The sequence below is a fragment of the Miniopterus schreibersii genome (assembly GCF_964146895.1).
Source record: "Miniopterus schreibersii genome assembly, chromosome: 16".
Lineage (NCBI taxonomy): Eukaryota > Metazoa > Chordata > Mammalia > Chiroptera > Miniopteridae > Miniopterus > Miniopterus schreibersii.
In genome coordinates, this window is record NC_138116.1 from 669952 (window position 1) to 724523 (window position 54572).

The window sequence follows — 54572 nt, forward strand, 5'->3', positions numbered from 1 at the left end:
TGAGTCGGGTCAGTTGTTTCAGCGAATGTTCTAACCTGGGGGGGCAGTCGTGGGAGCCCTCAAATGTGTACTCCGCTGGCGAAAAGGGGGGCAGCCGGGGTTCCCCACTTGCGGCTGGCGTCTGAGGCGGGGGCAGCCCCGCCGACCTCGGCCTGCAGGAGGCTGCAGGACACCAGCTGCCCACCACTCCCGGGGCCCACAGGGCGGGAGGGACACTGACCTGCTGCTCCCCTCGCTCGGCTCCCACCGGCTCTGCTGGCAGGCGCCCTGCCCAGGGGTGGGACCTACGGGGAGGGCACCAGGGACTCCAGTTCTGAACTTTCCAGTCGCACCAAGGCCTGGAGGGATATACACCGCCTGTGGCGGGCCCGGGCCGCAGGCGGACATCCCTCATCCGGACCACGGGGCCAGGAGGGCGCCCTGACCGGCCCATGGGGCAGCGCAGGGCCCGGGCTCCCCCGCCTCCCCTGGGGCGCCCTGGGCGTCGCCCGCGGTGCCCGCGCCCGGCCGCCGTGAACGTGAGCCAACGGCGACTGGGGCCCGGCCTCGGGGTACCCGCGGGACACGTGGCTGCAGGAGCCGCGAGCCTGAGCCGGCGACCCGGCGGGAACGCCACGGCCCTGACACTGGCCCTCCCCCAAACTCGCGGGCCGAGCGCCGCCGGGGCAGGAAGCGCCGCCGCAAAGGGCGCCGGACCCGCCGCAGCCGCCCGGCTTCCGCCAGCGACGGGGCCGCCCGCGCGGGACGCACGCACGAGGCGGGCCCTGCAAGATGGCGCCCGCGCGCTCCCGGCAGCCCCCGCGCCCGCGCATGCGCCGCCCGCCGCCCCACCCGCCGCGAGCGGAAGTCGCCTGACCCCGGAAGTGGCCAGCCGGGCGCGCGCGGGCGGGGCGCGGACGTTCGTCATTTCGTGCGGGAGGGAGCGCGAGCGCGGCGCGGTCGAGCCTCCGGTGAGCGCCGGGGGCGGCGGCGGCGCGGCGGCGGGAGGCGGGGCGGGGCGGCCGCGCGCCTTTGTCCGCCCCGCCCGCGGGGGGTCTGCGCGAGGCGGGGGCGGAGGCGGGGGCGGCGGTGACAGCGGGCGGCGGCCGGGGCGCAGGGCGGGTCCCCGGGCGCGGGGGCTCCACGTGCGGGCGGGGGGCGCGGGCCCGCGGCCGGGCCGGGCAGGCGCCTTTTGTGGCCGCAGCTCGTTACCGCGGCGCCCCCTTCCTGCCGGTGCGCGCGGGCGGGGACCAGGCCCGACGCCCCTCCCCCGGGCAGGCGCGCGGGGCCCGGGACGGTCCCCGAGGTTCCTCCCCGGCCCGGCCCAGCCCAGATTGCGGGCCCTGCGGAAGTGGGGCGGCGGCTTCGCGCTCGCAGCATCCCGGCGCCCGCGGCCGCGCCCGGGACGTAGGGCGTGCGCTTTCGGGGGGAACTGCCAGCGAGGGGACCCGGAGAGCGGCGCCGCCGCGCCTGCCCGCAGCCCCCTCGCGCCGGGTGTCCAGCGGCCCTTTGTGGATCCGGTAACGGGGCCGGTCCGGGCTGCCGGGCTGGGGGAAGGCGTCGGCTACCTCCCCGGGGCGACCGGCGGCCTGGGGTCGGCTGGGCCCTGACCCACCTTGCCCTGGCCGGATGCATCGGGGGGGTTTCACATCCGCCCCCGAGATTATAGGAAGGGCGGGAGGGGGATCCTCAGCCTTAGGCGCCGCTCCTGCTGGCAGCGCAGCCCCGGCTCTCCCGCACCAGGGTCCGCAGAGGGGTCCTGGGGATGCCAAGCAGCTACAGCGCTTCCCATCTCTAGGTCTCAAACCCTCCCGACGGGAGAGAACCTGCGCAGACGCTTTGGGCGCCACTGCCCTTTAGAGACCTACCTGTGGGAGTCAGGCTGACCGTGTTACCTGTGTCTTGTATAAGGCGGTGCTCCCGGCTGGGACGGGGCCCCAGGGGCATTGGTGGTCAGGGAAAGCTCCCTGACCCAGCAGGAGAGGTCCCTTGGAGTGAGGGCCTGGGCAGCGTAGAGCAGGACTTGAGGTGACTCCATCCAGGGCCGGCCCAGCCGGGGCCGGGTTACTGCTGCCTCCTGGAGGGAGGGGAGGGTGCCTGGTCTCCTGAGGAGCAGGCTGCAGGTCTAGTTTAGTTTTGGGTGGCGTGCTTAGCGTGGGTCCTCTCAGTGTCCCAGCAGGTTCCCTGAGGTTAGCGTGGCCCCTCGGGGCCTTGGGAGTCTCTCTTGGGCCCTTTGACAAGCTCTGGCTGCAGCTGCCCCCCTGCCCCAGAGGGTACCCCTTCCCCCTGGGCACAGATGGGGCCTGGCCTGCAGAGGTTCCTTCACACAGCCCGTCTCTGTTGGCTGCGGGGCCTGCCAAGGGGCGGAGGGAGGGAAATGGAGGGTCCCTCCAGGCTGCCACAGCGAACCCTGCCCACAGGTGTCCCAGACCCAGCCTGAGCGAGCATGGCGGAGCAGGAGCCCACGGCCGAGCAGCTGGCGCAGATCGCGGCGGAGAACGAGGAGGACGAGCACTCGGTCAACTACAAGCCGCCGGCCCAGAAGAGCATCCAGGAGATCCAGGAGCTGGACAAGGACGACGAGAGCCTCCGCAAGTACAAGGAGGCCCTGCTGGGCCGCGTGGCCGTGTCTGCGGACCCCAACGTCCCCAACGTCGTGGTCACCCGCCTGACCCTGGTGTGCAGCACCGCGCCCGGCCCCCTGGAGCTGGACCTGACAGGTGGGTGGTACCTGGGGCCCGCGGAGGCTGCCTCCTGGCGGGAAGCTGGCGCCCTCTGGTGGGGACACAGGAAGCGCAGCCAAGCTCTGGCTTGGGAGGGGCCGGTCGGGGCCCCTTGGGGTTGGGGAGTGGAAGGGGCAGTCGCAGGGGGGAGATGCTGAGGGCAGCGGCTCCCCCTCGCTAAGCCTCCTAGCACAATGTCCTCCCGAACACAGGTGACCTGGAGAGCTTCAAGAAGCAGTCCTTTGTGCTGAAAGAGGGTGTGGAGTATCGGATAAAGATCTCTTTCCGGGTAAGGCAGAGGCCCTGGGAGGTGCAGGGGAAGCTGGGCTGGAGAGCCCGACTGAGCCCTGCGGGATTCCTCCCTGCAGGTGAACCGAGAGATCGTGTCTGGCATGAAGTACATCCAACACACGTACCGGAAAGGCGTCAAGAGTGAGTGAGGGTGGCGCCAGCCCCCATGAGGGAGGTGCCTGTGGGAAGGGGCAGAGGGCAGTGGCCGCCCAGGGTCGGGGTCGGGGTCGGGGATGGGGATCGGGAGGGAGGGGAAGGCGGTGTGTGCCCTGCGCCTCTGTGCTCCCTGACGCCATCTCCCCTGCACCACAGTTGACAAGACTGACTACATGGTGGGCAGCTACGGGCCCCGGGCAGAGGAGTACGAGTTCCTGACCCCCATGGAGGAGGCGCCCAAGGGCATGCTGGCTCGAGGCAGCTACAACATCAAGTCCCGCTTCACAGATGACGACAAAACTGACCACCTGTCCTGGGAGTGGAACCTCACCATCAAAAAGGAGTGGAAGGACTGAACCTGACCCGGGAGGCGGGCAGGGAGGACGGGCGGAGGGATGTACATGCCCCACCCCCACCCCACCCCAGCCCCAAACCAAAGTGCTGACAAGGCCCCTGCCCGTGCTGCCGTCATTCCTCGTCTGCCTCCTGCCCACCCGCAGGCCCCCGCCTCCTGGATAGTCTAGTGTCGTTGCTGCTTCCGCCTGTGCTGTGGGTGGGGAGCTGCGGCTCAGGCCTCCCTCCCCCTCCGATCCCTCCAGGGTCCCCCACCTGTCCTCACCAACCGGAGGCCCTGGCTTTCCCAAGGGAGTGGGGAGCTCAGGCCCCGCTGGGCCTTTTTAGTTCTGTCTCCCCCTCCAGGGTCGGGGGTGGGGTGGGGTGCACGATGCAGGGCCTTGTAGGGGCCGGTCATCCTCCAGCTTTCACTCCTCCCTGGTCAGTTCATCCATCGCTGTCTGTAGCCGTCTAACCATGATGCCTTAACATGTGGAACGTGTGCTGTGGGGCCGTCACTAACCTCTAACCCTGTGTCTGCATGAGCATGTGGTCTCCTCTGTCCCCGCCGCCCCATCCGCAGTCCTGTGGCCGGGGAGGTGTGGGACATGCTGCTGCTCCTGGCCTGCCAGGGCCTGGCCAGCCTCCCCTCCCCTCCCCCAGCCAGGGCTATGGGGACAGCTCCCAGGGCTTGGGGAAAGCCAAATTGCCAAAACTCAAGTCCCCTCCTGTCCCATCTGAGAGGCTGGTGTCCTTACACCTCTGTCTTCTCTGTCCCAGTGGGCAGCACCCAGACCTGGAGCCCATGGCCCCAATAGAGAGCCCTTGGACAAAGCCAGTGGCCGAGCCTTACTTGTCCCACCTGGGCCTGCCAGCCTGGGGTGACATGCCTGGCCTGTCAGTATTTATTGTCTCCATATGTGCCGTCCACTGGGCCCGCAGGCCTGCCACCTCTGCCCCCAGGCTCCATGCCACCATCCCCCAGCAGGCCCTCCCCGGACTCAGCCAGGACAACTGTGGGACCAAGTGTGCACAGTCGGAGCTGTCCCTGTGCCTCCTCTCCCTCTTCTCCTAGGTCAGGCCCCGGCTGGAATGCACAGGAACCTGTCCCTGCTTCTCCTCTTCTGACCGGGAAATAAACTCCCCCCTAAGAAACCAGAGTGTCTGCTGCTTGTCTCTGGTTGGGGAAGGAGGGCGGGGCTCATTCCTCTGTGGTCTCCAAGGGCCAGGTGTGGTTGCTATTTCCCTGCCCTTATTGAAGGATTTTAAGCCCTGCCTTGCCCTCTTGGCCAGAGGTGCCCTGTGGGTTGTTCAGACCTGGAAACTCCCAAAAGGACTGAGGATCTTGGGGGTGGAGAGGCACAGCCAGGCCCTGGCCAGGTTGAGGTCCAGCTGATGTGTCCCTAAACCCTTGATGCCCACTCGTGGCCACCATCTGGCCTGAGGAAGTACCCCAACCCCAAAGAAGGGGAAGGAACCTCGCTGGAGACGGAGCTCCACGAGAGGCGATACATGGGAACCAAAGGGGTGACCAGGTCCCAGGAATGACTCCAAGTTGTGGGCTTGGGTGTAGATGGACCTGAGGTTGGGGTTCAAGGGTAGAGGAGAAGGCAGGGCCAGGGGTCCAAAGGTGGATTAGGGAAGTGGGTGGGAGGGTGGAGACGGTGACCCTGACTGCACAGAGGCGTGAAAGGCCAAGGGATCCCTCAAGGGCTGCCAGAGGCTAGGCCAACAGCTCTGAGCAGCAGGGTCTTTGCAGGACCTCAGGTGGCAGGGAGGGTGCTGTCTCCTCTGGGCACCACCCCCAAGGGCACCCGTAACTATGATGCCCCCTCCCCAGCCCTGGGATGGAAAAGGGCAGATGGGTAACCCAAGCTCCAAACAGGGTCAGTTCCAGAAACCCCTTTTGCTGGACTGATTTGGGTTTTGAAATCTCTGAGGTCTGAGGCTGTTAAAAAAAGTGGTTATGTGTCACATGGGGGGGGGGGGGGCGGACACTGCTGTTCTCAGTCCCTGCCCTGGCCATACCCACCTGGGCCTGCCACTCCTCCCAGTGCTTATCAGCAGGGTGAGCCCTGCAGCTGGGGCAGGCAAGGAAATGAACTCTTGCCCCACAGGTCAGTGACCACATGCCTGTGCCAGGATGGCTCCCATAGGGCTGGTCACCTCCCCTGCCCTCCTTACCAGGACCCCTGTGGGATCCTGGAGGCTGGGCTCTGTGCTGAATGACAGGACAAGAGGGTGCTTCCCGCATTGCCTGGCTCAGACGCAGCACCAACAGTGGCCCCAGCTCTCAATTCCACAGGAGTGGAGACCTTACCTGGCCTCTCCCAGAACCGGGCTGCCCAAGTGCAGTGGGACAGGCTCAGGTGGGGGGCAGTGAAAGGGCACAGCTCAGGCCTTTCCCACTGATGCCAGACAGCCACCCGTGAGCCACATCCCCACCTCGAGAGGCTGGGCTCTGGGGCAGCGGCTGTACCCAGGGGCAGCCTGTGCAGTTGGCTGTCCAGTTTATTGGACAAGGGCCTCGTGACGCTTCCTTCCTCAGACCAAAAGGCGTACTATTTTTGTTCTTGGGTTTTCCCAGTTTTAGTTAGACATGTGACCTCAGACCCCAAGTGCCAAGTTGTACAGGCACAGGGCCAACAGCCAGGACTTTGATCTGGCTCCTCCTCCGATGAAGGGTAACATGAGGTGGCACCTACAGAACCTGCGTGACGTGTCTCTCGGGTCCCAAGTCTAATCCGATTTTTTTAATCACACCTTGAACCCCTTGGGCCTGGCCTCTCCACCCCAGCGAGCCAGAGCCTGTGCTTCCCTCCCCTCCCCCTCATACCCCAGTCACCCTCCAAGCTCCCACCTCCTCACCCACCCCCAGATGGACCTTCTTCCACTAAGGCGATTGCCATTAGTCGCCAGATCAGGGCCCTTGCTGTGACCACTGAACAACCAGTTACTGTGACTTACAAGAATCTTCTCCATGCCCAGCACTGTCCACTCTGCAGTCTCGGCCCTTGTCAGTCCACCAGGGCCATGCCCACTACTGTGCCTGCTTCCCAGTCCCACTCTCCCCCGTGCCCAAGCTCACATACGGCACAGCCCTCTGTCCTGTCCCCACTGCTGCTCAGCAGAGAGCCCGCAGTCAGGAGCTGTCCTTCAGAGCACTTCCAGGCGAGCTTGGGCCTCCTGTTCACCCCTCAACACCAACCCAACTGCAGGTGGCAAGAGAGCTGTTTGTTCTGAGGACTATTTTGGAGAACAGTATTTATCAAAACATTTAATCACTCAAGAGTTCAACCCATGTTTAATGGGCACCTTCTCTGAGCATGAGAAACTCCTGGGGGATGTCCTGAAGCAGCTGTGCTGGTCCAGAGAGATGCCACAGCCACAAGGGCAGGATGCCCTGACCTCCGAGGGCAACTCCAACCCAAGGCCAGGGCACAAGGGGGAACATCAGCCCTCCACCTAGGGCTGAGGCTGGCAGAGGCGTTCAATGAACCTGGCTGTGTTGTGGTGGCTGGATGCAGCCCTGCAGCTCCCTCCCCCAGCTACCGACCAACCTGAGAGACAGGGGACCTCAAACCTCCCCCCAGTTTTCTCAGAACCCCACTTTGCTGCTCCCACAGGGCCAGTAGGTGAGGCCAATTGGAGACAGGCAGAGACACCTTGAAGAAAAGGCATCAGTGCAACCAAGGGGTCAAAATACCATGACCCATCCAAGCCAGACCCCTGGTCAGGCCCTGGTTTTCACAGAACAATGACTTGGCTATGGCCACCTGGGCTGCAGAACAGCCTCCCTGTGGTCACCTGCATCAAGGTGTGTCCTTGGCTCTGGCCCTGGAGGCCCAGACTCAACCAGAGTGGGGTTCGACCATAGCCAGCGGCTTGCATCATCTGGTCTGCTCTCCCATTGGTCCCAGTGTTTTCTTCCTGTAAATACTTTACTGGGCGCTCTGGGGCTATACTCCCTCCAAACCTTTGCAAACTAATCCAGGTCATGGTGTCACAAATCCCTTCCCTCTGCCCTCATCGGCTGAAAAGGCTCAAGTCCCAATATTTTGGCATCTAAACTCTGACTCCATCAGCACCTCTGAAGTCCAGATGTGATACAAATGTCCCTGTCTCAGGTCCCCAGTTGTGTTCTGCAAAACAGGGTCACGGCAACTATAGAAACATTGGGAGTTAGGGTGCAGACGTGAGGCAATCCCCACTTGTGCCCAGAGAACAGAGGGGACGGTGCCCCACTGAGCCAGGGTGGAGGCCGGCACCAGGTGAGGCACATGTTCCATCTTTCTTTTCAATCCTCACCTGCGGGTATTTTTTCCATTGCTTTTCAGACAGAGGGAGTGGAAGGGAGAGAGAGAGAAACATCGATGTGAGAGGGACACATGGATGGGTTGCTTCCCGCATGCACCCCAACGGGGCCTGGGGATCGAGCCTGCAACCGAGGTACATGCCCTTGACCAGGATCGAACCTGCGACCCATCAGTCCACGGGCGGATGCTCTAACCACCGAGATAACCGGCCAGGGTTCATAGTCTTTCCAGGCAGGAAGTCTCAGCGCCTGTAAAGTCGCCCCGGTGACGCAGACAGGTATCCCCGGCCTCCGACTGACCCTTGCTCTACTGGAAGCGGGGGAGGTGCAGAGGTCCCGGTGGTGACCTTCAGGAGTCCCACAGAGGACGGAAAACAAGCCTTGGAGCACGGCGCGTGTGCTAACAAATGCAGGCTCCCCAGAGCACAAAAGCGCCCTTGTTTCCCCGCTTCTCAAATCAGGATGTTCGCCGACGTGTACCTTGAACGTGGGAGTGGCTCCCCTTTTCCTGCCAAGCTAACAGACTGATGATGAGTCTTAAATTCAGTGGTGGCGGCGACTCTCAAACGAGGAAGTGGCCGCAGAGAAAGGGGACAGCTTCCTGCAGGAGAGGGAGCGGGGGGCGGGGGCGCCGAGGGGGCCGATCCCTGCAGCCCGCCGTCCAGCAGAAACAAAACGCGGGCTACGTGTGTTCCCTTCGATCTTCTAGGTGCCGCGTTAAAAAAATAAACAAGTGACGTCAACTTAGGTATCTGTATGCAGCCCCAAATGTTCCAACGTGTCAACATAAAGATGACTAAGGGGATCCCGTGCGTCGGTTCCCTGGACTGTCTGGGGTCTCGGGTGATCAGCAGCCTCGGGGCGGGGCGACCACCTGCTGGACAGCGAGGGCCCGAGGGAGCGGCGGGGGGGCCGGGACTCCCCCGGCTGCTACGCGGCGCCCGAGATGCACCGACGGCTTCGGGGGGCCCGGCAGCCGCGGGGAAGGGGCAGCGCGGCCCCCGGGGCCCCTCGCGACGCGCGGCCCGCTCCAGCCCTTAAGCAACGTCTGCGCGGGGCGCCGGGTCCGTTTCCTCGTTTCTGGACGTTCAGGAGGACGCGCCCGGCCTCCCCTTCCCCCGCCGCGCCCCGCGCCGGCTCCCGCCCCGCGGCCTGGGGCTCGGGACCCCCGGGACCGGCTGCCGCGCCTGCGAGCGCCCGGCCGCCCCCCGGCCCGGAATCCCCGGGCAGGCGCCGCACGGGCCGCACGCGCGCCGGAAGTTGCGTCACCCTGCTTCCGGCCGGCGGGCCGGGGGGCGGGGCCTGTTACGGGTACGCGGTCCAGTAAGAATGCACCACGAGGGGCTTCGGAGGCCCGGGCGCAGCTCCGCCCCTCGGCGGGCGGGGCCGCCTCCCCACTGCCACGTTCGACGGCGGATCGCGCGGGGTGCGCGCATCTCTTGGCCAATCAGACGCCGCAGGGCCCCGGCCTCCGAAAGCCGCAGCCATTCCAGACCCGGGGAAAGTGGAGGCGAAAGGCACCAGTCACAAGTCGAGGGGGAGAAAGTTCTCCGCCGGGAGCCAATGAGAGGCTGCGGGAGAGTGTGAGCGCGAGGGCCCCGGCCAATCCCGGGCGTCGGCGGAGGACGCCGCCGCCGCTCTTCCGAATCCGGGGCCCGAGACGGAGCCGGCATCCAATGCGAGCGCGGCGGGGGCGGGCCCCGGGGCTCGCCGGCCAATAGCGGGCGGGCGCGGGCGGGCACGCGCGCGGCGGCCCGGTTCATAAGGGCGAGGCGGGCGGCGCGCGCTCTCGTGGCCTCGCTGTCCGGCGGCGCCAACCGAAGCGCCGTCCCGCTGCCGACATGCTGCGCCGCGCTCTGCTCTGCCTGGCCCTGGCCGCGCTGGCCCGCGCGGGCGCCGAGCCCGAGGAGGAGGACGGCGTCCTGGTGCTCAACAAGGGCAACTTCGAGCAGGCGCTGGCGGCCCACAAGTACCTGCTGGTGGAGTTCTGTGAGTGCCCGGCCGCCGCGGGCGGGGCGGGGCGGGACGGACGGGACGGGGCGGCGGGGGCGGGGGCCGCGCGGGCGCGGGGCTCGGCGGCCGGCACCCCCGCCTGCCTCCCTCCCGCGCGGCCCTGGCGCCCGCCCCTGGGGCTCACCCGGGCTGGAGCCGCCCGCGTCCTGGGGACACCCTCCGGCCCGGGCTGCCCTCGGGGCGAGGCGGGCCGGGCGCCAGGGCCGCTTTTGTGCCTGACGTCTCCATGGCAGGGTCCCCTTGTTGGCCCAGGGAACACAGGCTCGGCCCGGGAGCTGCCCCAGCACAAAGGGACAGGCCGGGCCCGGCCCTGCCCGCCCCCGAGGCCCGGCCCTGCCCTGCCCGCAGCACCTGCAGCCGGGCGGCCGCCCCCAGACCCAGACGCTGACCCTGCGTGTGGTCAGCGTTACGCCCTGACCGCCCGGTGGGAACCTCAGCCCCACGCAGCTGCTCCCCTTGGCTACAGTGTAGCGAGCCCCTTGCCGGGGGCGCAGATGGGTCGCAGGTCTCTGGGGGGCGGGGCGCTGGCTGCCTAACTTCTCAGTCTCCCAAAGGGAAGCTCCAGGGACGGGTCTGCCCTGCTGCCCGCCCGCCCGCCCGCCCGCCCGCCCGCCGGCCCTGGGAAGTCGCTAATCATTAAAGGGTTTGCCTGTCTGTGCTGAACGGTGACCCAGCAGGGTAGGGGGTGGCGTTGGTGTGTCACTCATGGCCTCTGTCCCCATATTGCCCAAGAGGACCACGCTATCAGCTCAGCCTCGCACATTCAGAGGGTTATCTTGGCGAGCAGATAAGATTTTCAGAGGGAAGTGCCCAAGGAGGAGGGAAGCGGGGAGCTGGCTTCTGTGCTCTCTAGCATCTTGCTTTCCTTCCAGATGCCCCCTGGTGTGGCCACTGCAAAGCCCTGGCCCCTGAGTATGCCAAAGCAGCTGGGAAGCTGAAGGCCGAAGGCTCCGAGATCAGGCTGGCAAAGGTCGATGCCACGGAGGAGTCTGATCTGGCCCAGCAGTATGGTGTCCGCGGCTACCCCACCATCAAGTTCTTCAAGAACGGAGACACGGCTTCCCCCAGAGAGTACACAGGTGTGCCCACAGCTCTGCCCTTCAGCTGCTCTAGAGTGGGGTTTGTCTGCAGGCCCTGGTGGATACCTGAGGGGGTGGGAGGCCCATTTTTAGGAACATGGAGGGGAACCTGTCCTTGGACCCAGTTCTCAGTCTAGTTATAGTTCATCCTCTGAGGAAGGAAAGCTCTCAACCTGGAAGAACCTCCCACATGGAGAGGGACATCCTAGGGTGGACAGAAGGCAGAGAGAGAGGGAGGCTGGAGCACCAAGTGCAGCATTGCCATCAGCCGTGCCAAGCTGAGCGTTGGGAAGGGCTGAGGCTGAGCCGGCCGAGCCACAGCTGTCAGGACAGAACTCAAATTCAAGCCCAGCTCCGTCTGTCCCGGCCCTCAGCTGCTTGCTTGCTCAGGCTGCTGGAATGGGACCGGGCCCCTTTGTTGCCCGGGGAAGTACCTGTGAGGAAAGGAAGAGTCTTATCTATAGAACTGGTTCCGTGGCTCAGCCATCAGAATCCTCTCAGGCACACTGTCTATTCATCCTGCTGTTAGCAGCTCTGGTCTTCTCACAGGGATGCTGTTTTCTTAGTCTGTTTTAACTTGTGTTCGCTTTTGGAACAGGAAATACCTTGTCCAAAGTTACCCTGATCCTCTCACTGAGCCATGGGTTTTGTAGATAAGGCTACTCCCAGTTCCACCTGGGACTGATGACTCAGCTTTTGCCACCACTTGGCAGAATCTTTTTTAAATGTGAGATTCAGCAGGCCTTCCACATTGGGCAAGGTGGTTAGAGCCTATGAGAGGAGAAAAGCGTCCAGTCTCAGTCTAAGGAGGACCAGGTGTCTTCCTTTTCATTCTCTGCTCTGGTGGCGCCCACATGACTCTCATCCTGCTAGTCCAGGAGCTGTGAAGGGCAACGATACTTGACCAGCCTGGGCAAGAGAGACAGGGTGGGGTTCAGCCTCTTTTATAGTGAAAACTGGCATCAGGGCTGACTTTATAAAAGAAATTCTAACACATCTCTAATTAAGGCAAATCCTTGTGGGAGACCACCGAGGAAAAAGTGTCCGTGTTCAATGAAGGCAAATGTCAAGGAAAATTTAGGAAATGCAAAGGGTTAGAGAAGAAAAAATGACCTGTAATCTTACTACCCAGAGGTAGCCACTGCCTTTTCAACACAACCACGGCCTCCCACACAGAAAAGCCCATTTAGCCCTGGAATTCACACAGGTGTGCGGGTAAGATGCCTTTTCTGTGGTGAGAAGCTGTCTTGCTGGAATTTGGCAGAGTGCTCCGTTGAGGATGGGCAGGGAGGGTGGGCCCAGTGTCAAGTAGACCCTGCATGTGTTTGTGTGCAGCTGGCAGAGAGGCTGATGACATTGTGAACTGGCTGAAGAAGCGCACCGGCCCCGCAGCCACCATGTTGCCAGACGGGGCTGCTGCAGAAACCTTGGTGGAGTCCAGTGAGGTGACAGTCATCGGATTCTTCAAGGTAGAGGCTTTGGGATTCATCTCAGGTCTTCTTACGCCTGCCATTGGAGGGTGGGCCCCCGTGGCCTGGGCCCTATGATTTGACCTGCTGCTGGCCTGGGCAGGGTCTTTGATGTTGGGCGACACGGCCACCTCTGGCTCTTCTCTCCAGGACGTGGAGTCGGACTTTGCCAAGCAGTTCCTGCTGGCAGCAGAGGCCATTGATGACATACCCTTTGGGATCACATCCAACAGTGATGTTTTCTCCAAATACCAGCTGGGCAAGGATGGGGTCGTCCTCTTTAAGAAGGTGAGTGGTCCTGGGCAGCTCTGCCTGGGTGGTTGAGGTGCTGTGCTGGGGGCGGTGTTGCCTTCCTGTTGCAGCACAGTCCTTGAGAACCTTGCCCGGAGGTGCTGGACTGCTGGACCGCCAGCCTGGCTGTTATCAGGGACCGTTTTGCAACGTCAGGCCATAAGAGGCACTTAGATAGTGGCCTTCAGCCCTTTGTTCGGCTTCTGTGACAGCCTGGTGCTATGTTTTATGAGGGCAGAGTTGCTTTGGAGTGTTAGCTTTTAAAAAAAAAAAATATATATATATATATATATATATGGCAGACATAGTAACAAACTTTCCATTGCAACTATTTCTAAGTAGTTCTGAGCCTTAATTGCGTTATATGTGGTGCAACATTGTTTCTGTTTCTAAAACCTTTTTTTTACTCTAGCTGGTTTGGCTCAGTGGTTAGAGTGTCAGCCTGCAGACTGAAGGGTCTGGGTCTAGGGTTCGATTCCAGTCAGAGGCACGTAGCTTGGTTGCAGTATCATTCCTCTGCCCGGGAGGCAACCAATCAATGTGTCTCTCAGGACTATGTTTCTCTCTGTCCCCCCCCCCCCTTCCACTCTCTGAAACACAGTGGAAAAAATATCCTCTGGTAAGGATTAAAAGATGATAATAAAAAATAAAACTTCACCCAGACAGGAGCTCTGGATTGTTAGCTTTTGGGGAGCGTGCTCCCAATCTATGGGCACAGGCCTATTCCCACGGGCTCCCAAGGCCCCTTGTCCTGGTGTCCCTCCTGTTCGTAAAGGAGCTGCGAGGTCTGTGTCTGCACGTAACTGATGCAGCAAGTGGCATCTTTGCCTTTTCTCTCAACCACCAGACAGTGGAACGGGTACCAGCCGAGCAGCCCTGCTCTTGGAACAGGGCTGTGTCTGAATTGGGCGACAGAAAGCACACACAGAGTGCAGGAGAGTAGGCCGTGAAGGAGCTGAGAGGTGGGACACGTGTCTCTAGGAGCAGAGATAGGACCACTGTCCAGCTTGTCAGGAAAGACGCAGTGTGGGTGAGGCGCTGGCCGCAGGCTTCGTGTGAGGGTAGGGGATGGAGCTTTCTGCAGAACCTGCTGGATATCTAGTGTTTTGCCTCGGCTGTTGGGCAGAGGAGAGGCCTCTCAGCAGCACTGGGGAGGACAGAAGCTACCCAGGTGGCCCAGGTGCCATTGTGGCTGGGGTGTTTCTGTAGCCCCTTCCTTGGCGGAACTCAAATCGTTACATACGCTGTTTTTTCTGAGTGGAAACCCTCATGATGTCCCCTAAAGGAAATAGAATTGATCAGTTGTCAACATCTGATTAGGAGAAACTGTCAAGTGTTGGGTGAGGTTGCCTGGGTGCTAAGGAGAGTCCTGGGTCAACGATTGTCCTCGGGTTTGGGCAGAGATGCTGGGGGGTCCCTAAGACCAGCCTGCATCATCCACCATCGCCCTTGACCTTGGGGGCGCCCATTTTCACACCGAGCATGGATTTTGGCAACCACATCCTTGAGGGTTAGAGCTACCATTTCTTGTTCTGCAAAAACTCTAGTGCTGGCTGATGTTCCTGTCCACGCAGGCTGGGCACAGTCGTGCCCTGGGGTCCGGTCCAGTGAGGGCAGTGCCTCCCTTTGCGCAGTGGCTGCAGGGTCTGCTTTGTAGCACGGTTGCCTCTGGCAGTCTGGCTGAGCCCGTGGACTTGGCTGTGTGGGTCGGGAGGGTCTCAGCTGCAGTCAGAACGCAGAGCCCGTGTGGGGTCAAGGCCCAGAGCCTCCCATCGGCTCTGCTTCCTCAGCTGCCACACCCTGTCTTTCTCAGCCTTTCTCCTTCCCTTCCTTTCGGGCTGTTAACAATTTCCTCAGAGTGAGCTGGGTCTTCCTGTCCGCCCAGGGCAGCCTGGCTGAGCTGCTACTTCCCCAGTGGGAGCGGCTGCTGCTTGCTGGCTGGGATGACAGGAACGCAGCAGCACAGTGACGCTCACGCCATGAGTCCCAGCTTGGGCCATGGGTTGGAGAGCTGAGCATCCTGTATCTTTGTTCTGACATTTACTCTGCTTTTCTTCTTTGTTTGTGGAAGCTGGGGCCTTAGGAGTGGATGTGGGGCTGGGCTCTCCACCTCCTGTGGCTGCCCCCAACTAAGTGAGGGCTGTCTGCCTGCTTTTTACCAAAGGAGATGGTGAACATAGTGTAATGTGGCAACATTACCAAAAAGATTGTGGCTCAGGAGAGTGGCCACCCAGCGTGAAATTGGACAGACAATGCTGGCTGCTCAGAGGGGCAGGAGTAGGGATGCAGCCTGTTTGCTTCTAATTGGGGCTCGGCACTACCCTGGGGCTCAGGGCCTGCCTGCTGTGTGCCTGATGGGGCCGCCCGTAAGCTCGTTTTCTTAACAGCATGCTCTTGGCTTCGGCTTTTCTTCCCTTTTTTACTTTCCTGCCTTTTTCATCCTGTCCACATTTGTGGGTTTGGGGAAGGTAGAGCCTCGGCAGTGGGGGTGTGGGGAGCAGGGGCCGGGCCTTGCCTGTGCTTCTGGCGCCTGGCCCTTGGTGTGGTCTGACACAGGGCGGGGTGGGAAGCGGCCACCTGCTTTTCTGGAAGTCACTGGGAGGCAGTGCAGAGAGAAGTGAGCAAGAAGGAAAGGCCTGTAGTTTCCAAGTCACTTGAGAACTTAGGGCAGTGATAGAGGGCCCACCTGAACTGCCACCTGGAGGTGCTTAGGCACAGGACACACCTGTGTGAGGCCCTGTCCGTCGCCCCAGGACTTGACAGGGGATCCTGGAGACTTTTACACCAGTTTACATGGAATATACCTGTTGGTTTTCATTGTGTTACAAATTAAAACTGAGAAAAAAATTTTTTTTAATATATCTTTATTGATTTCAGAGAGAGAGATAGAATCATCAGTGATGAGAGAGAGTCATTGATCGAGCCCACAACCTGGGCATGTGCCTAGATCCTAGGTTGACGCTCAACCGCTGAGCCATGCCTGGCCAGGCAGAATTGAGAAATTTTTAAAAACTTAATTCATCGACAACAGCCCGTTACATGTTATAAAAAATAACATTTTTATGACTGTTAACTTGTACAGTGTTTTAATGGTAAGGTGGTGTTTTAGATTTTTGCTGGGCCCTTTAATATCTGCCTAATGGAAAACTGGTGTTCTTCTGGCTTGCCTCAGTGGCTGCGGTGTCATCCTGCACCCTTGGGAGAAAGCGGAAGGTACTTGGCACCTGGTGACACCTGAATGTGATGATGAAAGTCACCTTGAGCTTGGGGGGCGGGGGCAGGGGTGTGGCCCACACACTGAGCAGCTGCTTTCGGGACTTGGCTATGAGGAAGTTTCCCTGGCACTAGGACGTGAGGCTCTACTGGATTCTGAGGAGCCTGTGGGGATGGTCTAGGTCAGTGGATCCTGCAGGCCTAGCCTGGCTTTTGTTTTGTGGGCAGGCACGTGGGGGCTGCCAGATCCCTTGTGCTGGGCCATGCCGAGCTGGCGGGGAAGCTGGGCGGCCTCGTGAAGCCCTCGGTGCTCAGGGCCCTCTCTCTGTCCACAGTTTGACGAAGGCCGGAACGACTTTGAGGGGGAGATCACCAAGGAGAAGCTGCTGGACTTCATCAAGCACAACCAGCTACCGCTGGTCATCGAGTTCACCGAGCAGGTGTGGCTCCCACCTACAGAGTCCCCAGTGTCCTCCAGGCTTAGCTCAGGGCTGAGACCCAGTAACCCGTGTTTATAACACAGACGGCCCCGAAGATCTTTGGGGGTGAAATCAAGACTCACATCCTGCTGTTCCTGCCAAAGAGCGTGTCTGACTATGAAGGGAAACTGAGCAACTTCAAGAAAGCCGCCCAGAGCTTCAAGGGCAAGGTGCGCGGCGCTCACGGGGGCCTCCTCCTTCAGCAGCCTGCCTTTAGAGTGCCTGTCCTCGGGGTCCAGGCCTCTGGGAGGGTCTGCAGCAGGTGAAGCTGTGCCGCCTTCAGGTGCCCCTCTCAACGTGCCTTTTCTCCCCCAAGATCCTGTTTATATTCATCGACAGTGACCATGCCGACAACCAGCGCATCCTCGAGTTCTTTGGCCTCAAGAAGGAGGAGTGTCCCGCCGTGCGGCTCATCACCCTGGAGGAGGAGATGACCAAGTACAAGCCTGAGTCTGACGAGCTGACGGCTGAGAAAATCACGGACTTCTGCCACCGCTTCCTGGAGGGCAAGATCAAGGTGGGGGCCCCGCCGCCTGTGCCGCCTCACGCTTCCTAGTGTGGCTGTGTCCTTGTGGTGTCTGAAACCATGAGTGTGGGGTCCTTAGGACAGGCCCCTAATGCTGAGGATGGTGTTCTCAGCCCCCTGCGTGGGGAGCACAGAGCAGCCCTGGCCTCCTGGGCTCGGCCCTCCTGAGCCTCCATGGGCAGGGTCGGCTGCCTCCTGGGGTGGAGGCTGCGGGCGCCGAGTCCCTGATCCTGCCCTGCCTGCCCCCCAGCCTCACCTGATGAGCCAGGAGCTGCCGGAGGACTGGGACAAGCAGCCTGTGAAAGTGCTCGTCGGGAAGAACTTTGAAGAGGTTGCCTTTGATGAGAAAAGGAACGTGTTTGTGGAATTCTGTACGTGAGGCCTCTCCCTGGGCATGTGGGCCCCACAGGGCTAGGGGCGGGCGGTAGGGCGGGGAGGGGTCTCCTCCCCAGCAGGACTCAGCACTGCTTGCTTCCAGATGCCCCGTGGTGTGGTCACTGCAAGCAGTTGGCTCCCATTTGGGATAAGCTGGGAGAGACGTACAAGGACCATGAAAATATTATCATCGCCAAGATGGACGCGACAGCTAACGAGGTGGAGGCCGTCAAAGTGCACAGCTTCCCCACACTCAAGTTCTTCCCCGCCGGCCCGGACAAAACGGTGCGCGGGCAACACGGTGGGGGTGGGGGAGGCAGGGTGCGTGGAAGGGTGGGGCCCAGCTTTCTGCAGGGAGGGGAGGGTGCTGCCCTGGGCCCGCTGCTCATCCCCCTTCCCCACAGGTCATTGATTACAACGGAGAGCGGACCCTAGATGCTTTTAAGAAGTTCTTGGAGAGCGGTGGCCAGGACGGGGCAGGGGATGGCGATGTAAGTGGTGGTCACCCTGGCTGGCCTCTGGGACTGCGACCTGCAGTCCCCCGGACGTGTGTGCCTGGGCTGGGCTGGCTGCAGGAAAGCCCTCCCTCGTGTATGACTCCCTCTCCGTGGTCAGCACTAATGCACACTGGTTTGGAGGCTCTTTAGTGCCAGTGTTTGCTTATGAAGTCTCCTCACTCGTCCCACGTGGTTCCCTGCTGATTTGGGCTCTGATGTCCTTCCCCAGCCCATTGGCTGAGGTGCCGTGTCAGCTGTGGTCAGCTGTGCAGAGAGTACGTCAGAATTGGTCCCAGGCCCAAAGGGTGTGGCAGGACATCTGTGTCTAGTGGAGGGCATGGTTGATTCGGGACAGCAGGGCCCCCAGGGGAGCCACTCTGGCTGCTGAGTGGGATGGGACTCAGACTAGGGAGGCCCAGCCAGCTCATGCTGCTGTGGTCAGTGGGCTCACTGGCTCCACAAACCCTGAGAACTGGAGGGGGTGGACATTGCATACCAGTGGCCCTGTGCTGGGTCATCACACTGGGGCTGGGAGCCCAGGCTCCGTGGAGGGCAGGTTCCTAGCGTGGGGGGGACCTTAACCTTCCCAGGCCTCTCCTCCCCGTGTCCCAGGATCTGGAAGATCTAGAGGAAGCAGAGGAGCCCGACTTGGAAGAAGAGGACACCCAGAAGGCTGTGAAAGACGAGCTGTGACGTGGAGACCAGCCCTGGCACCCCTGCCACGCCCCTCGGGGCCGTACCCCAGCAGCACAGCCTCCGGAGCCGCGTGCCCCCTGGGACAGGACGCAGCACCAATCGGAAATGCAGGGAACCTCTGAACACACTTCACTCTGACACACCTGTAACTCTAAACCCCTCTGCTTTTCAGGCTTTGGAAAGGGTTGTCTCCAGGCCAGTCTGTCTTGCTGGGCCTTTTTTTTAATTTGTGATGTACTTTTTTGTACACGGTTTTGACCAGAGCGCTCGCTAAAATGTGTTGGAATCTCACACTGGCAATGTCACCTACCTGTTAGGTTTATTTTACTGTCACTAAAAATATTCCATCTGTGGGATTCTTGGACATTTTGGGACGTCAGGGTATCTTCCACCTTGGCCGGGCTGCCCTGGAGACGGTGTCCCCTGTGGGGAGGGACAGAGCCAGGCTGGACGGGTCACTATCACCTGTACCAGCATTGCCATGACAGCGTGTGGCTCGCACGCTGTCTGGTAAATGGGGACTTTAGGTCTCTGCTGCAGGGGCCCCAGCACGACAGAGGGGGCGGTGGGCGCCGGCTGGGCCAGGACAGATCCCCCCAGAGCCAGCTCCTGGCTCTTCTGACTCCAGACTGGCCTGCAAGCCTGGGCGGCACCGAGCCCGGACCCTTCGTTTCTTGGCTGCCACACAGCCCAGGAAACTCAAGCCCAATCAGCTGTTGACAGTTCTTCGAGGCATTTCTACCACAACATTGGAGTTGAACACATTGGCCAAATAAAGTTGAAATTTTACTACCTTTCTCTGCTTCATGTTCTCCAAACCATGGGACAAGGGCTGGGATCCCAACTCTGAAGAGAAGGTGGGCCTGGGGCCCACTCTTGTGAGATGCCTCTTTCTCGGAGCACAGTGTAAGTGCAGAAACACACAGGAGTCTCAGTCCTCACTGTCTGTCACCAGGTGCACAGTCTGGGTGCAGGCGCAGGTCACCAGCTGGAGGTCACCAGGTGGAGAATACGACTGCGACTGGCCCCACTCACGTACCTGGGGCTGGCTTATCTGGTTCACCTTGATGGGTGTGGCCCGCATTGCCCTCCATGGGCGTCTAGTCCTGTGGATCCTGCTTTTGGGCTCAGTCAGAACACGACATGGTCCTGCATGGGGCCAGCCCAGCCAGAGGCGGCAGGTCTATGCATTGGTCGTCTCTTCCTGCAGCTGCCAGTAACTGCTGCAGGGTGGGCGCGAGGTCAGTGTTTAGGATTCAAGAAGGGACAAAATGGCACGATCCTGTGCCTGTCGCCAGTCACACAAAACAGCAAGGCGCCCAGTGAAGATGTAGCATGGCTTCTAGAAGCTCAGCTTGCAGTTTGCACAGAAAAGCACAGTGAGACGAAGTCCAGCTGCCATGGGCTGAGGGCACTTCTGAGCCGGGATTGGGGATATCTCCAGCCTGTGGTGCCGAGTGGCTCAGGGCGCCTGGCCCTGATGGAGCGCTCCCCAAGGGGCTCAGCATCACAGCCGGCAGACGTGACCATGGGGCTTGCTATGAAAATGGTTCTCAGCGGTCACGGCTCACGGGGAGGTGTGGGCGTCATTTCGTCAGGAGCTGTTTCCCAGCAGGAGGCCCGTGTGCCCACCTTGCTTTGCTGATGCCTTCAGCTGCTACCCAGGTCCTCAACCCCAGGGCTGCTCCTGCCTCCAACCAGAGCAGGCCATGTGCTGTGCAGTGAGGACCCGATGTGAGTGCCCTGGGCAGCACCAGCTGGGCCCAGCCTATCCCTGCACCTGGGGTCTGGGCTCCGCCCCTCCAGCTCGACAGCCAGGCTGAGGGCTGCCCACAGCTGGGGGTCCTTCCCTGGTCTTGGGGTGGCCTGTGCTAGGGCTGCCTTCCAGTTTGTCTGCCCCAGTCCTGTCGACACAATGACACCTACATGGGAGGTTGGGGGATTGTCAGCATCCTGGGAGGAGATTGCTGAGAAATTAGCTCTGGAGCCCAAAACCTGAGTGGTTTTGCAGCACAGGGGCTGTCAGGATCACAGCTGCAGGGGGTGTGCTGTGCCCAATCCCATACTCCCTGCCCCAGTGACCATGCCGATGGTGACCCAGGGACCAGCCGTGGGAGCCTGGCCCTCTGTGCAGAAGCTGAGACCAGGCACAGCTGCAGAAGCAATGCCATCACGTGCTCCAGGGAGGGTGTCACTGATACGGTCCCCTCTGCAGACACAGCTGCGGAAAGCACCGTGGGCCTGCTCTGCTGGGAGGTAGGGAGGAGTCCAGGACCTGGCAGGGCTGGTGAGATTAGGCAGGTGACTTCACAGTTAAGGCTTCACAGCCTGGATGTGCCAATCCCACTTCCTCTCTCCCTCTCTCCGGATCTGCGAACCTGAACCTGAACAAGCGGGTGCTGGGGCTGCAGACCCTCCAGGTGCTCTGGCCTCAGGCAATGGGGAGGGAGGCACCTGCAGTGGCTGGGTGGGCTCCTTGGACTTTTTCAAAGTAAGCTTTTTGCATTAAGTGTTTTCATTTGCATCCCTCCTCTAGGTGGCAGAAACCCAAGTCATGCAAAGCAGGTCACTGCACAAGTTCCCCAGGCCAGCAGGCATGGAAGGATCAGGGCAGAACTGCCTAACACAGGCTTGGTTCTGATGCGGCTGCATTAAGCCCGGGCTGTGCCACTGGGGGCAGGTTAGACTGCTCGCCGGGGGTCAGCTCCTGAGGACAGGTCTCCACTACGGTCCGCTGCAGATCCTGCCCATGGTCCTGTGTCCGTGACTATCTTTCAGGCGGTCTGTTGTGACTGGGAGGCTTTGGCATCAGTCTCTTCTCTGATCCTGATAGAAGCCTCATGCCCCTGCCACCCCAGCTCTCAACTTGTCCTTCGCAGACAAACAGATGGGAGGGACAGGGTCCCTCTTGGAGTCACCATCATCACAGCCACCCAGATGGGCTTCCTCACCCCAGCCCGTTCCTGCTCCAGCCCTGTCACTCCTGTGAGGGGCGGGCCGTGCCGTTGGCGGCAATTCCATCCACAGTCTCTCACCTGATCCTTTGGCAGGGGGAGGGGCGGACAGAACTTTCCACAACACCAGAAAACACCAGAACAGGTAATCTTCACATCAGAGGAAAGTTCTGTCTACAGGGTAGAACTTTTAGTCTCCGGGTTTTGTGTAAATAAACCAAAAGAAATTGTACCTGACTCCTCCCCAGTGACCAGGAGTCAGACCATCCAGGGGTCCTCTGAGCCCTGAAGTGCAGGAACCCTGGGTGTGACTCTTCCGTTGGGGCCACTGCAGGACCTGGCCGGGTGGAAAAAAACCTGCCAGGGCTGGGAGGCCAGCTTAGGGCCCTGTTTCTCCGCAGCATTTGGCCCAAGGGTGTTAAATGCAGGGGTGGGCAAAAGTAGGCTGAATTACCAGCCACCACTACCTAAAAGATAAGTCATAAGTAAGGATACAAGATAACAGGAAGACAAATAATACAAACAAACAATAATACAAATAATAAGTATTACAAGGATAAACTGTTTCAAGTACTCACAGCTGTAAACCTACGTTTGCCAACCCTCTACCTTCGATTGGTTGGATTCTGTTGGATGAGACCAGCTCAGGGACCCAGCTGCCTGCCCCACCCCTGAGAAGAGCGCTGGCTCGGTCTTGGTTCTGACCTCAGTCAGGCCTTCAGGGACCTCCCAGGAGGTCTCTCCAGGGTTAGGGCTTGAACTGCGTTCCCCACCCCCCAGGACCTCAGGATGGGACCTTATTTAGACGTGGGGTTGTGCAAATGTACTCAAGATGAGGTCACACTGGAGCAGAGTGGGCCCCCTACTCCATTGGCTGGCGTCCTTATGAAAAGGGAAGTTTGGACACAGTCAAGCACACGGGGAGACCACTATGTGACAAGGGGGACTCAAGCGTCTGCCAGCAGAGAGCAGCAAGGACTGCCTGGCACCAGAGCCAGGACAGGGGCCTGGGTCAGACCCTCCCTCAGAAGGAACTGACCCTACCCACACCTTGACCACAAGCTTCTGGCCTCCAGAACCAGATAGAATGAACTTCTGTTGTTTAAGGCTCCTTGTTGCCGCAAGCAGCCCCAGCAAACCAGCATGGCCAGCTTCAGGTGTGCGGGGCTGTCCTGACCCCACAGGTGCACTCCTGGCCCAGCTCTGCTGCCACTTATGTGTCCCGGGCTCGTATGTCCACTGGCCCCTCTCCCTCACCCAGGCCTAAGCCCCACCTCAGGCCTCGGCTGCTGCAGGGAAAGCAGGTGGCCCTGGCCCAGCCAGCTGGACCGTCTTCTAAAAATTCCACTGGCTGCACTCCTACAGGTAAGTCTGCACTGGGCTAGCGCAGAGGGCACACACCTCCTGGGACGTCATGGCCTGTCCTTTGGGTACAGGCTGGATGCTACCTTAAGTGTGAGCACATGTCCAGTAAGTCGCAGGAACCTGGAACCAGAAGAAAGGGGGCGGGGGGCAGGGACCCGAGTGGTGATGGGGTGGGGTAGGCCATTGTGGGCAGGGCCTGCAGAGGGCTCCTGGTGGGCACTATGAGAGGGCCTGAGTGGAAGCTGAGGCATTTAGTTCTAACCTGGGAGGTCCCCAAGCAGGAGGGCAGTGCCAAGGCCCATGTTTTGGTAAAACTGCCAAGAGTTATCATGGAAGGTGACGTGACAGGGAGGGGATGGGTCAGGCTGGGCCTTCTTTAGTCAGGACCCTGTGCTTCCTTAGACGTGGGTGGCCCCTAACTCTCTGGGAGGCGGAAGAGCTGTCCTCCCCCCATACATCACGCCCTTCTCCCAGGGTTCCAGGGCTGGGGCTGATGTCCTTGTACCTGCCTGCCTTCCTCATAGGCCCTGTCCTTCTGGTGCCCTCTGTAAGGCACCTTCTAGGTCCAGCAGCGGGGCTGGGTGCGATGGCCAGGAAGGATCTGACCCCTTTGGCCAGGCACAGCGACAGGTGGGCTGAAAGACGAGCCAGTAAACTTGATCTGAGCTCGGGGTAGAGAGCGGCTCGGTTTCAGCCCCTCACGGGTGAGCATGACCGCGCAGCTTTATATAGCTCTGCGGCCCCTATATAAGTGGGAGGTGCCCTTGCAGCCGGAGCAGAGGGAGCATCGCTGTCCTTGGCTTGGAGAACCTGTCCGCTGGGCTGAGCACAGTCCTCCCCAGAACTGTAGGGTCCCCCACAGGGGCAGCCCACACCACTGCCCAGGATGCCCAGCAGGACTGTCCGCTATGCCCGCTACAGCCCACGGCAGCGGCGCCGTCGGATGCTGGCCCAGCGCACGGTGCGTTTTCCTAACGATGTCCTGTTCCTGGACCACATCCGCCAGGGTGACCTGGAGCAGGTGGGGCGCTTCATCCGGGCTCGGAAAGTGGCCCTGGACACCATCCACCCCTCAGGTAGGTGCCTGCAGGCCCAGCCTAGGTCTGTGGGGCGGCAGGGGGAGGCCTCTGCCTTGACCCCTCCTGCCCTGTGCTCCCCAGGCCTGGCAGCCCTGCATGAGGCCGTCCTCTCGGGAAACCTGGAGTGCGTGAAGCTGCTGGTGAAATATGGGGCCGATGTCCACCAGCGCGACGAGACGGGCTGGACTCCCCTGCACATCGCCTGCAGCGACGGGTACCCCGACATAGCCAGGTGAGCGCGAGGCCAGCAGCTGTACCCCCACCCCCTGGCCTCTGTTAGCCTCCAGGCTGCGGCCCCCAAACCTGGCCCTGGCCATGCAGCTCAGAACCCTAAGGGCTTCAGGAGTCCGCTTTCTGCCCAGGTGCCCTCCTGGAGCAGCCCGTTTCTGCAGGGCCAGGCTGTCTGTCCCTCACCCACCTGCAGAAAATTAAAACAGGTGGACCTCGGCGCTCCACCCTGCTGCCTGGGATGGGGGGAGGTCCCTCCGGCCGGGTCCCCCTGCGACCCGCGGGCCTCTGCACCCAGGTACCTCATCTCCCTGGGCGCGGACAGAGCCGCAGCCAACGACGACGGCGACCTGCCCTCCGACCTCATCGACCCCGACTTCAAGGACCTGGTGGAGCTCTTCCAAGGCACCAGGATGGACTGAGCCCCGCGCGCCCGGGGCCGCCCCGGCCGGGGCCCCGCTCCTTGGGCACAACCCCTCCCCCGGCCTGGCTTTTTCTGCAGGTGCATTTTTTACGGTGACACTTTTTACTTTTTCAATAAACGCGATGCTCAAGCCCGTGTCGGTGGCCTCATTGCTGGAGACGCGCCCGTCCCGTCGGGGCCGGGGCCGGAGCCGGGGCGCAGCGCAAGGGCCCGGCTCCGACCTGCGCGCCGCCGTCACGTGGCCGGGGCCCCTGTGCGTGCCCGTGCGCGTGCGCGTGCGCGGCGCGTCACTTCCGGCCGGGCCCCAGCTGGCGGCGGCGGCGGCCGAGCGGCGAGGTGAGCGGCGGCGGGGGCGGAGCGGGCGCGGCCGGGACCCGCCCTGGCGCGGCGGCCGCGAGGGGAGGGCAGGGCCGGCCCGGGGCGGGTCGCGGAGCCCGCGCGCCCCTCCCACCCCGCCCGCGCGGGCCTGCGGGGCGCCCCCGCCGCGGGCGCAGGGGGAGGGGGCGCGGGGACGTGGCGCCCGGGCCGCGGGGGCCGAGCCGGACCGAGGTCCCGTCTCCGCGTTTAAAGGGCCCCGCCCTGTGGGGGCGCCCGGCCCCTCCGCCGCCTCCCCGCCCGCCTTCCGGGGCGCGGACGCGCGGGGCCAGGTGCCGGCCTGAAGGGGTGCGACGTGGCCTGCGGGGGGCTCGCGGGGCGGGCGGCGAGGAGGGTGCGCCCGGGGCCCCCGGGGAGCGCCGCTGCCTGGGGCGGGACCGCGGGCGTCATGCTTATAATTACGGAAGCGGCCCCCGGGCTGTCAGGACCCCAGGTCAGGCGCAGGTGCACATGGAGCGCCCCCCGCCGGGCCCCGGGGAGACTCCAACAGGGGGAGACTCCAGCAGGCGGAGACGCCAACAGGGGGAGACGCCAACAGGGGAGACCTCCAGCAGGGAGAGACTCCAACGGGGGAGACCTCCAACAGGGGGAGACTCCAACGGGGGAGACCTCCAACAGGGGGAGACTCCAACGGGGGAGACCTCCAGCAGGGGGAGACTCTAACAGGGGGCACCTCCAGCAGGGGGAGACTCTAACGGGGGACCTCCAACAGGAGGAGACTCCAACGGGGGATACCTCCAGCAGGGGGAGACCTCCAACAGAGGGAGACTCCAGCAGGGAGAGACTCTAACGGGGGACCTCCAACAGGAGGAGACTCCAACGGGGGATACCTCCAGCAGGGGGAGACCTCCAACAGAGGGAGACTCCAACAGGGGGAGACTCCAACAGGGGGAGACCTCCAGCAGGGGGAGACTCCAACGGGGGAGACTCCAACAGGGGGAGACCTCCAGCAGGGAGAGACTCCAACAGGGGGAGACCTTCAACAGGGGGAGACCCCCAGCAGGGAGAGACTCCAACAGGGGGAGACCTTCAACAGGGGGAGACTCCAGCAGGGGGAGAAGGCGGCCTTTGGGCTGTACCCCCAAGGATGAGTACAGTCCTTTGGGGCACAGGGGATGGCTTCAGCAAAGTCCGGAGATATCAGGGGGCAACCAAATGACCCTTTGGGTGGAGAGTGTTGAGAGCTGGGGGGGTCAGGGGCTGAGTCCTGAAGGAGTGCCCTTGATCCCGGTGGGTGAAGGGATGGTGGGGTTTCCAGGTGTTGGGGAAGGAGACCCACAGGCTCAGGTCAGCTGCTGGGGGAGAGGCTGCTGTGGTCACCCAAGGAGGCCTTGCCCCAGGGTGTTCAGGGACTGGTAGCCCTGACTGGGGTCTAGCTCAGCAATGTCCTGCTGGCCCTGCTTGGGGAGTAGACTGGTTTCTAGAAGCTCACTGGCTGGAACTGGGTGGTCGAGAGCCCCAAGCACAGAGAATGGCAGGAAAGTGGAACCTAATCCAATCTGAGTCTCAGGAATCCTAAGGGGGCACAGAATGACCAGCCATTGTGTCTTTGGTTCTAACTCTGGAATACCCATCGTCACTGTTCTGCACCGGAGTATTTTCTCTCCTGTCCACTGGCAGATGGCTGTGTGCTGGGAGTTTGAGGCTGGGCGTCAGAGGATCAGAGGCTAGGCTTTGGGCCCCTCGCCTCTCCCCAGGCAGTCTCTGGAGCCCTTGGTTCCCGTGGAAGAGTGAGGTACCTCCGGATCCACCAGGAAGGCTCCGTCCCCATGCCTGAGCAGGGCCACGTTGTTGTCAGGGCATCCAGGAACCGGGGGGGGGGAGTGCGGGCAGCAGGCAGCGGCAGGCTCTGGGGTGTTCAGCCCAGCTGAACCATCTGGGCTGGCCCTGGAGTCCCAGAGGTTGAGGTGCAGAGAGGGAAGGGACTTGCCTGGGGCAGCAGGTATGGATGGCCTTCCACCACAGGGTGGTTCTGGACTCTGCCATGGGCCCAGCGTGAAGTGGCTAGGCAACAGCGGACGAGAGTCAAGGCTTCCAGAGCCCGGGGGGCGGGGGGGTTGTGGTTCTCCAGGCTGATGGCAGCCGGCAGAGGTGGCACTGTGGCGAAGACTGTGTTTGTTGTGGTCCAGGGGCCCAGCAGCCGTGACACCTGATGAAATAGATGGGGGTCATGCTGAGAGCTTGATGGCAGCATAGGGCCCGGGTGGTGTCCAGGTGGGGAGTGCTTGGGGAGTGGTTGTGGGGGAGAGCATGCTGGCAGTGCGTGTGCAAGGCGAGGGAGGAACAGTAGGCTGTCCCTACTCGGAGGGGGTCCTCTCACAGTTAACCTGGGAATGGGGAGAAGTAACAAGCCCCTTGGCAGAGGCTCTGGGAGGACAGCTCCTGTGAGACTGTCTTCAGCTCTGAGACGCCAGGATTGTTGAGCACCTCGAGTCGTGTTGCACTCAGACGGAAAGACGCGGCCAGGCTTGGACTTGCTAGCGACCGCAAGGCGTGGTGGAGCTCCAGAGCCGTTAGAACCCAAAGGAAGGCTCTCAGGGTTGACTGTGTGGGCTGTATATGAGGGCGTTTTGAGCTCAAGGGTGGAAGTAATTGTGTTCGATAATCCTTGTGAGTGAGAGCCAGAAGGAAGACTAGGGGAGGGAGAGGGTTTGGGAAGGGGACACCCCCGCCTGCGCTTGTCCCTGGTGGGCCCAGGCGGGGTGAGGCCAGATGAATTCTTGGACATGGGGTGTGCAGCCTGCCCTCTCCCTGGCCCCCCATCTCCCCTATCACCTTTACATCAGCTGCCAAGCAGCTGGTCTCTGTCCTGCAAGACTTCAGTCTCTGACCTCACCGGAGCCCTCAGTAGCTTGGTGAGTCTTTTTAGGTATCCCTGGTACTTTTCCAGGCCTGTGCCATTCTCCCCAGCCCCTTGTCACCTGGCACCTCCATGCCCCCCCCCCCCTTGTGGCCCTGCTCAGCGCTCTCCCCCGGTGGAAAACGTTCAGGCTGCCCTCCACTCCGCCAGACACACTGTTGTGGGCCCTTGCCGGGTGCCATGCGTTGTGGACCTCCAGTCCAGGCTTCATCCCACCTCCCCTGCTCCACCGAGACCACAGTTGCTGAATGGGTGGGGATGGTGTCATGCTGGTCCAGGTCTTAACTGCCCACCCCTCACACACTGGAATGGCCGTCACAGGGCGTGCATATTCAGTTGATTTTTAACACCTTTTATTTATTGATTGATTTTAGAGGTAGAGGGAGAAACATCTGTTTGTCTTTCCACTTGTTGGTGCATCATTGGTTGATTCTTGTATGTGCCCTGACCAGGAATCAAACCCATAACCTTGGTGTATCGGGACAACATTCTAGCCAACTGAGCTACCCTGCCAGGGGATTATTCCTTTGATTCTTAATGGAAATTTCCTTCTGGCCAGAATCGGGCCCAGCTCCTTGGAGGAACCCTGGGAGGTCGAGAGGGTGAGCAAGCTGCTGCCCTACTGTCTCCAGGGGAGCACCAGGTCCCTGGCCTCTGCGGAAGCTGCTGGTGCATCCAGGATACGCCTCGGTGCCCCTGAGGCCTGCCAGGGCAGGGCCAGCAGAAGGTCTTGGTGAGAAAGACCTGGGTAGGGAGGCTGAGCTGAGGGAGAAGGGGAGGACTCATAGGCTCCTAACTGGGAGGGCTGGCTGGTAGGACACAGGCTGTTAAAGTCAGGCCCGGTGGGCTGTGACCCCTACCCTCAAGAGGAGGCAGACAGTGGCTCCTTTTGAAAATGTCATTTATTTATCTTCAAGTCTCGAGAGTGTGAGGACCTGCTGAGTGTCTGGCTCCTGGTCGATGTGCTTCCCAGTGCACCCTGACCAGACATCTCAGGGCTGAAGTAGGATGTCTGTGTGGAGGGTCTTCGGTGACAAGGGCACAGCCCTGGGTCCAGGAGCTGGTGCCACCTCAGCAGCGTCCTGGTCTGGTCAGGAAGCCCAGCCCATGGGGGTGGTGTGGGGTGAGTCCCCAACGCAGAGACCAAGCATTCCCGGGGCCTGGGACTCAACTCGAGTGCCTGGTCCTCTGCAGGCCAGCTGCTCTGGGTCCAGCCCCACCAGACCTGGGGACTACAGAGACGAAGGGGAGCAGGGGGCAGCAGGCTGTGACCAGAGGAGGCTGAGGCAAAGGCAGGCATAGCCGGGAAGGCAGGTGCCCTGAAGTGGTTGGCCAGGTCCAAGGGGACAGACTGTAGGAGGGCTGAGGGTCCCTGGACAAGAGGAGGTGAGGGACTGGCCCAGGGCGGGCAGGGGATGGTCATCTTGCTGGCACCTCCATCCTGTTGCATAATTTGAGCTCCCCCCCTCTGCTCACTGCCAACAGCCCCTTGGGGCAAGTGCCCCCAGGGCGCCCTCACGTGCTCTGGCCCTGGGCAGGAGAATGTGGGCTGGAGGCTCCTGACTTGCAGATGCACAGGGTTCTGAGTGCCTCCAGGAGGCTGGTTTTGTGCATTTTTGTTGCTCTTGACTTGGCCTGTGGGTTTCTGTTTACCTGTGCAGGTGTTTAAATATGGCTGAGTGAACCAGAGAGGACGCACCCACACTGTCCCATCCTCCTGGCCCTCTAGTGGGGACTACCGCTCATGCTCTAGGCAGCTTGGGGGCCCCTGGGATCCAGGGTGAGTGGGGGAGGCTCTTGTGCCTGAAGCCCCCTCCCAGACTCCTCCACCCCCAGCATCTGGGATTGCCCCGCCCTGGGACAAGACCAGGCCCTGGAGAGTTCTGTGCAGCCAGCTCCCTCACTCTGTGGTGTGTCCAGCTGGCCAATTGAGAGTGAGCCTAAAAATAGACTCCCACCCAGGGCTGTAAAATTCCCTGGGCAGAGAGAGGGTATAAACAGGCCGTGCCCTAGGGTCCTGGTCACTGGGTCAGGCCCCAGGCTGGGCAGCTTCCTCCAGGCTCACACCCCTCCGCCACCCTCCCGCACTGCTGGGCCACCAGCTCACTCATGCTCCGGCCTCCGGTACCTGCAAGGTGGACAGGTTCTGTGGCTCCTCACCACTAGGAGGTACATCCCCATTTACAGATGGGAAACTGAGGCTCATGGAAACAACATGCCAGGTTTCCTACAGGCTGTGGGCAATTAGAGTTCATGGGAGAGGGGCTCTGATTCTGCAAACCGGGGTGTCAGAGCAGCTGGCACCATCTGCACCACATGGCTCTGGGGAAGGGGCTCCCAGGACAGCTGTGGTTCAGGTGCTGTGGCTCAGGCTACTCCAGGTCATGCGTGTCTCTGCACCCCCCCAGCCCTTGGCTCCCACCAGCTGAGCCTGCTGCATCCTTGGTCAGCCCAGACTGTTGTTGGACCCCACCCTCGGGGTTCTGCTGGTGGCAAGGGAAGAGGGCGGCACACCCCCTGCCCCTCCCCTCTGAAGCCCCCCTGGAGAGGGTGACACTCTGTCCCCTGTTGGGGGTGTCCCTTTCAGAGGCCGAGGGGATCCGGCAGCAGAGCACGAGGACCAGACTCCCCCGCGATGACCAGGTAGGTCTTAGGCAGTGGAGAAGCCTCCACCGAGGGGTGTGGGGTCTGCACCCTGCCCTCCAGATTCCCCTCACGCACCTATTCCCCCTAGTTCCCCTGTCTCCAGAGTCGTCTACAACGGCAAGAGGAACAGTAGCCCCCGCTCTCCGCCCAGCAGCAGCGAGATCTTCACCCCCGCCCACGAGGAGAATGTGCGATTCATTTACGAAGGTAGGGCGCCCCCACCCGGCCTCCACCTCACTCTTTCAGCCTCACAGCCCAGGCAGGTGGGGTGCCTGGGCCTGTCTGGAGGACAGGTTCTTGTAATGGGGGCCAGTCAACACTGTGGGGCTCCCAGTGGGCAGCACCCCCTGAAGAGGCAGCATTTGCAGCCAGTTGGGTTCTTGGCGGGGCGTGGAAGACAGATGTGCGCTCTGGGGGAATCCATGGTGTCCCAGGACTGGGGGCTCTGTGCCTGGCGCCCCGCTTCGAGGGATTAGTGCTGTGCCCCAGTGGGTCGCATGTGCCTCTGACAGCGGCCCTGGTCCTGGTGTGGACGCGGGGACGGGCCTGCTGTGGGAGCCGGGCAGGGAGGCCGAGGCGGGGGTCGGGCAGGTCTAGGGAGTGGGGTGCGCAGGGGATGACCTCCAGTCTAGGGGCCCAAGGCTGTGACCCGGGAGGTTGGTGGGGCCGGGGAGGGGCTGCGAGGCCGCGGGGGTGCTCTCCCGGCCGGACCCGCCTGCCTGGTGGCCGGACTGACCGTCCGACCGGCCACGCCTTCCGCAGCCTGGCAGGGCGTGGAGCGGGACCTTCGGAGCCAGATTTCGGGCAGCGAGCGGGGCCTCGTGGAGGAGTACGTGGAGAAGGTGCCCAACCCCAGCCTCAAGAGTGAGTGGGCGGGGCCTCGCGGGGCGGGGGCGGGGCCTGGTGGAGAAGGTGCCCAACCCCAGCCTCAAGAGTGAGGGGGCGGGGCCTGGTGGAGAAGGTGCCCAACCCCAGCCTCAAGAGTGAGGGGGCGGGGCCTGGTGGAGAAGGTGCCCAACCCCAGCCTCAAGAGCGAGGGGCGGGGCCTGGAGGGCGGGGCTGAGGGCGGGGCTGGCGGCTGTGGGCGGGGCCGGAAGGCCCCCGCTTCCTGTTTCCTGAGCGGAGCCGGCGGGTGGGCGGGGCCGGGGCCCGGAGGCGGGGCGGGGCCTGGGCGAGGCCGCCCCTCCGCCCGCTGACCGGGCCCCCCCCACCCCCCCAGCCTTCAAGCCCATCGACCTGAGCGACCTGAAGCGCCGGGGCGCGCAGGATGCCAAGAAGTCCTAAGGCGCCGGCGGGCTGCGGGGAGACCCGGTGCAGCCGGGGGCTGGTCCGCGCTCCGTGGGCCCGGCGCCGGGAGGGGCGGGGAGGGGCCGGGCCGTGCTCCGCGTGGGCTGCAAACCCGGGACCAGGACGGCGCGATGGACCGCCACGGCCTGCCCCTCCCTGGCCCCTTCTTTCCTGCTGGCGCTCCTGCCCGTCCCTGGGAGGGTCAGGGCTTGGCTGCCCAGGTGTCTGGAGCCCCCTGGCCCTGCCTGTCCCCAGGGGTTACCCTGACTCCCCTCCCTGTCTGTCCTCTCCACTGCCCCAGCCCAGACCCCTGGTCACTGCCAGGATCAGGACAGAGATCAGAGGGCCTCTGTTGTCTCCTGGGCCAGTGGGACTCGTCCAGGTTTGTCCCTGAGGTGGCCAGAAGGCAAGACAAGGGCAGCCCTACCCACACCCAGCATGGGTCTCCCACATGGCTTCTTCTCTGGCCTGGACACTTGGGGAGCAGCGAATAATCCCCTCTCCACCCCCACCCTAGCCCCACTGTACAACCCGGCCCCTTCCTTCCTGCGTTAGCTTCACGGTGGCCCCCCAGCTCTCCAGGCCTGGGATACCCCTGGTGCCCCTCAGAGGGTCCTGGGCCCTGGTGTCTGCGGCCCTGTGGCGTAGCAGCCCCTTGGGCAGGGGTGTGAGGTTGTCTGGCAGGTCCTGTCTCTGTGTGGTGTGCTGGGAGGGTCACCGGGCCCTTTTTCCAGTGACTGGAGCCTGGGACCAGTGAATAAAGGCGGCAGCACTGGGTCGGCCTCTTGTCAGTCTGTGTCCACAGCCCATACACAGCCAGAAATCCAGGGTCATGGTCAGGGCTCCTGAACAGAAATTTTGCCCAATCTCTGGGCTCCTCTAGGGGGCTCAGGACTCTGGGGTGCGGCTGTGGGAAGTGGGGGCCTCCTGGAGGCCAGAGGATGGGATGGTTCTGTGGGCAATGGGGCCATTCCCTCTGGAGGCAGCCACCGCCAGATCCACCCAGAGACCTGAGTGCACGTGACTTTCAAGCCTGAAGAGCCTGCAGGCCAGACCCCACAAGCCAAACCAGAATTTATTTTGGGAGCATCTTTTCCCAGAAGAGTATTTTGGGGGCTTGAGTGGCTCCACCGGTGGCTCTGGGAGGTATCTTCTCCTGGGGGTGGTTCCCCAGGGCAGGGGCAAAGGAAGGACGGTTCACATAATAAACAGCCACCGAGGCCGCTGCCATGGTCACTGGAGGTGCCCAGCTCTGAGCCAAGTTCCTGGGACCTTGTGGCCTTCTTTGCTCCCCTGTACCTGTGAGGGCTTTAATGCCTGCTGGGCTGGGTTGCTGGAGCTGCCCCCCCACTGTCTAGGGATGGGGAGTGTGGGCGGGGTCCAGGGGCTGCGGGCTGAGACTGAATCGGCACTGGGCACACATCACATCCTCCAGCCAGCATGACCTAGGCTACCAAGGACAAGGCAGAACCGAGGCCCTGCCCCAAGTGCTGCCCTCAGTGACCAGCAGGTGTCCTGCTGGGAAGGTGGAGGGTGGGCTAGACCCCAGACAGCCTTTGCTGCACCTGTGAGCTTGAGTAGTTGCTGACTCTCAGCCTGTTTCCTCACATGGAAATTGGTATCTGCCTCCCAGGTGGCTGCCCAGTGCTAGTGCCCACTGCCACTGTTGGTTACCTCGTGGACAGCAGGCACAACCCACAAGACTTCAGGGCCCCTGGACAACTGCTGATGGTAGCCAAAGTCATGGCCTTGCTGTGAGCCCTAGGACACATCACACAGCCTCCAGGCTTGAGTGGCCCCTTCTGTAAAGTGAAGGTGTGGGCTGTGGTGGTCCAAAGGCCTCCCGGAAGGGGAGCTGGAGCCCCCAGGGAGCACTGGGGAATGTCTAATATCTTGCTGTATTAGTTAAAAATCTACTTGATTTTGACTCCAGGGCCCTCTGGGTTACTCCTCTGGTGGAGCTAGAAGGTGGGAGGGGCACTGATCTCAGCTCCCTTAGGCAGCACTGGGCCCTGGTATCTGCCTCCCCTGCCCACAGCCACCCTCCCTGGCCTCACTAGTGGCAGTACCACTGGGCCTGTACACTCCCTCCCTGCCTGGGTGGGCCCACGGGATACCCTTCCAGGCACTTCACTGCCACTATTCCTGCCAATTTAGCTTTTTTGTGAAATGAAAGCCTTTGGCCTGGGGTCTTTCTGCCAAGAACACCTTGGAGGTGGGAGTGGGTTTCCACCCCCCACCCCCAGAGGCAACCATTTCCCACCGTGGGTCTTTGTATTTCCATTTCCAGACAGTAGGCGTGAACTGCTGCTGGATTTTCCATTTCGTACACTCCCCCCCCCCCCCCTTGCCTAGATGGTGCTTTTCTCATAACTCTGGGTACATCCATGTTGAGTATTTACACGATGTCTGTGTTTCCATTCAGTGCTGAGCCGTGTGGTAAATTGTGATTATTTTTTCTTTCCTGCCCAACTTTTTGTTTTCCTTAGGGTTATTCATTGCCTCCTTTTTTCATTTGCTTAGTTTCCCATGTACTAATAATACTAATGAAGACCTCAACTCTCCACCAGGCCTTCTGAGTGTCCTCCCAGTGTGTTCAGTCACTTTGACCCCCTAGAGGGTGTTTCCCCTGGAGCCTCTGTCCCCCTCCAGGCCCAGTGACGGGCTAGGCCTGGCACACATCCTGGGGCTCTGCCTTGGTGCTCCTACGTTGGATCTGTTTATCCAAGTTCCTGTGTCCCTCTTTCTTGGACTCCACACTCACTTGAGTAGCATGCAGATGTGGACACATACAGGCTGGGCCGTGCCTGCCTATTGTTCTTTTGGGGGAAGGACTGGGGTGGAGGTGGGGGAGGCGTAGGTATGAGGAAGGGGCAGAGGGCCTGGGGAGTTTATCTCCCTGGATGGAGAGCGATCTTGTGTGGGTGCAGGGCCCTGAGTGAGAAAGTGGGCTCCTCCCCCCTCCCCCTCCACCCACCTGCAGGGCTGCCCGGTCAGAACTAGGGTTTATTGGCTGGGCTGGTCCAGCCCCCGCCAGGTCTCCACCTCCGCCCCTGACTCCACTGGCCCGCACTAGTTCCCTTGGGGACGGGAACAGGGGTAAAGGAGGACAAGGGTAGAGGGACTCAGGATGGGGAGGGCTGTCTGGAGGCCCCTAGGTGTGCGCACACCCCCAGGCAGTCACTGACCCTGAGCTCAGCAGCCGTGAAGGAGATCTTGTGCCCTCCCTCTGCCAGCCAGGGCCCACATAGGCTTCTGGGCACCAAGAGCTGGTGGGATGCCCTCTGGTGATTCAGGGCCTCGGGGGCCTGGAGCAAAAGGTGCCCTGAAGCCTGAAGGTCAGGTCCCTCAGCTGCTGGGCTGGCACTGCCTTCAGGTCCTGCAGAGGTGCAGCCCCCACTAATCACAGCGACACTGGCCACCCACCGGGACTGCAGGAGAGCCCTGTCTCCCGTAACTGGCCTCCCACCCCTTCTTACCCTCCCCTCATCGCTCCCTCCATGTCTCATCTGGGCCATGGAGGGGGTTGGGGGTGGCCCGGGGTGCAGGCCCCCTCAGGAGGGCCCCAGTGCCTGGCGGGTGAGTAATTCTATTTACCTTTCCTGAGAGGCCTCCTGTCCTCTCATTTGCTCCAATTAGCCGGCTGTGCCTGAGCAGCTCCAGCCCACGTGGCTGGCAGGGGCTGTGGGCACCCCCGCCCCCAGGGCCCAGCCATGCCTCCCAATAGTTCTAAGAGCAGGGACACCTGGCTGGCCCGCCTGGCTCCTGCTCTGCTCCTGCGGCCCCTCCCTCCTGTGACAGCGCCCCTCCCATGCACAACCCCCACCAGGCATCGCAGCTCTGCGGCAGGGCTGTTCTAGAGGGGTGACTGTGGCCCCCGTGTGGCTCCCACTCCTGCCCAGCCTCCAGCCTCTCCATCAGATGCTGCGCCCAGGCAGAAACTTGGGCCTCGGGATGCACCTGGGCCACCGCCCGCCCAGCGCACCACCTGGCTCTTCTCTGTCCAGCACTCAGCTTGTTCCTGGCCAGCATCAGGCCTCACTGCCCGCCAGGCAGGGTGCCCAGCCCCACACAATGGTGGTGTCCTCTCTGTGCACAGCTGTCCTGGTGGACATGGACAGAGTGGCCAAGTCTCGGCCAGTGACTGTGCTGGGGGGCGGGGTGCCGTGCGGAGGCCTGGGGAAGGAGCACGGCCGCCTTCATGTGGGCCATTCAGCTCTGGGTTCCCTTTCTCTGGGCTTCAACCGGCTGCGTGGCCTGCCAGCTGCTCGGGTGGCTGGAGCCAGGAGGAAGCAGAGGCCAGCAGAGGATGGACATCCAGTCCCAGGTTCTCCAGCGATGCCCCCACTGAGCCAGTGTCCAGCCACGGCCAGTGCCCATGGGGGTCGGGAGCAGTGTGACGCCAGGGGCCTCCCTTAGCCACCATCCCGTCCTGTCCCGCTGTTGGCAAGTGGTGATTCTGGGGGACAAAGCTAGTGCAGGACTGTCCACTCAGCCCGGGGTGGGGGTGAGGCCACCTGCGCTGGATAGGAGGGTAGCCAGACCCTGCTCCCGGTGGGGATAGGGAGGGGCACTGCCAGCCACCACTCACACTTTGGGTTCTCTCAGGGGTGCCAGCTCCAATTCATCTGCAAAATGGGGGCTCCCAGAGGAGAGCACCAGCTCGGGGTTAGGAAGATCCCCATCGGCGGAGGCCCTGGGCCCAGCTGGCTCCTCCCCAGCCCCACTCTCCAGGGCATGCACGGCGGCCACTGCGTGGGCTCTTTATTGTTGGAGGGCACACAAGGACACATTTCCTCCAACCGCCGACACACACACACGGGACGCAGGGGCATGCACTCACAAGACAGCTTCCCGCCACACCCATGCCCACTCGGTTCCCCACCCCACCCCTGGGCACAGAGCGGGGGTGGGGAAGGGAGGCCCCACCCCTCAGACCACCGCACTGGGGACGTGGACAGTGAGGCCACTCCAGCCACCCCCCCCCCGGCCTCTCAATTGTTCATTGGTGCCCTCTGGGCTCCTGAGTCCAGCCCCAGGTGGGGTTCTGGGGGCTTCACAAGGAGCTCTGGGCCAACCCGGGGAGGCTGCCGGCCACGTGGGTCTCCGCAGAGGGGTCGTGGCTGGCCCCGTTGCTGTCGTGGCCCCTGGAGAGCAGAAGCTTCTCGCTGGTGGGCCTGTCCAAGGCCCGGTGGCTACTGCCCTGGTGCTCCTCCCGCAGTACCTCGTCCATGCGCCAACGGTGCCAGCTCCTCAGCAGCTCTGCCTGCACCTGGGGCAGCCCGCAGGTCGGGCCAGGCCCAGTGCCCGCCAGTCCCGCCCCCCCAGGATCCCCAACCTCTGGCCCTGAAGAGCCAAATGGTACCCTGGCCGTGGAGCAAGCTGGGCTTTGTCAGCATGGATGCCGGGGTCTGCAGACGGCTGGTACCCCTCACCCTGTGCACCCCCTGAGGACAGGGCTGAGGCCTGGCACCCAGGCCCCTAGCAGCCGCTGGGCAAGTGCAGGTGGGCACAAAGGCCAGGTGCCCACGCTCCACTCTACCCTGACCCGGGCTGGTCCCAGACCCTCACCTACCTCCTTGTTGAGAAAACAGTACAGGACAGCGACCAGCAGGCCCTGCAGAGAGGGGGTGGTCAAGGAGGCCCTGGGAGGGGGGGGCGGGCACCTGGGGGGGGCGGGCACCTGGAAGGAGCTGAGGAAGAGATCGAAGAAGAGCTTCGCGAAGCGCAGGGTGCCCTGGGCATGCTCGTCCGTCACAAAGGCGAACACCACCTCGTGGACCCCCAGCAGGGGGATGAGGGTCAGCGTGGACTTGGCCAGCCTGTGGGGGCGGAGCCTGAGCCACAGGCACTGGGTGCCTCCCCCCCGGGCGCCCACCCCGGCCGCGCCCGCACCCACCGGAACTTGTAGTCGGTTTGGCGCATCTGGCGGGCTCGCAGCTTGGCCACGAGGATGTGAAGGACACGGATGAAAACGAAGAAATTGATCTGCGCGTGGAGGGCAGGGCTCAGGGCGGCCCGGGCCCCACCGCTGCCTCCCGGCTCCCGAGGCCCTGGGGCTGGCGGGCACCCAGCCAAGGACCGGCAGCCCAGCCCCAGGCCAGGGCGCCGGCCAGCGTCCTGGCTCAGTGCCGGGCTCCCTCCAGGTCCGCCCAGGCAGGATGCTGTCTGTCTCCTGGGCCACCGCAGGCCCACGGGGAAGGGGGGCTGGAGGCCACCTCACGGCCCCCACACCCCTCCCTGTGCAGCCAGCAGGCGTCATTTCCTCACCAAAATGGCCAGGAAGACGGGGAAGCGCAGGATCCACCAGAAGCCCATGTTGTCGTTGCTGGTCCAGCACCTGGAGGGTGGGGCTGGCTCACATCCTGCAGCCCCCCGGCCCCCAGCCCCCAGCCTCCATTCCCTGGGGCTCTAGCTAGTGCCTCAGGAGAGAAAGGAAGGTGGCCAGGAATGACCCCCATGCTGGGCACCGGGCTTGCTCACCACCCCCAGCCTCAGGCCAGAGATACCCTCCCCCAGGCCCCCAGAGCCGGGCTGCACAGCCGCCCCGAGCCACGCTCAGCTCGGCTCATACTCACTGGATGTTCTCGAACAGACACTTGACCACGGCCCAGGGGATGACAAACAGCATGGGGGCGCCTGCGGGGGCAGCAGCTGTGGTCCCAGGCTCCCATCGGCCTGCCCCCCCCCGGGCCGCCCACTCACCCCAGCCGATGCCCAGGTAGAGGGTGAAGAAGCTTCTCTCGGGGCAGGCGGCGAGGCCCAGCAGGCTGTGCAGGTACACGCCCTCCACCAGCAGCCAGCAGTAGTTGGCCACGACGCCGTATTGCATGAACACCGCAGCCACCCGGCAGCCGGCCACCGCCTGGCCGTGGGTCACAGGGCAGGGCGTGCGTGAGCGCGGGTCCCAGGGCCGCCCGCCGCCCCGGGGCCGGGGGCCAGCGTGGGCGCTCACCCCGTCGCTCAGCCAGCCGCTCACGCTGAGGTCGTCTCCAACCTTTTGGCTGTAGCGGGTCTTGAGCAGCGCGTCGATGACCAGCACGGAGCTGGCCTTGAGCACGAAGGACGCGAACAGGTTCACGTGGATGTAGTTTCGGGTGCAGTGCAGCCTCCTGCGGGGACGGGGAGTCGGCGCCCGCCCACCTGCCCGCGCCCTGCCCTCCGCGGCCCCTCCTGTTGCAGGCCAGGGGCGTACCTGAGGCCCAGCAGGATGACCAGGGCCAGGATCAGCGCCCCCAGCGAGAGGCAGTAGCCCACCGTGTACATCACCTGGAAGCTGCCGTACAGCTTGGCCACCTCCTTCTGCGGATCACAGTGCGGGTCAGGCAGGGCTGGGCGGGGTGGCTCGCCGGGCCCCACCCGGCCTCGGCTGCGGGGGCCGTGGGCTGACCTGGACCACAATCTCCTCGTTGTCCATCTGGCACTGGGAGGCATTTCTCCACGGCTGCCCCCGGGGCCCACGCACCCACTGCCCGTCGGGCCCGCACCTCTTGTAGACGAAACGGTGCTGAACTGTGTGTGTGGGGAGGAGGCTCCGGTCAGCACCCCACCGGAGGCTGGACCCCTCGGCCGCCACCCCGAATGCCTTCCACAGTTACCTTTGTGGTACCAAGGCAGGTACCAGGGGCAGGAGATGTTGGCCGTGGTGTTGGGAGGGGTGTCGGGCCAGCAGGAGTACTTGTCAAAGGTTCTGTTGCAGACCAGCTCTGCGGAGGGAGCAGCGTGGGGGGCCCTCAGCAGGGCCCACACAGCCCCTGCCGTCCCCTCACGGGGTCCCCTGAGAACTGCCCTCCGCTCCCCCTGCCAAGGCTCTCTGACCATCCCACCCCCCAGCCCAGCTTGGTCTGGAGCTCCATCCGGGCCCAGCCACCCCCCGGGACACTGCATCTCCAACTTGCCCCAAACCTACCTGGGGTTCTCCCCTCTTCCAAGTTCCCTTCTTAAAGGGCCTCCCTCTCTGGAGGCTGAACCCCAATTTTGTTGGCACCCTTCCTGGGCCCAACACCAACTCTGTGGTCACCCCCTGCTCCCCTTGCACTGGGTTGGCCCCTTCACTGCCAGGACAATGACTGGCCCTCCCAGGCAGCTCCCCCTGCTCCAGTCTCTGCACCTATGACCCCCCCACCCCTGCCTGAGCCCTCTGCACAATGGCCCATCTCCCCCACCCCCAGGCCTTGTGAGGTCTGCCCACCTCTCTCAGTGGCCTCCCTCATGCACTGTCTGCCCCCTGGACTTTAGGCCCTGGGGGCAAAGACAATGTCTGCAGGCCCCTACAGGGGGCACCCAGCAGCAGGGGGGCATGGAGCACCCCAGTTCTGGGGCAAGTCTACCATTTCTTTTATTTCCCGCTTGTATGGCCTTGGGCAAGTCATGGCTTCTCCGTGACTCAGTTTCCTCGTGTGTATAGGGCCTTCCCATAATAAGATCAGGAAATGCTACTTGGCCAGTCACTGGACCGGGGCAGAAGGCTGGGGGGCTCACCAGTGGGGGGTGGCAGCAGGCTCAGGTTGTGGAGACACTGGTCCCCATAGAGCTTCCACTTCTCGAAGAGGAAGTCCATCACCTGTGCGGAGGGGGCCTGGGGCTGGGCACAGGGGTGGGTAGGCAGGAGCAAGCTGCGTCAGCGATGGAAGGGGGCTGGGCAGGCCCCGGGGGGAGCCGAGGGGCTGGGGGGCAGGTGGGCGAGTGCTCACCTGGCAGGACAGCAGCAGCAGCAGCGGCAGGAGGAAGTGGGGTCGGTGTGGCAGGGCGGGGGGCATGCCTCTGAGCTGCCACCCCCCACATCTGGCTGGGGCTGCAAATCAGGGGCAAAGGGTTCCCTGGGGCTGCTGAGGGTCAAAGCAGCAGGGCCTGGGGAGAGATCCCCAGGAGTGAGGAGACTCAGTTGGGTCTGTCATGGCTACCAGGGTGTCCCGCTCCCCTAAAGTCACCCATCTGAGCCTCCGGGTCCACTGATGGAGTGGAAGCTAAGAGGGAAGCAGTTGCTCTCTGCCAATAGGTGTTGCCCAGCACCCTGGGGGCTGTGCCACCTCCCTGGGTGCAGCGGGGTCTCCCACGGCCTGCAGCTATCTCTTTGGTGGCTCTGACAGCACCAGGGCCCCTCCCCTCTGTGCTGGTGGCAGCCACCATCCTGCCTGGTCCCACCACTGTGGGCGGGGGGAGCAGTGGCCCTGGCAGCCCACCTCCTCCCCAGCCTCCCCACCTATTCTTAGTCCCTGGGAAAGTTATCTTGCCAGGCCAGGGCCGGGTGCCGGGGCCATCCATCACTTAGCCCCCAGCGCCATGGTTGTCGAGGTGGCCCTGGGCCAGCTCCCAGCCTTGCCAGGGGCCAGGAGCACCAGGCACATTCTCAGGGTAGTCCCTGTCACATGCATGTCCCCTTCCCCAGGGCTGGAGCATGTAGGTGCCCCCCTGGGCCCCGCACAGGCTCAGCCTGGGTTCTGGGTCCCATGGGGCATAGTGTGCCGGCAGCTGGCAGCACATTCTTTGGAGATTAGCGCTGCTGGCTGCTGAGCCCAGACACCGGACCCCTGCCCTTGTGGTGCCTGCAGGGGGGGCCGCCCCCGGTGCTTGGTCGTGGGCTGGAGCCCGTCTGAGCCAGAGCTCTGGGGCGGCAGCAGCAGCCCCATAAATTCTCCTTCCATGCTTCCGGAGCCTGTCTTTCACTCCCAGTGAATCCCACGGGGGCAGCAGGGAGGCGAGGCGACTCCCTTGGGGCCTGGTGCACCCAGGGAGGTGGCTGGGCCCTTCTCTGGACACACTGGGGTGGACTGAGCAAGTGATGGATAGATAGATGGACAGAGGTCGGCTGGCTGGCTGCAAGGCACTGCAGGGGAGAAGCCAGGGGGCGTAGAGGGTGAAGGGGCACCCAGATTTCAGCCCCTTCCCATTAGTCCAGCTGGGTCCTCGTGGGACCAGAGCCTCCCTCCTCACCCCTAATGGGACCCTGAGGTGCCTCCATGCAGGGTGAGAGCAGAGGGTCGGGGAGCCACGGCGTGAAGGGTGTTCTCGGCAGAGAAGGGGGCGGGCAGGCAGGCGGAGGATGAGGGGCAGTTTGGGTGTTTTCAGTCCCGAGGCCACGACAGGGTCCTTATCTCCTGATTCCAACCAGATAGGCACCTGCTGCCCCGCCCCTCGCTGGCCCTGGCCACTGAGCTCCGTAGGTGAGGAGCAGCTAGGAGCAGCCTCTCCCCGGCAGCACCGGCTAGAGGAGGAAGGGGGTGGGTGTGCAGGCTCAGGGGTACCCGGTTGGCCTGAGCAGCTGGAGGCTCTAGGGCCAAGGGAGGGGGAGTGACAGGGCTGCTGGGGCGAAACGGACCGCAGAGATGCAAGCCGGGGACACGGGAGGAAGGACACTGCCCGATAAGTTGTTCCCTGTCCAGAGGCCCTGCAGGGGGGTAGTGGGGGGGGGTGAAGTTGTTGGACAGCCTCCCAAAAGCTGACAGCCCCTGAGCCCAGCTGGGGCTCGGCGGCCAGGGCAGCCTGGCTGTCCCTCAACTTTTGGGTGGAGCAGGTGACAGCTCGCCTGGCTGACCTCGCAGGGCCCAGGTGTGGGGCAAGGTGGGAAGGGCAGCCTGCTTTCCAGCTAGGTGGTAAGTTATCCTGGGACCCCAGAGAGAAGCGGGGCTCAGGCGGCAGGGGGGAGAGGCATGGGCTGCCATGGGGCCCCTACTTCCCTGCCTCTCCCAGGCTATTCTCCATGGCAGCCATGGCCAAGGAAAGGGGGACCCTCCAGGTCCCCCACTCCCACCTCTGGTCCGGTGGGGGGTTAAGAATCAGCACCCACAGATCACAGGCTGCGTACCCCGGCTCAAGGCACCCCTAGAGGTCAGGGCCTCAGCAGCCCCACTAGCGAAGGCTGCGGGTGATCCCCACTAGGTGCTTGACCGGAGCAGGACAAGGGGCCGAAGCGGGGGGCCTCTGTCCCTTGGAGGGGTGCGGGCAAGGAGGGTCTGGGCGCTTGTCTGAATGGGGGTGGGGGTGGGGAGCAACTGTCTGGGCAGAGCTGAGGCTCTGGGGTCCCCACCCTGGGCACCCAGGGGTGCTGCTGGTGCTGCAGGACAGGGCAACGTCGCGGCGCCCAGTTCTGGTCCTGGGGCCAAGGACAAATAATTGAACTTCTCAGAGCCTCAGTTTCCCCACCCGTGAAATGGGGACGCCTGCCTCCTCAGGAGGGGTGAGCTCCGCCACCGAGGGGCCGGAGCCTGGCGTCCAGGCCCCTGCCCGCCACAGGGCAGCCTGTCAGCCCGGGATGCTCTGCGGGTGAATGAGGGAGATGAACCCCGATGCTGGGGGCGCCGGCAGAGGTGCCGCTCTGGGGCTCCCTATTTTTCACTTTACTTTCCTCCCGCGCTGAGCGGTGGGATGGGGGCAACTGGCCTGGCCGCAGGGACCCTTCTGCCTTTGGGCACCAGGACTGGGTGGGGCTCAGGGGACAGAGGCAGGGGTGGCCCGAGGCCCAGCCCCCAGCTCACCCCTCTTCCCTCCTTCCCAGCCCCACTCCTCCCCCGGGTTCACCCCCGCCCCCCGCTGGCTGGCACCTGCCCTGCCCGTGCCCGGCCCGGGGCACCTCTCCCCAGCGCCCCCCGCCCGGCCAGCGTCCCTCCAGCTCCCACTGGGGGCGGCCGAGGGGCCCCCGGACCCGGGAAAGGGCCCCCGAGGCCGGGGGAATGGCCCGAGAGCCAGGAAAGGCGGTCACCCCGGGCCCAGGGGTGGGGTTGGGGCCTGGGGGGGGGGAGCCCGATCCAGCGGCGGACGCGGTGGCCGGGGCTCAGGGGCCGCGCTGCGGACAAAGCCGGTCCTGCGCCCTTCACCCCCCGCCGGGGACAGCCCGCCGGTCCTCGCCCCCGACGGCTCGGGGGGCAGGGGCCCCACGGCCCAGGGGCGCGAGGGGGCCCCCGGAGGGCCCGTGACCCGTCCGCGCCGCGGGACAAAGTGACAACCGTGGGCTTCGCGGAACAGCGGCCCGGGGGTGCTGAGCCCCGCGCCCGGCCCGGGGACCCCCGGGGAGCTGGGATACTGCGGGGCCTCGGGGGTGCGGGGCCCGCCCGAGGGGGAGGCCGGGCTGCGGGGGACCCGCGCCCTGGGGTGTCTCCGCCGAGCTGCCCGGGGGGGGGGCAGGGCCCCGAGGGGAGCGGGCGGCGCACCGAGCGCCCGGGGGCTGCGCCGGCGGAGCCGGGAGCGCGAAGCGCCGGGACCCCCGCCCGCCCGACGGTGCGGGACCCGCCGCGCCCGGCCCGGGGCCTGGGGACGGGGAGCCCGGCGGGTGAGGACCCCACCCCGGGCCCCCGGCCGCGCCGAGCCCCCCGTCCCGCGGCCCCCGACGTCCCCGCGGGCGGCCCCTGCTCACCGCTCAGGTCGCTCCGCTGCCCGATCCGGGTCGGCGCCGGCTCCGCGCCCGCGCCCCGCGCCAGCCGCGCGCAAACTTTCCGGCGGCGACGCTGGGTGGCGGTGGCGGCGGCGGCGGCGGGGGGGGCGGCGGGGGGGCTGCGCCCCGGTCCTCCCGGCGACGCCCGGGCTCCTGCCCCGGACCCGTCCCCGAGGACCCCGTCCCCCGACTCCTGCCTCGCGGGCGCCCACCCCGCGGCTCCCCCCAGGCCCCGCCGGGGGACCCCCACCCGGAGCACCCCGCCCCTCGGGTCCCCGGCGGAGGCCGGTCGCTGGGGTCCGCGGCGCCCCCGGGCGGAGCAGAGGGGGGCGCGGGGCGCGGGGCGCGGGCGCGGGGTGGGGCCTCGGCGCCCCTTCCCCTCGCTCCCGCCGCGTCCTGGCCGGTGCCGCGCGGACTCGCTGGGAGGACCGACCCCCGCTCACCCACCGTGGGTCCCGCCGACACGTCCACCCCGCACCGCAGAGCAGGGGCCGCGGTGGGGGGCAGACCAGGGGGTGCGGGGGGAGGCCCGGGGGGCCCTTTAACGCTGGTCTCAGGGCCCAGTCATCTCCACTAAGCCCCTCCAGCACCAATGACCCCAGCTCCTGCCCCCAGCTGGCCGCCGCCAAGACCCCCACCCCCTGTCCCTCTCCCAGCGGCTCGTTGCCCAGGGGGCTCCACAGCTGCACCCCTCCTCCCAGACTTGTGCCTGCAGACCCTCCTGAGCACTTTCTCCCCCCCAGGTCTAGAGCTGGCACCCCAGTCCCTGCTTTGGGGCCCTTTCCGCTTCCTCACCGGCCAAGCCCCCACCCCAGCGGTCCCTGCTCAGCGCCGGTGACCTCAGGGTCTCCAACCCCACGGACACTTGGCGCCCGTCTGTTTGGCCTCCCAGCATTCCAGGACACGGACGCTGGGGCCCCTTCCAGAAAGTTCTCCGAGGCTGTGGCTTCGACATGTCAGCCCCCTGCACTGTCCCTCACCAGGGGTCCACCTGTCCCCCAGGCGTCTCCAGGGCCACACACCCAGGGCCCCACCCGGACCTGCTCCCATCTCCTGGGTGCACCTCCCCACACCCCTGCCGGACACCTGGCAGTGGTCCTGAAGTCGCCAAATCCCAATTCTTCGTCCTGCGTTCTCTGGAATCACCTGGGCCTCTTCTCCACTGTCCTTCTGACCACCATCGCCTGGGACACGCTCCCTGCCGTCCTTTGTCTCTGGGCCCTTCTCTCCGCTCTATTTCTGTTTTGGGGGACAGTGGAGCCCATGGCCTCCCGCTTGTGCCTCCCCACGCACCATCCAGCCCCCAGAACAGAGCCAGTGCTGGTCCCACCGGCCACAGGTGGCTGGTACCTTAGGACACCTCTGTGCCCAGCCACCGCTTGAAGCCCCAGGTGGAGGGGCACCCCTGGGGGGTGCCCTCCAGACCCCCATTCTTACCAGTGCATCTGAAACCCTGCCCCCAGAGCCGCCTTTCTGTTTCAGTTCAGGTGATGGCCAGAAGGCAAAGGTCAGAGGCAAAGGTCAGGAAGTCGGCCCTGGGCTCTGCCTGCAGAAGGGCCTGTGCAAACGCAGGTGCTGGGGGAGGGGAGCCCTCCCAGCTTGTGCCCAAAGACCTGGCCTTCCCCCCTCTCCCCTGCCCCTGCCCCCTCCCCCACCTGCCCCCACCTCTCGGGGTAGGAGCACCTGTGGGGGGGGCGCAGACCTGGGTCAGTGTAAAGCTACCTGCCAGCCTTGGTGGGCTCCACCCGTGATGGGGTAACGACTCCTCCAGGCGGCTGTGAGGATCAGAGGAGAAGCTACGGGTTCTTCCTGGATGTGGGGGGATCTGAGCAGCTGGGAAGGGGGTCACCCCGCCTGTGTGACCTTCAGAGACACCCTTCCCTGTCTGGATCTTATTTTCCCCCGGACATCTCTCCAGCTGGACAGAGGCCCGGCAGTCAGGGGTAGGTGCTGGGCAGCCCGAGTTGGGGCCCAGCAGGAATAGACGTAGAAGAATCAACGTAGGTGCAAAACGTGGGGTAGGGGGGACACCTGAAGTGTGTGGACACAGTGGGGAGCAGAAGGGGCAGGGAGAGAGGGCAGATGGGGGTGGGGGCTCCCTGCCTGGCTGGGCCACCTCTATTTATATAACTGAAATCGTAAGATATAAACAGAGCGGGAACTGGGAGTGAAGGGGGCTGGGCCTTCCCACGTAGCGGTCCGGGGGCCTGGGAACCAGGAAGGTGTCCGCCCGCCCTGTGTCCCCAAGGGGCCCGGTCGTCGGGTGGCAGCCTCGGGGGTGCGCTGGCTCTGCTGCGGCCCGGGGGGGGGCGGGCTGGGGGGGGGAGCTGCCCCGCACCTGCTTCCCCCCAGCCCTCCAGCACCGGCTCTGTCCGTCTGTCTGCACCGTGGGTTCTGGGGAGAATCCCCTCCGAGCTGGTACTGCCCACAGGCCCAGCACCTGCCCGCCTGCCCGGGAGGCCACGCACCCCACCCTCGTGTTCTGGGGGCACAGACGATGGTCAGTAACAAAGGGAGCGGCAGCCGGACGGACGGGGTGTGCGGGGCAGGAACCGGGGCCGAGGGGCTGGGGGGGGTCGGGGCTGCAGGGAAGGTGCCCAGACACAGCTGCTGTCTGGGTGGGGCTCTCCCCGGTCTCCCCAGTTCATTATTTTTGATATAGTTTTATCCAGCTTTTCTTGGCACAGCGTATCACACGAGCATTTCGTTCTGTTAGTAAGAAGCCCTCGAACATCGCTGTGCGTGGGCACCGAGTGTCCTGCCGGGGGCCCGTCAGATCCGCCCCCGTTTACAGGCGGCAGGAATCCAAAGGGTCCCCCCACGCCCACGCGAAGCGGCACCGAGCTACATCCTGGCGCCTTGCCGAGGAAATCCGAGGGCCCCAGACACATTCAAGAGACCAGGGACCAACGGAAAAGCGGGTGCTGCGGGGAGCAGCTGGCGCAGGGAACGAAAGGAAACTCCCGGGACGTCTTAGCCGCGCGCTGTCCTCCGAGGGGCAGGAAGGAGAGGGGCCGGCCCTTCCGACTAGGATGGGCACTTTGGAAAGCAGGCAGAGAAAGAGGAAAAGCCCCTGGGGAATGAAAATCGACTGTCTGGAATTTTCAAAATGTGATAGACGGTTGGCAGAGCAAGCGGAGGAAATCTCTCAGAAACAGAACAAAATCCTAGAGACAGAAACGAGGAAAGAGAAGGCAGGAGACGGCAGGGGCTCCACGGGGAAGGTCCCAGAGGTTCCGAAAGGACACCCGGGAATGAGGAGACGCCGTAAAGAAGTGACCCGAAGCGCGTCCCCGAAGCTCACCTCGGCCCCAGAAACTCACCGTGGCCCCAAAAAACAGCAAACGGAGGAACCAATGAGAAAACCCTGCCATCGACTTATTTCTATCACTGGCCATTTTTACATCTTAATCTATTATTTATTTGTATCTATTTTAGATAGTTTCTTTTAAAAATATGAAACATTCCAGAAATAACAAAAGTATACAAAGTATCAGTTGCCTTAAGAAGGAAAACACCGCCCGGCCGGGCCTGGCTCAGCGGCTGAGCGTCAACCTGGGATCCGGGCAATCGGGGTTCGATTCCCGGTCAGGGCACAGGCCCGGGTTGTGGGCTCGATCAATGACTCTCTCATCATTGATGTTTCTGTCTCTCTCTCTCCCTGTCCTTTCCTCTCTCTGAAATCAATAAAGATATTAAAAAAAAAAAAAAAAGAAGAAGGAAAGCACCTTAAGAAGGTCGCCCAGCCTCCCCCGAACTCCCATTGAACTGGGGGTTGCGCTTGGCGTCTCTACACTTTCGTCACTTGCGTGAATATGAAAATCGTGAATCAATCAGTTAGATCTTCTCCAAGATGCAGAGAATGGTGACCGTGGGCAGCCGGCTCTTCCGCTCAACGGGAGGCTGTTGACAGTCGTCCGTGTTGGTCCCGGGAGCTCTGGCCTGCCGACCACCTGCTGCGCCGTCCTCGGGGCAGCGGGAAACTCTTTCTCTGCTCGTGCCTCTGTAGCAGGCCTTGGGTTTGCTTCCCCCACCCTCCCTTCTGGTCTTGCTTTGGCCTCGGTGAGGCATGTTCCCGGACAGGTCTCCCCGGCACACCCTGTGGGTCTCCCCTGGGGGCGAACTGCCGAGTCGTCCAGCAGGGAGCCCCTGGACTCACCTTCCCCAGCACTGCAGTTTATTTTCTTTATTATTATTATTTTTAATATATTTTTATTGATTTCAGAGAGAGGAAGGGAGAGGGAGCGAGAGAGAAACATCAATGATGAGAGGGTGATCGGTCGGTTGCCTCCCGCACGCCCCCGACCAGGGATCGAACCTCGATCTCCTGGATCCCAGGCGGATGCTCAACGGCTGAGCCCCGCCTGGCCGGGTTGCAGTTTATTTTCAAATGTAAATATTAATTTCATAGCATGTCTCAAATTTACCCTTGAGGAATGTACAGGTCATGGAGTTTATAGCGTGTAACCGCGGGAGCAAGGCCGTGGAGGAGGCCATCCGTCCACTGCCGGGAGAGGGCTCGGCCCGGGCGCCGGGGAGCCCGCGAGGCTGTGGGAAGGCGTGAGAAGGACCCACAGCTGCCTGTCTGACTCAGCACGGCCCCAGGCTTGATGCCCTCAGTGGCTTCTGCGTTCTCGCCCCTGGGCCCGGCGGGACCCCTCCCCATCTTTCCCCCCTCACCCCCATCCCGCTTGGCCTGGCTCGTTCTGCAGAAGCCCAGGAGCCCTGGCTGCCCAGGCCCCGCCCTGCCCGGGCGCACATCCCAGCCCTGACCGCCCGGGCGGGGCCTCGCTTGTTGGTTCCCTCCCGGGTGAGGGGCCTCCTGTCCTGTACCTCTCTGTGCTCCTACCCTCCTGTCCCTTGCCAGTGCCATCCGGCCCCAGCCCCCTCCTTTGTCATTGACCGGAGCCTGGCACCCTCCACGGCTGGCGGCCCCGGGGTCTCTTCCCACCGCCGCCAGCCCTCTAAGTGGCCTGATTCAATCGAGCCGGCTGGATGCTGCCTAATGGGACTTCGCAGAGCCTACTGGCTCCGGGCGAGAGGCAGCTGGTGAGACGGGGGCCAGGACCCAGGACCCTTCTCCGAGGATTGGGGCCAGTCACTCGGAGAGAAAAGACTCGGAAGGACCCTCTCCTAGGCTGAACTGTGTCCCCCAAATTCATATGATGAAGCCCTGACCCCGGGCACCTCAGGATGGGTCTGTGTTTGGAGGGAGGGTCTTTGCAGAGTTGATTCGGGTAAAACGAGGTCATTAGGTTGGGCCCTGGTCTAATCTGACAACTGTCCTTATAAGAAGAAGGCATCTAGCCCGGCCAGCTCAGCGGTGGAGCGTCGACCTAGGATCCAGGAGGTCGGGGTTCGGTTCCGGTCAGGGCACAGGCCCGGGTTGCGGGTTCGAGCCCCAGGAGGGGGCGTGCAGGAGGCAGCCGGTCCATGCCTCTCTCTCATCATTGATGTTTCTCTCTCTCTCTCCTTTCCTCTCTCTGAAATCAATAAAAATATATTTTGTTAAAAGAAACAGGACCTCAGGACAGACACACACACAGAGGGACGACCCTGTGGGGACCGAGAGAGGATGGCGTCTGCACACCGGGAGAGAGGCCTCGGGGAAGGCCACCCTGCCGACCCCGGCCTCGCAGAACCAGGCTGCAGGGTGTGAGATGACACCTGTGTACCGGCCGGGGCGGCCCCAGGACACGCGTATGGCCACCTGGCAGCGTCCAGAGTCTCCTTTCCTAAAGCCGGAGAGCAGATCCTGCGAAAGATCAGGCCAAAGGCTTGACCGTGGCGGGGAGGACCTTGAAGGAAAGGACGCTATGCCTCAGTCCACCACCCAGAGGGGACACATGGTGGGAGCACCCGAGACCCTGGAGCCCTGACCCCCTGCGTGCTCCGGGCCCGCCTCCCACCCCCAGGCCATGCAGAGATCTCACCTGAGCCAGGTGTTCATCTCTGGAGCCTCCCGTCTCCCCTCCAAGTTTCTGGCCGTGGCAGGGGCCTCGTCTTGAGTGGCCAGAGTGGGACGATGCTGCAAGGAGCTGCCCGCGGGCAGGTGTGCTGGGCAGGCCCCAGAGCACGTGAGGAAATGGGTATCGAGGATGCTGGGGGCTGGCGGGATCGAGCTGGATGGGATCTGATGGATTTGGGGCACTTGCCACACCTGGAGGACTCCTGAAATTGTCCTAAGTGCTGTTGGGTGGCTCCTCAGAGCTTGGGGATGACAAGGGCCTGCAGGAGACAAGACGGGGGTGCGGGGCTGCCCCGTACAGGGTGGGGGGAAGGAGGCCACAGGCGCAGGGGCCGGAGGGCTGGCAGGGCTGGGGCTGCTTCTGCAGGATCGGGGAACCTGCTGCGACAAGCTCCCCTGGGGGACCGAGGACAGTGGGGGCCACGGTGAATCCACAAGAAGCTGCGTCCCCGTCAGGCCAGGGTTGGCGGCGGGAGGTCCTGCCGGAGCTGGGGTCCCTTCTGTGTCTGTGGGGTGATGCCCAGGGTGGCAGCAGGAAGGTGGGTGTGCAGGCGGCAAGGCTCGGATGGCCCTGGGGAGCCCTGACCGCAGGAGCCGGGGACACGGTGTCCTAGCGGAGCATTAGCTACCTACCGCTGCAGAACAAATTATCCAAATTTGTCAGCTCACAAAGCAAACACTTATCACCACCCAGTTCCTGCGGGTCAGGAATCTGGGTCAAGGTGTCGGTCGGGGCTGCAGCCTCTTGAGGCTCAGTGGAGGGGGGGCCCTTCCGAGCTCCGCTGCGTGGCTGCCACAGGCCTCAGGCCCTTGCTGGCCGCTGGTGGGAGACAAAGGCTCCTTCCCCGCGGTCAAGCAATGGCAGCCATGTCCTTTCACAGCCTGACCTCGGGAGGGACACGGTCTCTGCCAAGTTCTGTCCATCAGGGGCACGTCCATCCTCCGTCTGTCCACCTGTCCAGTCTACACTCAAAGGGGGAGGACCTCACAGGGTGTGGGTGCCGGGGGGCAGTTAGTGTTTCATGGGGACAGAGTTTCAGTTTAAGAGAATGAGAGGGTTCTGCAGACGGAGGGTGGTGACCGCTGCACAGTGCGAGTGTGTTTAACGCCACGGAGCTGCGCCCTGAAAGTGGTAAAGACGGTAAGTTTTATGTTATCATTTATCACTTGTTGTACAGGCAGACCTGGGAGATACTGTGGGCTTGGTTCCCGGCCGCCGTATAGCAAGGATCGCAATGCGGGGAGTCCCCCGAATGTCTGGGCTTCCCGGTGCACGTAGCGGCCACGTTTACACCACACTGGAGGCCGCTGAGGGAGCAGCAGCCTCACGTCCAAACAGTGTGAGCACCTGCTGTAAACACACTTCAGCGCTGAGGATGCCAACCTCCGTCTGCACCACCCCAAAATTATGCACCAGGCGGCCAGAGCCTTCTCTCCACACGCTGCCCAGGGTTTGCTGGGGTCTCCCCCCGCCCCGCCCCACCCCACGCCCCGCCCCACCCCACCCCCTGCTGCAAAATCCCCACTGTTCCCAGCAGGAGTCGGCAAGACAGACACTCCTGGCTGGACAGATTGGCTACATGGTCGGGACGGGCCCTTCCTTCCACAGCCTGTGCTCGGGCCCCAGGAGCACGCTCGCCCTCCCGCAGGATCAAGTGTCACCCCCGTGTGCCCTGCGGGGCCCTGCACCCTGCCCAGCCCCTCCTCCCGTAAGCGCAGTGGCAGGTTGGCGTCAGGCAGGGGAGGCCGCAGGGTGGGGGACCCGCCGCCCTGAAGCCTGCACTCTGGTCCCACCGCCAGGCACCCTCTCTCTGAGGCCCTCGGGTGCCTCCTCCGCCCGACAGGAGGCTTGGACCGGATCTGGGACCGAGTTTTTCAGTTTGTATAGTTCCTGGCCCACCCAGGGAAACCCTGCGGCCAACTTTCCCTCTGCTGCTCCTTCCACCCTGGAAGGTCCCCACCGGGCATCCCCAGCAGCACCCCGGCCCACCTTCCACAGCACCCACCTGTCGCTTCTTGACCCACTAGCTCCAGCCCTCCCGCCTGTCGGCGTCACCTGGCTGCCACCCGGCGGCCACTTGGGGGGTGACAGGCTTTCCTTTGGCCGCTGGCCTGCCAGGTGGACCCCCCCAGGGCTTCTCCCACCCATTCCTTCCTTCACCTGCTGCTTCCTTCACTCACTCACTCAGCACAGGACACTGAGCTCCGTCGGGCGGGCCTGGTGGCTGAAGGACACAAGTAGCCCTCCCCCTCCCCCTCCCCGACCTGCTGTGGGCCCCGAGCGGCACCAGGCGTTAGACCCACAGGGTCAGACCGGACCTGGGTGCTTGAGTTCTGTCTAGGAAAGAATTCAGAGCCAAGACCCAAACTATAAAAGAACATTTATTTAGAAAGTCGTTGCGGTAGAAAAAGTAATTCCTGGAAGAAATGGGCCCAGGAAACAAGTTACAGGGATAAAAGAAGAGCCCTCGGAGCTCAGACGTGAGGAAGGTCGAGGTGGTGCCCCTGGGGGGGGCGGGAGGGAAAGGCGGGCGGGGTGCTCTGTCCTAAGGGTTCTAAGGGTGGAGATTTTGGGGAGGTCCCGGGGAAGATGGCAATAGAATATTCAGCAGCTTTCCAGGTGTGTCCTCTCAGGGCCTAGGTGTCCGCCGACTGATTGGTCGGCGCCAGGGCCGGGGGTCATTATCCGATGCAGCTGGTCCTGAGGTCAGCTGTGGCTGGTTTGGCTGCTTTTCTGGGCCTGGAGCTGAAACACAACTGTAGGGAGGAAAGGTCAGGGGTCCAAACCGCATGACCAGTGATATGCTAGGGGAGGAAAGGTCACCCTGGGCCGGAGGTCCCACCCTATAATTTTCCTTTGCTAGGCGTCCAGGGCTTTTCCGCCCTGGTGACCTCCTGTGCCTGGCCTGTTGCCCTTGCTCTGCTCACGGATTCTCCTGCCACCCTGCCCAGGGCCCACGCCGGGGGACGGGGCGGGACTCACCAAAGCAGAAGGTATGTGACCAAATCACCAGTGGACACAGGTGTCCACAGGGGTCACCCTCCACCCAGTCCCCCCCTTCATTCGGCTGCAAGAAATGACCTTTTTAATATATACATATTCATTTTTAGAGGAAGGGGAGGGAGAGAGAGAAACAATGATGGGATGTCACCCACACACAGGGGACTGAACCTGCAATCTGGGCATGTGCCCTTTCGGTGCCCGGAAGAACACTCAGCCGACGGAGCCACACTGACCAGGGCAGGAGTGATTTTTTTCTTCTCTTTTTAAACAGCTTTATTGAGACATAATTCACATACCACATAATTCACCCACTGAAGTGCAGCCCGTGGGGTTCGTACGCTCACAGGCTTGTGCAACGATCACCAGTGGATTTTAGAAGATTTCATCACTTCGAAAAGAACTGCCTGGCCTTTGGCCGTATCCCCAGCCCCCAGCCCTAAGGAGCCCCTAACACACTGTCCCTGTGACTCTGCCCCTTCCGGGGACCTCGCATCAGTGGAATCGTGACGTATTCTTCACGTCTTCTTGGTCTGTCACGCTGCAGCAGGGTCACCACGAGGAGCGGCCAGCCTACGTGGTGGGTTCCGAACGCACGTGGGCTCCTCACGTGGGCTCAGCACGCGGGTCCCTCACGTGGGCCCCGCACGTGGCCCCGCACGTGGGCCCCTCACGTGGGCCCCTCACACGGGCTCCTCACGTGGGCTCCTCACGTGGGCCCCTCACGTGGGCCCCTCACACGGGCTCCTCACGTGGGCCCTGCACGTGGGTCCCTCACGTGGGTTTAGCACGCGGGTTCCACACGTGGGTCCCTCATGTGAGTTCTGCACATGGGCTCCTCACGTGGGTCCCTCACATGGGTTCTTCACGCGGGCTCCTCACATGGGTTCGGGAGCAGGAATTTTTTTTTTTTTTAATCCTCACCTGAGGATGTTTTTTCTATTGATTTTTTTAGAGAGTGGAAGCGAGGGAGGGGGGAGGGAGAAACATCAATGGGTTGCCTCCTGCATGCGCCCCAACCAGGGCCGGGGAACGAGCCTGCAACCCAGGTCCGTGCCCTGGGCCGGAAATCAAACCCAGGACCCTTCAGTCCGCGGGCCGACGCTCTCACCACTGAGCCACACTGGCCAGGGCAGGAGCAGGCTTGACTTTCTCTGGTTGGTCCCAGTTGGAAGCGGAGGCACCAAGTCCGGGCACGGGGCGGGCCTGTGGCATACCCAGGCCTGGTCACATCCTGCGCTCGGCCTCTCCACATCCTGTCACCAACTGCGGTCTTGGCTCTGCCGCCCGAGGCCCGGGTCCAGCAGCTGGGGCAGCCTGGCCGCAGTGACCGGTGTGTGGAGGAGCGGGGAGGCGTGGATGTCGGGCTGAAGCCATGGGTCCTCCGTTGAGTCTGGAGGACACGGCCCTGCGCCACCCAGCCATCCAGGGCTCCCTATCCTGGGGGCCACCCCGGGACTGGTCACACAGGCAGCACCCCCCCCAGTCCACCGGTTCGAGGGAGCCAGTGATGCTGAGCTTTGGGCCGAGCGTGGCCAGGGCTGGATGGCAGGCCCACTGGGAGGGCTCCCTGCTCTGGGCCC

At 63.1% G+C, this 54572-nt stretch overlaps 5 protein-coding genes across 16 annotated transcripts; 4 read left to right on the top strand and 1 right to left on the bottom strand.

Annotated features, from left to right (window-relative positions):
- The first annotated feature begins 853 nt into the window (after positions 1 to 853).
- ARHGDIA (Rho GDP dissociation inhibitor alpha) lies at positions 854 to 4640 on the top strand. 3 transcript variants are annotated; one of them, XM_081161040.1, is made up of 5 exons: positions 854 to 950; positions 2400 to 2699; positions 2915 to 2991; positions 3071 to 3134; positions 3306 to 4640. In XM_081161040.1, the coding sequence occupies exons 2-5, from the start codon at positions 2426 to 2428 to the stop codon at positions 3503 to 3505; spliced, it is 615 nt and encodes a 204-aa protein (XP_081017166.1). In that variant the 5' UTR covers positions 854 to 950; positions 2400 to 2425; the 3' UTR covers positions 3506 to 4640. The 3 variants fall into 3 exon arrangements, with proteins under 3 accessions (XP_081017166.1, XP_081017167.1, XP_081017168.1); XM_081161041.1 differs by lacking the exon at positions 854 to 950 and adding an exon at positions 1256 to 1499; XM_081161042.1 differs by lacking the exon at positions 854 to 950 and adding an exon at positions 1441 to 1511.
- A 4898-nt stretch (positions 4641 to 9538) lies between these two features.
- On the top strand, positions 9539 to 19224 carry P4HB (prolyl 4-hydroxylase subunit beta). The gene is made up of 11 exons (XM_081161496.1): positions 9539 to 9786; positions 10683 to 10889; positions 12225 to 12358; positions 12509 to 12646; positions 16198 to 16302; positions 16386 to 16511; positions 16658 to 16858; positions 17118 to 17238; positions 17346 to 17527; positions 17647 to 17733; positions 18352 to 19224. Exons 1-11 carry the CDS (start codon positions 9639 to 9641, stop codon positions 18430 to 18432), a joined length of 1530 nt encoding a protein of 509 aa, XP_081017622.1. The 5' UTR covers positions 9539 to 9638; the 3' UTR covers positions 18433 to 19224.
- Positions 19225 to 23526: 4302 nt separating this feature from the next.
- PPP1R27 (protein phosphatase 1 regulatory subunit 27) lies at positions 23527 to 24621 on the top strand. The gene is made up of 3 exons (XM_081161497.1): positions 23527 to 23830; positions 23915 to 24065; positions 24360 to 24621. The coding sequence occupies exons 1-3, from the start codon at positions 23641 to 23643 to the stop codon at positions 24481 to 24483; spliced, it is 465 nt and encodes a 154-aa protein (XP_081017623.1). The 5' UTR covers positions 23527 to 23640; the 3' UTR covers positions 24484 to 24621.
- Positions 24622 to 24791: 170 nt separating this feature from the next.
- MCRIP1 (MAPK regulated corepressor interacting protein 1) lies at positions 24792 to 32429 on the top strand. 3 transcript variants are annotated; one of them, XM_081162080.1, is made up of 5 exons: positions 24792 to 24821; positions 30308 to 30363; positions 30455 to 30573; positions 31129 to 31230; positions 31586 to 32429. In XM_081162080.1, exons 2-5 carry the CDS (start codon positions 30356 to 30358, stop codon positions 31648 to 31650), a joined length of 294 nt encoding a protein of 97 aa, XP_081018206.1. In that variant the 5' UTR covers positions 24792 to 24821; positions 30308 to 30355; the 3' UTR covers positions 31651 to 32429. The 3 variants fall into 3 exon arrangements, with proteins under 3 accessions (XP_081018206.1, XP_081018207.1, XP_081018208.1); XM_081162081.1 differs by lacking the exon at positions 24792 to 24821 and adding an exon at positions 29382 to 29500; XM_081162082.1 differs by lacking the exon at positions 24792 to 24821 and adding an exon at positions 29659 to 29889.
- A 3973-nt stretch (positions 32430 to 36402) lies between these two features.
- On the bottom strand, positions 36403 to 45518 carry GCGR (glucagon receptor). 8 transcript variants are annotated; one of them, XM_081162588.1, is made up of 15 exons: positions 45458 to 45518; positions 45167 to 45259; positions 40347 to 40503; positions 40135 to 40237; positions 39252 to 39359; positions 39044 to 39165; positions 38849 to 38955; positions 38609 to 38765; positions 38359 to 38518; positions 38232 to 38292; positions 37924 to 37993; positions 37553 to 37641; positions 37337 to 37475; positions 37229 to 37270; positions 36403 to 36925 (listed from the first exon to the last, which is right to left on the bottom strand). In XM_081162588.1, the coding sequence occupies exons 3-15, from the start codon at positions 40410 to 40412 to the stop codon at positions 36710 to 36712; spliced, it is 1440 nt and encodes a 479-aa protein (XP_081018714.1). In that variant the 5' UTR covers positions 40413 to 40503; positions 45167 to 45259; positions 45458 to 45518; the 3' UTR covers positions 36403 to 36709. The 8 variants fall into 8 exon arrangements, with proteins under 8 accessions (XP_081018714.1, XP_081018717.1, XP_081018715.1 ...); XM_081162591.1 differs by having other exon boundaries at positions 40347 to 40478; positions 45107 to 45259; XM_081162589.1 differs by having other exon boundaries at positions 40347 to 40481; positions 45107 to 45259.
- Positions 45519 to 54572: the final 9054 nt, after the last annotated feature.

Coding starts and splice junctions, on each gene's coding strand:
- GCGR (XM_081162588.1), bottom strand. CDS start 40,412: ATGCCCCCCGCCCTGCCACACCGACCCCACTTCCTCCTGCCGCTGCTG. Junction 38,293..38,358: donor CTACCTGGGCATCGGCTGGG/GTGAGTGGGCGG, acceptor CTGCCCCCGCAG/GCGCCCCCATGCTGTTTGTC. Junction 37,994..38,231: donor TGTCTGTTCGAGAACATCCA/GTGAGTATGAGC, acceptor CCCACCCTCCAG/GTGCTGGACCAGCAACGACA.
- PPP1R27 (XM_081161497.1), top strand. CDS start 23,641: ATGCCCAGCAGGACTGTCCGCTATGCCCGCTACAGCCCACGGCAGCGG. Junction 23,831..23,914: donor GGACACCATCCACCCCTCAG/GTAGGTGCCTGC, acceptor TGTGCTCCCCAG/GCCTGGCAGCCCTGCATGAG. Junction 24,066..24,359: donor GGGTACCCCGACATAGCCAG/GTGAGCGCGAGG, acceptor CTCTGCACCCAG/GTACCTCATCTCCCTGGGCG.
- P4HB (XM_081161496.1), top strand. CDS start 9,639: ATGCTGCGCCGCGCTCTGCTCTGCCTGGCCCTGGCCGCGCTGGCCCGC. Junction 12,359..12,508: donor CAGTCATCGGATTCTTCAAG/GTAGAGGCTTTG, acceptor TCTTCTCTCCAG/GACGTGGAGTCGGACTTTGC. Junction 16,512..16,657: donor CCCAGAGCTTCAAGGGCAAG/GTGCGCGGCGCT, acceptor TTCTCCCCCAAG/ATCCTGTTTATATTCATCGA.
- ARHGDIA (XM_081161040.1), top strand. CDS start 2,426: ATGGCGGAGCAGGAGCCCACGGCCGAGCAGCTGGCGCAGATCGCGGCG. Junction 2,700..2,914: donor CCTGGAGCTGGACCTGACAG/GTGGGTGGTACC, acceptor TCCCGAACACAG/GTGACCTGGAGAGCTTCAAG. Junction 3,135..3,305: donor GTACCGGAAAGGCGTCAAGA/GTGAGTGAGGGT, acceptor CCTGCACCACAG/TTGACAAGACTGACTACATG.
- MCRIP1 (XM_081162080.1), top strand. Junction 30,574..31,128: donor TGTGCGATTCATTTACGAAG/GTAGGGCGCCCC, acceptor CGCCTTCCGCAG/CCTGGCAGGGCGTGGAGCGG. Junction 31,231..31,585: donor GCCCAACCCCAGCCTCAAGA/GTGAGTGGGCGG, acceptor CCACCCCCCCAG/CCTTCAAGCCCATCGACCTG.